At 42.9% G+C, this 72,089-nt stretch overlaps 3 protein-coding genes across 3 annotated transcripts; all 3 read left to right on the top strand.

Annotated features, from left to right (window-relative positions):
* The first annotated feature begins 19,282 nt into the window (after positions 1–19,282).
* On the top strand, positions 19,283–20,191 carry LOC106582428 (vegetative cell wall protein gp1). The gene has a single exon (XM_014165533.1). The coding sequence runs from the start codon at positions 19,283–19,285 to the stop codon at positions 20,189–20,191; it is 909 nt and encodes a 302-aa protein (XP_014021008.1).
* A 4,891-nt stretch (positions 20,192–25,082) lies between these two features.
* LOC123729581 (trace amine-associated receptor 13c-like) lies at positions 25,083–27,740 on the top strand. Its single transcript, XM_045704856.1, has one exon. It carries the CDS (start codon positions 26,060–26,062, stop codon positions 27,011–27,013), a length of 954 nt encoding a protein of 317 aa, XP_045560812.1. The 5' UTR covers positions 25,083–26,059; the 3' UTR covers positions 27,014–27,740.
* A 10,956-nt stretch (positions 27,741–38,696) lies between these two features.
* LOC106582449 (trace amine-associated receptor 13c-like) lies at positions 38,697–40,618 on the top strand. Its single transcript, XM_014165574.2, has one exon. The coding sequence runs from the start codon at positions 38,933–38,935 to the stop codon at positions 39,884–39,886; it is 954 nt and encodes a 317-aa protein (XP_014021049.2). The 5' UTR covers positions 38,697–38,932; the 3' UTR covers positions 39,887–40,618.
* Positions 40,619–72,089: the final 31,471 nt, after the last annotated feature.

The raw sequence follows: 72,089 nt of genomic DNA, 5'->3' as shown, positions 1-72,089 counted from the left end.
TTAGGACACCCTCAGTTCAACCTTCCCCTTAACAAGTCCACCTTGCACTGGTCAAGAAACCTGCATTAAAAAAATATATATTTGGTCTAGCCTATTATTAAACAAATTCTACTAATCACCTTTTGAGTGTGGACTGTATTATTATGCATAGTAGATGGACTGGTTACCTTATTCTATGCTTCAAAATTTCTATTCATGATTCTAGGAGAAAACGTGTAGGCCTAGACAATTGGTTGGTTCATTGATTGTGCAGGGTGGCTAAGCCTACAATTATAGTGAATTTGTATTTGACCTTGAATAGACCAGTAATATGGATTTTATTTTTTCATAGGCTGACACATTACCTTTTGCTACAGGATATCTCACCACCATATACGTTTCCATCTTTTCCTCTCTCTCCTTCATTCCTTTCTCCAGTGCACAGAGAGAGGGGCTGGCAACAGTTTAATGAAATATATATTTTTTTGTGAAAACATGTTACTATCAAAGTTCTCTCACAGAGTTCACTAGTTTTCCCACATTAAGCACTGGGTAAATTCAGGAACAGGGTTGCAGAGTCCATGGCATACAGAGTTTGGGCAGAATATCAACTCTTATCTTCACATTACCAAGACCCTTATCAGCCCTCAAAAACTTCAAGCGAAGACGGGGTCAGTCTGATGAACCAAACTACCCAATAATCCCCTCCATGTAGTCTAACTCTCCACACACAGACACACGCACACATAATCAATACGATAATCTATTGTATACTGAGTATATCATGTAGAATTATAAGTAATATGCTTTAACTGATTGAACAGACATTTCTTTGGTACTCATATTTGTAATGTGGATGTTCACATTTGCCCTTTTGAGCTTCAAACCTCACCTGCTGTCACGTATAGGCAGGGAGCAGGTGCGGAAGGAGAGTTTAATAACAATGATGAAAGGCAAATTAACAAAACAGGAGAAGCTTACTGACCATGAAAACAAACCAATTGTGCCTGGCGACTGCGGGCTAAATAAAGGAAAGGTGATCAAGGTGATGAAGTCCAGGTGTGTGTAATGATGGTTGCCATGACCGGTGGTTAGTAGACCCGGCAATGTTGAGGGCTGGAGTGGGAGTAGGTGTGACACCTGCACACTGTTTTTTTAATGAATTGTATTTTTTATATGTACTGTTTTGTCTTTCACTTTTCTTTTGTGCGAATAAATAAACCTAAAACCGAGAGGCTGCATGCTCCTCAAATAGTGGCCTACTTTCACTATTCAAGTGCATATGGATGAGATGTCTTTATTCCCCTGCCCCTGTTCCTGATCGATGGGGTCATTCTAAACTAATTTGACATATTAGACTGAGGCAAGCAACACAGCGCAAGCTTTTTTCTTTTTTTCTACTTTCTCAAATCCTCAATAACCTATAGTCGCATCATGCAGCCTATATATGTTTTGATTTCTAAGACATTCTAACTGAAGTTGCCAAGTAACTAAGTCTAGCGTATAGGACCTGTTTCAAAGTATCCCTTTTATGCTCAACATAGCCACTTCATATGCGCACTTGCTCTGGAATGGGAAAAATATCCTTTCTATTTTATTCAGCTAAGTTCAATTACATTCTTCTGACTATAAAATATAAAATAATGCCATGGGACTTGTAGATGTTCCAGCAGCTTGTATGGGTTTGGCCAGGTTAGGGTTTGGCCAGGTTAGGGTTTGGACGGGGTAGGCTGTCATTGTAAATAACAATGTGTTCTTAACTGACTTGCCTAGTTAAATAAAATAAAAAATAAATGCATGGAGGCCTAGAGATGCTAAACGTGTTGATATTAATTAACGGTCAATTACTGAGACCAGCAGTCTTTGGCATGACAATAACCGGCTGACAAAATGTCATGACAGCCACAGCCCTAACTCGGGTTCACTTTGAATGTTTATGCTGTATTAGGGCCTTATTAGGTCCCTGGAGTAAAGCGTTTGTGTGTCTCCAACACCTTTAATTGGTAGAATTCCTTAGAGTTTTGGACTTCATTGTTCCAGAGCCTTGTATACAGGTGGTAACAGGACCCTCTGGTGTCAGAAACTTAAAAATATCAAACTAACATCATTAGAGTTGTTCACTTACCCAGTAGAGACAATATAGTCCCAGTGACATCAGTCACAGAGCACAGGTTGACTTTTGCTGATGTAATATGCTCTTTAGGAATCATGCAGACTAAAGTGGATCATATATTTGATATCTTTTTTTGTTGTTTTAGCAAATTCTCTTATCCAGAGCGACTTACAGGAACAATTGCTCTTAAATGCTAGTAAAACTAAATGCATGCTCTTCAACCGATCGCTGCCTGCACCTGCCCTCCCGTCCAGCATCACTACTCTGGACGGTTCTGACTTGGAATATATGTGGATAACTACAAATACCTAGGTGTCTGGCTAGACTGTAAACTCTCCTTCCAGACTCACATTAAACATCTCCAATCCAAAATTAAATCTAGAATCGGCTTCCTGTTTCGCAACAAAGCATCCTTCACTCATGCTGCCAAACAAACCCTCGTAAAACTGACTATCCTACCGATCCTCGATTTCGGCGATGTCCTCTATAAAATAGCCTCCAACACTACTCAACAAATTGGATGCAGTCTATCACAGTGCCATCCGTTTTGTCACCAAAGCCCCAAATACTACCCACCACTGCGACCTGTATGCTCTCGTTGGCTGGCCCTCGCTTTATACTCATCGCCAAACCCACTGGCTCCAGGTTATCTATAAGTCTTTGCTAGGTAAAGCCCCGCCTTATCTCAGCTCACTGGTCACCATAGCAGCACCCACCCGTAGCACGCACTCCAGCAGGAAAATCTCACTGGTCACCCCCAAAGCCAATTCCTCCTTTGGCTGCCTTTCCTTCCAGTTTTCTGCTGCCAATGACCGGAACAAACTGCAAAAATCTCTGAAGCTGGAGACTCTTACCTCCCTCACTAGCTTTAAGCACCAGCTGTCAGAGTAGCTCACAGATCACTGCACCTGTACATAGCTCATATGTAAATAGCCCATCCAATCTACCTCATCCCCATACTGTATTTATTTATTTATATTGCTCCTTTGCACCCCAGTATCTCTACTTGCAGGTTCCTCTTCTGCACATCCTACCATTCCAGTGTTTAATTGCTATATTGTAATTACTTTGCCACCATGGCCTATTTATTGCCTTACCTCTCTTATCCTACCTCATTTGCACATGCTGTATATATATATTTCTACTGTATTATTAATTGTATGTTTGTTTATTCCATGTGTAACTCTGTTGTTGTATGTGTCGAACTGCTTTGCTTTATCCTGGCCAGGTCGCAGATGTAAATGAGAACTTGTTCTTAACTTGTCTACCTGGTTAAATAAAGGTGAAATAAAAAAGTAAATACAATTATGGTTGAGTGCCTTGCTCAAGGGTATGTTTTTCACCTAATCGGCTCAGGGATTAGAACCAGCGACCTTTATCTTACTGGCCCAACATTTTAAACGCTAGAATATCTGCCGCCCATTTTTGACTGTTTTTATCAGTCTTGTATTTATTGTATTGATATTATTTATTGTTTGTTCATGTTCATAGGGCTCCACAGCAAATGAGACCCCAGTCTCAATGGTGACTCACCCTGTATGAATAAAAGGGAAATACAAAAATACCACTCTATACCACGGGTATGACAAAACATTTATTTTTACTAGTCTAATTACGTTGGTAACCAGTTTATAATAGCAATAATGCACCTCTGGGGTTTGTGGTACATGGCCAGTATACCACGGCTAAGGGGAGTATCCAGGCACTCCGCGATGTGTCGTGCTTACCACACCCCCTCGTGCCTTATTGCTTAATTAGACAATGATTTTGGATCATCCTGAATGAGTCGTGAATAGTGATGAGTGAGAAAATTACAGACGCACAAATATCATACCCCCCCCCCCCCCTAAAAAATGCTAACCTCCCCTGTTATTGTAATGGTGAGAGGTTAGCATGTCTTGGAGGTATGATATAAAATGCTAACCTCCCATGTTATTGTAATGTTGAGAGGTTAGCATGCCTTGGGGGTATGATATTTGTTGCGTTTAACTTTCTCACTCATTATTCAGGATTAGTTTGTAGAGTCACAAGCTCATTGCATGGGACCAAATACTTACGTTTTTACTACCGTAAATTCCGGACTATAAGCCGCAACTTTTTTCCCAGGCTTTGAACCTCGCGGCTTAAACAATGACACGGCTAATATATGGATTTTTCCCGCTTTCAATTTTTTTTTTTTCAAAAAACACATTCTGTGACGTGCTCAGTTTTTTGGCGGCATGAAGCTTTCATTAGACCAATGAAATTGCCGAACGGGTTACGGTCAAACAACTTTTTTGTTTACTGTTTAGATTAAATCGAGCGCTCTCAAACTTCCCATCATTCTGATTACGGTAGTCATTTTGTCACCCTCATCATGGCAAAGACACAGAGAAATGCATATGATGCAGCTTTCAAGTTGAACGCGATTGATCTGGCTTTTGGAAAAGGAAATAGAGCTGCTGCACGGGAGCTTGGTCTTAATGAGTCGATGATAAGACGTTGGAAACAGCAGCGTGAGGAATTGACTCAGTGCAAAAAAGACAACTAAAGCTTACTGCTAATTTTTTATTTTTTTGTTACAAGCCGTGTTTCGTTAAAGCCTATTTATTTTTGTTACAAGCCGTGTTTCGTTAAAGCCTGTGTAAAGTTAATTTGTTTCAATGTACCGGTAGGCACCTGCGGCTTATAGACATGTGCGGCTTATTTATGTTCAAAATATATATATTTTTTTTATTCAGGTGCGCTTAATAGTCCGGAAATTACGATACTTTAACACACACATAAGTGAATTTGTCCCAATACTTTTGCTTCCCTAAAATGGGAGGACTATTTACAAAAAGTGATGTAATTTCTAAATGGTTCAACTGATATGAATATAATCACAGATTACTGCACCTGTACATAGCCCATCTATAATTTAGCCCAAACAACTACCCCTTCCCCTACTGTATTTATTTATTTATTTTGCTCCTTTGCACCCCATTATTTCTATTTCTACTTTGCACTTTCTTCCACTGCAAATCTACCATTCCAGTGTTTTACTTGCTATATTGTATGTACGCACCATGGCCTTTTTTTGCCTTTACCTCACTTATCTCACCTCATTTGCTCACATTGTGTATATAGACTTATTATTCTACTGTATTATTGACCGTATGTTTGTTTTACTCCATGTGTAACTCTGTGTTGTTGTATGTGTCAAACTGCTTTGCTTTCTTGGCCAGGTCGCAATTGTAAATGAAAACTTGTTCTCAACTTGCCTACCTGGTTAAATAAAGGTAATAAAAAAAAACTCGTTGTCTGTTTTCAAATCAAAACTTTTGAAGTATAGAGTCAAAAGAAGAAAATATGCTTTACTGTCCCAATAATTAGAGGGCACTGTATGTAACCCATTTCAACTAAATGTGGCCTGTAGACATCACTGTTGATAAAATCCCATAGGAATGCATTATGTCCAGCAGAGAGAGATGTAACCCATTTTATCTAAATGCCTTTATGATGAGACCATTTAGCCTATGCAGAAAGCAAGTAAAGGTCTAAATAAATGTCTAGCGCCATTGCAGATTAACCAGTTTTCCAAAATGGCCGCCAACCATATTTATCGGTTCTAATTGGTAGGATTCGCATGGCCATATCTCCATAAGTAAGTGGTACGTAAAGCCAAATGATGGCTTAACTTAGCTACATCATACCCATATGCCATTTAGCAGACACTTTTATCCAAAGTGACTTGGATTGAACCCACTATCCTGGTTTTGCATGTGCCATGCTCTACCAGCTGCGCTACAGTGGACAAGTTATTGTTGATTGTCCCTCTTGAGTAACGGTAGCAACCTTTCGCCCTCAAAATAGTCAGAATTAAGATTAAATCAAGAAATCTGTAACTAATTTGAAAGTTTACATCTACAGTTGAAGTGGGAAGTTTACATACAGGTTGGAGTCATTAAAACTTGTTTTTCAACCCCTCTACAAATTTCTTGTTAACAAACTATAGTTTTGGCAAGTCAGTTAGGACATCTACTTTGTGCATGACACAAGGAATTTTTCCAACAATTGTTTACCGACAGATTATTTCACTTATAATTCACTGTATCACAATTCCAGTGGGTCAGAAGTTTACATACACTAAGTTGACTGTGCATTTAAACAGCTTGGAAAATTCCAGAAAATGATGTCATGGCTTTAGAAGCTTCTGATAGGCTAATTGACATAATTTGAGTCAGTTGGAGGTTTACTTGTGGCCTACCTTCAAACTCAGTGCCTCTTTGCTTGACATCATGGGAAAATCAAAAGAAATCAGCCAAGACCTCAGAAAAAATTTGTAGACCTTCACAAGTCTGGTTCATCCTTGGGAGCAATTTCCAAATGCCTGAAGGTACCACGTTCATCTGTACAAACAATAGTATATACGCAAGTATATACACCATGGAACCACGCAGCCGTCAAACCGCTCAGGAAGGAGACGCGTTCTGTCTCCTAGAGATAAACATACTTTGTTGCGAAAAGTGCAAATCAATCCCAGAACAACAGCAAACAACCTTGTGAAGATGCTGGAGGAAACAGGTACAAAAGCATCTATATCCACAGTAAAACGAGTCCTATATCGACATAACCTGAAAGGCCGCACAGCAAGGAAGAAGCCACTGCTCCAAAACCGCCATACAAAAGCCAGACTACGATTTGCAACTGCACATGTGGACAAAGATCATACTTTTTGGAGAAATGTCCTCTGGTCTGATGAAAAAAATATATAACTGTTTGGCCATAATGTCCATCGTTATGTTTGGAGGAAAAAGGGGGAGGCTTGCAAGCCGAAGAACACCATCCCAACCGTGAAGCACGGGGGTGGCAGCATGTTGTGGGGGTGCTTTGCTGCAGGAGGGTCTGGTGCACTTCACAAAATAGATGGCATCATGAGGAAGAAAAATGATGTGGATATATTGAAGCAACATCTCAAGACATCAGTCAGGAAGTTAAAGCTTGGTCGCAAAAAGCATGTACGAGGAAGGAGGCCTACAAACCAGATTCAGTTACACCAGCTCTGTCAGGAGGAATGGGCCAAAATCCACCCAACATATTGTGGGAAGCTTGTGGAAGGCTACACAAAACGTTTGACCCAAGTTAAACAATTTAAAGGCAATGCTACCAAATACTAATTGAGTGTATGTAAACTTCTGACCCACTGGGAATGTGATGAAATAAATAACAGCTGAAATAAATCATTCTCTCTACTATTATTCTGACATTTCACATTCTTAACATAAAGTGGTGATCCTAACTGACCTAAGACAGGGAATGTTTACTAGGATTAAATGTCAGGAATTGTGAAAAACTGAGTTTAAATGTATTAGGCTAAGGTGTATGTAAACTTCAGACTTCAACTGTAGCTAAGGTGTTTGGTGCAGTATTTCTCAAGTAAAAAAAAATGCATGAAAACTATAGTCAGTGCACTGCAAACAGTATTGAGTCAGCTGCTGCTGCGCTCATGATTGGTTTCTGAGAACATGTCTTCAACTTCATTAGCAGGCTGTCAAACTAGTCAATTAAGCACTATCTATAAGCTGTTTAACAGTGTGGAAAATCACTAGCTTGCTAGCTAAGTTCCATCTCTGTGTTTGTCAATGGAGCTAGCTAGTAGCTAGCAGCAACATTGAACATCTAGGCCACGTTAGCTAAATCAGCTAACTTTGTCACTTTCTATTATAAAGTCGCTGTTATGAAGCTAGCTAGTAGCACATTGAACAGTTAGCTAAATCAACTTATAAAGTCTCTGCCGAATGGTGACCGCTCCGTTTTGACAACGTTCTCATTTTCTATTACTGTATGTGTCTGTCTGGCAGTGTTTCATGTTACAAAATAGGTTGCGGCGTAACACAAGATGCTCACAAATGGGTTTTGAATTTGGAGATATTGACAAGTGGCAGTTGGGATGCAAGTGCACATCGTCTCAATTGTCATTTTGACCAAATCAGTGACAGACTGGTGTGATCACTATCAAACACATCAACAAGTGGCCACTCCATAAAGGGCTTAGGGGTCAAGTGATCTTTCAACAGAACATTGGTGATGTGTTGTCTTCTGTAAACAAGTGCGTGTTGTCTTATGTAAACATGTCTGACGTGCTGCAGTTCTGTCTCACTGTCTGTAGGTTTTGTCGTAGGATTGGTTAGAGCGCAATCATTGCAGCTGTTTCTCCGTGCATGACAATTCTGGCGTTACCATCCGCTGTTAGTGGGCAGGACTGAAATAAAAACCCAACCCTCAAATATCCAAAGATCTAGGAAGATAACAGGTTACTTAAATCTCACAAATCTCTGTTTTGGAAGAAATTTGAGTTTGTCATAACCCGGTTTGTAGGAAGTGACAACAAAGAGCTCTTATAGGACCAGGGCACAAATAATAATATAATAATCAATTATTTTGCTCTTTATTTAGCCATCTTACATATTAAACCTTATTTGTTCATCAAAAATTGTGAGTAACTCACCACAGGTTAATGAGAAGGGTGTGCTTGAAAGTATACACAACTCTGCAATGTTGAGTTGTATTGGAGAGAGTCTCGTCTTAAATAATTTTCCACACACAGTCTGTGCCTGTATTTAGTTTTCATGCTAGTGAGGGCCTAGAATCCACTCTCACATAGGTATGTGGTTGCAAAGGGCATCAGTGTCTTAACAGCGCAATATTCCAATGCAGGATACTCTGAGCGCAGCCCTATCCAGAAATCTGGTAGTGGCTTCTGAATATATTCAATTTTCACAGAACCGCTTGTTGCAATTTCGATGAGGCTCTCTTGTTCAGATATCGGTAAGTGGACTGGAGGCAGGGCATGAAAGGGATAACGAATCCAGGTGTTTGTGTCGTCCGTTTCGGGAAAGTACCTGTGTAATTGTGCACCCAACTCACTCAGGTGCTTTGCTATATCACATTTGACATTGTCTGTAGGCTTGAGTTGCACACAAAAAAATCAAACAATGATGGAAAGACCTGTGTGTTGTCCTTGTTATTGCAGACAGAGAAGAGCTCCAACTTAATCATAGCCTCAATTTTGTCCCGCACATTGAATATAATTGCGGAGAGTCCCTTTAATCCTAGATTCAGATCATTCAGGCGAGAAAAAACATCACCCAGCTAGGCACGTCATGTGAGAAACTCGTCATCATGCAAGCGGTCAGACAAGTGAAAATGATGGTCAGTAAAGAACACTTTAAGCTCGTCTCTCAATTAAAAATAAATTTAAAAAACGTCAATACTTTGCCCCTTGATAACCAGCGCACTTCTGTATGTTGTAAAAGCGTTACATGGTCGCTGCCCATATTGCATAATGCAGAAAATACACAAGAGTTTAGGGGCCTTGCTTTAACAAAGTTAACCATTTTCACTGTAGTGTCCAAAACGTCTTTCAATCTGTCAGGCATTCCCTTGGCAGCAAGAGCCTCGGTGGATGCTGCAGTGTACCCAAGTGGCCTTGGGAGCAACTGCTTGCACGCGCATTACCACTCCACTATGTCGCACTGTCATGGCCAACCCAACTTGACCACCAAAGTCCATTTGATGTCACAAAGCTGTCCAGTACTTAAAAAATATCCTCTCCTGGTTTCCAGTGGTTTGCAGAAGAGGATGTCTTCCTTAATTGACCCCCCGTAAACGTAACAGACATATACCAGGAGCTGTGCGGGTCTGTTGACTCATCCAGCTGTAACACATAGAATTCACTGGCTTGTATGCCACGCAGTAATTGTTTCAAAACATCTCCTGCCATGTCACCGATGCGTTGTGAAACAGTGTTTGATGAAGGCATTGTCAGTAGTTTTTTTGGCCTTTTCCCCCAGCATTGTCCCAGCCATATCTGCAGCAGCAGGAAGAATGAAGTCCTCCACAATAGTTTGGGGCTTGCCTGTCCTACCCACTCGGTAGCTCACCATATAAGATGCTTCTAGCCCCTTCTTATTAATGGTATCTGTTGCTTTTATACATGTCTTACTACTCGAAAGTTGTCTTAATTCTTGCTCAAAAAATTCCCATGGCTTATTTTTCAAATTGGCATGTTTTGTTTCATTGAGTTGTGAGAGAGTACTTTTGCACATATAACACACTGTGGCTGAGGAAAGGCACTACTCCCAATATAAGTGAACCCCAAATCAATGTAGTTCTCATCATATTTGTGCCTCTTCGATGGTCCAATGTCCCTGTCTGTTCGGTGCTTTCCCGGATAAGAGGGCAGTAGCTCTTCGGCTGCATCAGATTCACAACTGTCAGTGTCCATGCCAGCTGGGCTAACAACAAATGTAGAATGACTGATGCTAGCGTTGGATGTGCTCGTGAAAACAGAACAACTTGTCGTCAACAGGTGCAGGTGTAGTATTGCTGGTAGTAGCAGTACCACCAGTAGAGCTGGTATGTGTCTCTATGGATGCGGGCCTTACTTTTTTTTACCTTTTATCAATTTTTGAGTTAACGAAATGAGCAGCAGCTACGTTTGGCTACATACGGACCGGTAGTGGAATTCCCGCGAGTTTAGTAACGGTTAATGTGATTGGATGTTAATTATTTGACATTGTGTTATTTCGCTCAACACAAGATGGTTTAATTTGATTTTTGGCAGTGAAACGAGGCTACTTAGGCGATAAAAAAACCATCACCCAAATATATAGCCCCGTTGGGAAATCTAAATGGACTGTTTAAAAATGTGAATCACAGTTTTATTTGGCGTACCCCCGACGGCATTGCGCGTACCCCAAGCTAGAGCATATCGATGGTTAAACAATAATTACACAACACGGATGTTAAAATAAATATATTTTATTCCAAAACAGTCACACTGTTGTAATAGTGTACCAATTGTGCAAGTTCTCCCACTTAACTTGTTATGGATAGGGGGCAGTATTTTCACGGCCGGATAAAAAACGTACCCGATTTAATCTGGTTATTACTCCTGCCCAGAAACTAGAATATGCATATAATTGTTTGATTTGGATAGAAAACACTCCAAAGTTTCTAAAACTGTTTGAATGGTGTCTGTGAGTATAACAGAACTCAAATGGCGGGCCAAAACCTGAGAAGATTCTGTACAGGAAGTACCGTGTCTGACCATTTCTTGGCCTTCTTTGTCATCTCTATCCAAAACAAAGGATCTCTGCTGTAACGTGACACTTTCTAAGGCTCCCATAGGCTCTCAGAAGGCGCCAAAACGTTGAATGATGACTTTGCAGCCCATGGCTGAAAAAGTCTTCACGCATGCACGTGAAGAGTCCATTTTAGATTATCAGTCTTTGAACGAAAACAACGACTCCCGGTCGGAATATTATCGCTATTTTACGAGAAAAATCGCATAAAAATTGATTTTAAACAGCGTTTGACATTCTTCGAAGTACGGTAATGGAATATTTTGAATTTTTTTGTCATGATACGCGTCCACGCGTCACCCTTCGTTACCCTTCGGATAGTGTCTTGAACGCAGGAGCAAAACGCCGCTATTTGGATATAACTATGGATTATTTGGAACCAAACCAACATTTGTTGTTGAAGTAGAAGTCCTGGGAGTGCATTCTGACGAAGAACAGCAAAGGTAATCCAATTTTTCTTATAGTAAATCTGAGTTTGGTGAGTACCAAACTTGGTGGGTGTCAAAATAGCTAGCCCGTGATGGCGAGCTATCTACTCAGAATATTGCAAAATGTGCTTTCACCGAAAAGCTATTTTAAAATCGGACACCGCGATTGCATAAAGGAGTTCTGTATCTATAATTCTTAAAATAATTGTTATGTTTTTTGTGAACGTTTATCGTGAGTAATTTAGTAAATTCACCGGAAGTGTTCGGTGGGAATGCTAGTTCTGAACGTCACATGTGTCACGGTTGTCTTCATGAATGGACCAAGGCGCAGCAGGTATGTGAATACTCATGGTTATTTATTACCAAAAAAAGAGTAAAGCATCCACTTGAAAACCCAACGACGGTGACAACAGTAGCAGTTTTACAGGCTATACACGCAGTGTAAAAACAACCACCCACAACCCCAAAGAAAAACACACACACCTATATAGGACTTCCAATCAAAGGCAACTCAACACACCTGCCTTCAGTTGGAAGTCCCAATCAACAATACAAACATACCCAACACAAACATGCCACGTCCTGACCAAAACTAAAACACTAGCTCCATCTGCTGGTCAGGACGTGACAACATGTTAATGTAAAAAGCTGGTTTTTGATATAAATATGAACTTGATTGAACAAAACATGCATGTATTGTATAACATAATGTCCTAGGAGTGTCATCCGATAAAGATCATCAAAGGTTAGTGCTGCATTTAGCTGTGGTTTTGTTTTTTGTGACATTATATGCTAGCTTGAAAAATGGGTGTCTGATTATTTCTGGCTGGGTACTCTCCTGACATAATCTAATGTTTTGCTTTCGTTGTAAAGCCTTTTTGAAATCGGACAGGCCTCTCTCATCTTTTTAAGTGGGAGAACTTGCACAATTGGTGACTAAATACTTTTTTGCCCCACTGTAACTTCAGACGCACTCTATTCTGAGTAAAGTAACGTTTTTCGTCTGAGAATGCTTACATTCATGTTTGTTTGCAGTGACTTGTCTACTAAAACCAAAGTGTGGATTACAGTCACTTATTTGTGCAGTTCATAGACTGCTTACAGGGCAAGGAAACCAATATGTAAATACATAACTTGCTGAACATTACAGTTAAAGGATTGGTACTTTTAAAGGCCCAGTAAGAGTGCAGCCAAACAAAGCAAACTTTGAAAATAGTCTGCGTGTAACAGTATAGCTTCCGTCCCTCTCCTCGCCCCAACCTGGGCTCGCACCAGGGACCCTCTCCGCACATCAACCACTGACACCCCACGAAGCATCGTTACCCATCGCGCCACAAAACCCGCGTCCCTTGCAGCACAAGGGGAACAACTACTTCAGGTGGCAGAGCGAGTGACGTCACCGAATGAAACGCTGTTAGCGCGCACCACCGCTAACTAACTAGCCATTTCACATCGGTTACATGCGGTTAAAACATTTACATTACATTTACGTCATTTAGCAGATGCTCTCATCCAGAGCGACTTACAAATTTAAAAGACTGAATCACTGGATATACACTGCTCAAAAAAATAAAGGGAACACTTAAACAACACAATGTAACTCCAAGTCAATCACACTTCTGTGAAATCAAACTGTCCACTTAGGAAGCAACACTGATTGACAATAAATTTCACATGCTGTTGTGCAAATGGAATAGACAACAGGTGGAAATTATAGGCAATTTTCAAGACACCCCCAATAAAGGAGTGGTTCGGCAGGTGGGGACCACAGACAACTTCTCAGTTCCTATGCTTCCAAGCTGATGTTTTGGTCACTTTTGAATGCTGGCGGTGCTTTCACTCTAGTGGTAGCATGAGACGGAGTCTACAACCCACACAAGTGGCTCAGGTAGTGCAGCTCATCCAGGATGGCACATCAATGCGAGCTGTGGCAAGAAGGTTTGCTGTGTCTGTCAGCGTAGTGTCTAGAGCATGGAGGCGCTACCAGGAGACAGGCCAGTACATCAGGAGACGTGGAGGAGGCCGTAGGAGGGCAACAACCCAGCAGCAGGACCGCTACCTCCGCCTTTGTGCAAGGAGGAGCAGAAGGAGCACTGCCAGAGCCCTGCAAAATGACCTCCAGCAGGCCACAAATGTGCATGTGTCTGCTCAAACGGTCAGAAACAGACTCCATGAGGGTGGTATGAGGGCCCGACGTCCACAGGTGGGGGTTGTGCTTACAGCCCAACACCGTGCAGGACGTTTGGCATTTGCCAGAGAACACCAAGATTGGCAAATTCGCCACTGGCGCCCTGTGCTCTTCACAGATGAAAGCAGGTTCACACTGAGCACGTGACAGACGTGACAGAGTCTGGAGACGCCGTGGAGAACGTTCTGCTGCCTGCAACATCCTCCAGCATGACCAGTTTGGCGTTGGGTCAGTCATGGTGTGGGGTGGCATTTCTTTGGGGGGCCGCACAGCCCTCCATGTGCTCGCCAGAGGTAGCCTGACTGCCATTAGGTACCGAGATGAGATCCTCAGACCCCTTGTGAGACCATATGCTGGTGCGGTTGGCCCTGGGTTCCTCCTAATGCAAGACAATGCTAGACCTCATGTGGCTGGAGTGTGTCAGCAGTTCCTGCAAGAGGAAGGCATTGATGTTATGGACTGGCCCGCCCGTTCCCCAGACCTGAATCCAATTGAGCACATCTGGGACATCATGTCTCGCTCCATCCACCAACGCCACGTTGCACCACAGACTGTCCAGGAGTTGGCGGATGCTTTAGTCCAGGTCTGGGAGGAGATCCCTCAGGAGACCATCCGCCACCTCATCAGGAGCATGCCCAGGCGTTGTAGGGAGGTCATACAGGCACGTGGACGCCACACACACTACTGAGCCTCATTTTGACTTGTTTTAAGGACATTACATCAAAGTTGGATCAGCCTGCAGTGTGGTCTTCCACTTTAATTTTGGGTGTGACTCAAAATCGAGGCCTCCATGAGTTGATAAATTGGATTTCCATTGATTATTTTTGTGTGATTTTGTTGTCAGCACATTCAACTATGTAAAGAAAAAAGTATTTAATAAGATTATTTCTTTCATTCAGATCTAGGATGTGTTGTTTAAGTGTTCCCTTTATTTTTTTGAGCAGTATATTTAAAGGTTAGGATATACATGTATCATTTCTACCTGAAAATACCTCTACATTTCAATCACATATCAGTAGTAATGAAGGAATAAAAATCCACTAGATAAAAACTGCAGTCTGACCAGCTGTTGTTTGTGTAGGCTACATCTTCCTGTTTTATGATTACTTTGAGGTTGACAACATGAGCTAAATATTTGCAATACAACACTTCCTCACGTCTTTGCAAAAGTTGTTAAACAACAGAATACCTGGGATAGGATATAGTAATCCTTCTAACCCCCCACTTTACAATAGATGTAAAGTGGTTGTTCCACTGGATATCATAAGGTGAATGCACCAATTTGTAAGTCGCTCTGGATAAGAGCGTCTGCTAAATGACGTAAATGTAAATTTGTGAAATGAATGTTAGATATATTTCCTTAAACATCCTGTGTTGTGTACTTATTATTTAACCATTGATATGCTCCAGGTCATTTTGAAACCGTCTACCAATGGCATGTCCAACTTATTGTGAGAAATTACACAGGTCACTCAAAACATTTATTAATCATTTCTAAAGTATAAATGGCTCTCACTTTAGATTAGGGATTGCAAAAATATTTGATTAGTACTATTGATTAGTAAATGGTTTAAAAATCCAATGACTCATTAATACATAATTTAAAAGTTAATTATAAATGTAAGATTACCTAGCTTACTAACATTTAACAAATGTGGGACTAATGATTCATAAATGGTGATAAAACTGTAAATGCCTGTAAATGCTTTATTACTGAATATTATTATAAAGTGTTACTGAATTAGGTCCTAAATATTAATGCCCCAAAAGTCTGATTCACACAATCACAGTATGGTTACTGTTACAATACAGTAGTTAGACTTGAATTATAGATGGTCCTTGTGCCCAGGGTCTGGGGGCTACCGTTGAAGCTGTTGAGGGCTAACTTCATTAAATGGGTAATATTGAATTATTCCAAAATAGTTGTCATTTTTTTCTGAAAGGTTCTTTTATAAGTGCTTTTGAGATGATTGATTCAACTAACTGAAATGGAAATTACATTTAGTATTTTTTTGTTTAAATGAGAGAAAACAACACACCAGAAAGGAAAACAACATTAAGAGGTGATTGGGTCAGAATACAGTGTGGTTGTTCTGATGTCTGACAAATAGTATTTGTCCCCATGATGTAACTGAGACACAGTGTCCCTCAACTTGAAGTATGGTTCATAATTTAGTTCAGATGGAAATTTCAAATGCCAGTCTATGGAATGTTCATATAGAATGCCACTATTCATTTGACTGCATCTGCTATAGTCCATACCCCATACTGCCCTACAAAGGCAAAACACAGTAACTAAAAATTTATTTTACGGCAAAATCTGACTTCAAAGTCTTTTTCTGTCTTTTTCTGTCTAGACAGACACCAATTGCTGATACTCCATGATATATTCTGATCAACTGGCTTGTCCTTGTGCCAGGAAACTTAATACCACATTTATCAGATAATATAACTGGCCATTACAACAGATCAAATTCATAGGGCTGCATAAATTTATGCCGTTTCATCAACTTCCTTACTGCCAGCTTTCCTACACACTGACTAGCTGACGTGACATGCCGTCATGTCTCCTGAGGTTGTGGATTTATGGTCCAAACTCAGCACTGAAATCACCCAAACCAGTCTGCACAGTTATCCAATTTCCCATGTAAAATAGCCTTTCAGTAACCATAACATCAATACTATATTTTCCCCATTAAAATTCTCAGTTGAGAAAATGTACCTTTTCTCTCAGCTCTATCAATAAGGCTGAAGGACAGGCTAGGTGGGCACAGAAACATCCAATCCTGTCATACATTACATCATAAATTATTTGTTTATCTAACCGTTTGTTCATTTGTGTGCTCAAGTGTGTGTTTTTGCATGCAGAGAGTTTCTGTCAGTAACTCAGAGATAAATAGAGCAGCAGAGCTCAGAGTTTGTCAGAAGGCTGACCTGAGCAGGATCTCAGCATTTTGACCCTTTATTACAAATGGAGAAACATGAAGATATTCAATACTGTTTTCAAGACAGAAACTCTTCTTTCAGAAAGGGTTTTCTATCGACATCTATCTACATAGCACTGTACATCTTCTTCTCATTGATTTCAGCTATTATTATAACACTTTATATGAAAGTCTTTGTGGTGGCCAGATCACAGGCCAGAAAGGTTTTCTAAAGAGGCTGCCAATGTGTCTGGTGTTAAAACTGTACAGGCTAATAAGTCTGAGACAAAAGCAGCAAAAACTCTTTCTATTATTGTTTTCAACTATTTCATTTGTTGGATTCCATCTCTATTTGTTTTCTTTTTTTGTATATTTTAAGTGACAATTTATCACTTTACATTAGCTTTCTGCCACTTGTTAATTCCTTAATTAATCCAATCATTTATGCTTTATTTTATCCATGGTTCAAAGTGACAGCTAAACATATTTTAACTCTGAAGTTAAGGTGTTCATAGTTCCTATGTTTTTATTCCTACATTTGACTAACATGTGTTAGATATAGTTATGTTATACAATTGTTGTAAATGCTTCTTTCATATAACAATACATTGACATGACTTATCTCAGTGTTTTCATCATAGATACATGTGGGGTTGATACAGAATGATTTGGCTGGATTGGATTGGAATTATGTGGAGAAGGCATAAGAAGGGATAAACTTGTTTTATAAAATACATAGTAGTCATTTTGGGTTGTATATTCCAAATACCAAAGTCTCTGGTTGTTCAATGTTATTTAATGATAAATAGTAAGTATTCTAATAGTACATTTCGAGGACGTCATGAGTCATTATGTAGTGTTTAACATCTCCCTCTAGTGGCTCAATTGTGACACAACTTCTTCATCAAGTGTAGTAAAGCGGAAATGTACTTACTGCATGTCAGATGACGTCCAAGTCTATCTCCATGGTGTATTGTGTAAGTAGTTGATGGAAAAATGTAAGAATAAGCAATTATGTGTAACACTTTATAATGTTCAGTTATAAACCATTTCTAAGGAATTTACAGTTTGTTCACCATTTATTATAACGCCCACATTAGTTAAATGTTAATCAGCTAGGTGTTCTCACATTTATAAATAACTACTATATACATTAATGATTAAACACAACAGTGCAGGAGACTGTAGCAGACACTTCAACCTCAACTTACTGGTTATAAACACTACCATTACTGTCACGACATCACTGCTGCCAGGTCAGGGGTCACACCAGAGCAGCTCTCTCAGATACTGTTTACTCTGAATGAATATAGAGATTGGGAAACACAAAATAATGTATTATGAATCAGTGAATCGTTTATTCATCATTACTCCTGCATTTGTTTTATCAAACTGGTTATTCACACATTTATAAACAACTTTTATAGTATGTAATAATGATTCATAAGATGTTTAATAAATATCCTTATAAACCATTTACTGATCATTAGTAAAGTAGTTTTGAAGTCCCTAATCTAAAGTGAGACTATTCATACATTCTTAATACTTTATAAATGTTTTTAGAGACCAGTGTAATTTATCACAAGATGGACATGCTATTGGTAAGGTCTCAAAATGACCTAGAACATATCAATGGTTAAACAATAAGCACACAGGTGTAGTTAGACCTTACCCTGAAATGTTTACTTACAAGCCCTTAATGTTAGAGTTAACAATACTGCTTTGCTTATTGTTTATCGTATGTATTATTCCGTACTGTGTTATTCTTACAGTACATTGGTTGCACATATACGTTTGCAGAAGTGGTTTAATTATTGTATTGGTAAAAATACTATTTTGCATGCACATGCTTGCACAGCGTTTTCCATATTGGCCTTTATTAAGGTGTTTTATTGCATTGTCATGGGCAAGCTTCTAGAGTCATCCCAGAAGGTTCGTGGAGCTTGGTCATGCACAGAGTAATTTATGACCCTGTGATGCCAGGGCAGATCTGATAAAATCTCAGCCTGGCAGATTCTCACACAAGGCTGTAGAGAGAGGCTGCCATACATCTTGACCCTTTGTCAATCCAAGTAATTAGTTTCTCTCTAAGAGGTGAATGTTTAAGTTTATGTTTATATTGATGCTGTGTTTATAGGCCTTTATAGACATGCTGTAAGTGTAATGCCATTAGCCATTTATACATGTGCATATATATGTATATTGCATAATTACAACCCTTAACTAATACTGTTCACGCCTGGTATGGCAACTGATTGTAATCCGACCGTAAGGCGCTACAGAGGGCAGCTAACTAATACTGTTTACAGAGGAGATGTTTCCACGCCGCAGGATGCAGATGAGTTATCTTGCGTCACTTAGACGTATGGGGCTGCTGTCACCACTCACCTCAGCCCACACCGCCACAAGATATCATCATGCACCTGAGGAAGATGAGTTGCCTACACACCTCTCTCATCTAAGAGACCACCAGCCCTGCTCCAGGCCTCCTTAGTGGTCAGGGAGTGACCACACCCTCACCAATTGGGAGCTGATGAGGGAATATGAGTAACTGCGTCACGAGCAGCAAGAGATCAGGAGTGCGTACTCTAGGCCCTACCAGGGCCTGTTGGCCGCTGGAGCACCGGTACCGTTGCTACTCTCCTGACCAACACAACTCTAGGCCTCCCCGGCTGGAGCCATCATCACCGCCACGAGAGCGCCATCACTCCCGGTCCTCCCTGAGTCGGCCAGGCTACTCCCCTGAGAGACACTACTCCAGGACCTCCCGGCCTGAGTGTTCACCACCTCCACAGGACCATTGGGACCCCCACTACGTACCGAGGTGCCCCAGCTATTTAATAGATCTTTGTCGCTCCAGGCAGAGCAGCCTAGCTCCCAAGCATATGACCTCCAGAGTGCACAGTCCACGACAACAAGGTCTGTACCCTCCTCAGCCAGCTCCTCGACTAGCCAGAGTTAAGGAGACTCCCGCTCCAGTTGTGGAGCCACAGTCAGCCGCTGACATGGGACCTGTTCTGGTTGCCATTGCGGAGTTGTCCTCTCCTCCCAGTGGGGCAGACGCTCAGGTGCCCGAGGTTCAACTGTCTGCTACCCTGGAACCTTCAGCTGCAAAGACTCCACCTGCTCTCCCTCAGAAGACGCTCACTGCTCCTGGCCCAGAGCCCAAGCCCGCAGTGAATTTGTCGCCCTCTCCTTGGATGAAGCCACAGCCAGCAGCTATTGCAGAGGTCAAGTACAGCCCAGACGTTGGGGCTTCTCCAGTCACAGACTGGTGGCACCTGCCGGTTCCAGGCCTGGTGTCCCTGCTGGTCCCTACTGCTAGCACAGTGATAGTTCCGGCTCGAGGGTCCTGCTACCTCCAGACCTCACCTCAGGGGACCTGCCAGACATCACCTCGGGTCACCCACCCGAAGTCACCCCTGATGTCCAGTTCCTTTCCTTCCCGGTAGGATCAGATTTCCCATCTCACCCGGTAGGGTTAGAGTTAAAGTTTTGGTCCTTCCTGGCAGGTGTGACCAGGTTTTGAGTGTCCTGCCCCTCAAGTAGGTCCAGTGCATCCTGCCTCCATGGTAGGTTTACATTTCCATTCCTTCTCGGTAGGGTTACAGTTCCCTTCCTTCTCGGTAGGGTTACAGTTGCCTTCCTTCCCGGTAGGTTGACATTTCCCTTCCTTCCCGGTAGGGTTACAGTTCCCTTCCTTCACTGTAGGGCTACAGTTCCATTCCTTCACTGTAGGGCTACAGTACCCTTCCTTCCCGGTAGGGTTACAGTTCCTCTCCTTCCCGGTAGGGTTACAGTTCCCCTCCTTCCCGGTAAGGTCAGACACTCAAGTAGGTCTAGTGTATCCTACATGCTAGGCCATAAGTTAGCTACCCCGTCTGCAGTCTCCTGCCCTGCTCAGATTGCAGTCCCCGACCTTAGTTGTTAGGCAGTTCCCTATCCTACCAGGTTTAGAGGCTCCTGCCTTACAAGTTACCTGTGCTAGGTTCTCAGTCCTCAACCCTCATCTGCTCTCAGTCCCTAGCACAAGGTCATTGGTCTCCTGCTGCACTAGGTCATTGGTTCCAGCTGCACTAGGTCATTGGTCTCCTGCTGCACTAGGTCACTGGTCTCCAGCTGCACCAGTTCATTGGTCTCCAGCTGCACCAGTTCATTGGTCTCCAGCTGCACTAGGTCTGTTGTCTCCAGCATTAGTCGTCCCTCAGTCCCTAACCCATGTGGGTCATCAAGCTCCTTCCCCACAAGGCTTAGAGGTACCAGTTTCTCTAGTAGGCCCAGAGCTCGACTGTTCTCCAAGTCCAGCGTCAGTTTCCCTGGCAGGTCCAGAGTTGTTCTCCCTGTCAGGTTCAAAGTCGTTCTCCCTGTCAGGTTCAGAGTCGTTCTCCCTTTCAGGTTCAGAGTTGTTCTCCCAGTCAGGTTCAGAGTCGTTCTCCCTGTCAGGTCCAGCATCAGTTTCCCTGGTAGGTCCAGCATCGTTTTCCCTGTCAAGTTTAGAGTAATTTTCCCTATCAGGTTCAATCCATCTCCCTGTCATGTTCAGATTCGTTCTCCCTGTCAGGTTCAGAGTCAGTTCTCCCTGTCAGGTTCAGAGTCGTTCTCCCTGTCAGGTCCAGAGTCGGTTTCCCTGTCACGTCCAGAGTCTTGTTTCCCTGTCTGGTCCAGACACGTTCTCCCTGTCAAGCCTAAAGTTATCAGCACTAGTCTCCCAGCCTTTAGCCGTTCTGGTTCCACTGTCTCCAGCTCTAGTCGGCCCTCCGTCCACTGCTCTGCCAGGCTATAGGTTCTCTGCCCCACTAGGTTTGCAGCATCTGCCCTCAGTTAGTCGGCAACAACCAGCCTCAGTCGGCAAGCAGTCAGCTCCCTCAGTGCTACATGCCAAACCATAGTTCTAGGCCCTGTGTAGTCCTGCCATAGTTCTAGGCCCTGTGTTTCCTGTACTGCTAGACCCAGAGTTATCTGCTCCTCTAGGTGTGCAGTTATACAGTTCGCAGCCCGCAGCCTGCACCCAGTCGCCTATACTAGCGCTAGACTATTCGTTCCCAGCTTGGCTAAGTTTGCATGCTCTCACTATACCTGGCTTGCAGTCCTCTGATTTAGTAGTAGATTCCAAGTCCCCTGCGCTGCTAGGCCCTCAGCTCCCTGACCTGGGGGAACCACCGTTCCCTGACCCGGGGGGCCTGCTGTCTCTAGTTCTGTGGGGCCGCCCACCTCCTGCCTTGGAAGACCCTCAGCCCTTCACACGTGGGAGACCACCTGACATCGCCTCTGGGGCCCAGCTGCCCCCTGCCTCCAGATCCCATGATGATCCTCGCCCAGGGTTCCCCACATGGTCCATCATGGGAGTCGTCGCTTTCAGTAGTTGTAAAAGAGTCAACAGCCTCAGCCGCAGACAGTGAGCTGCCAACAACTGTTGTGGCCGTCATGCCACATTCCTCTGCCGCAGTAGGCGAGCCACCTGCTTCAGAGCGCTTGGAAATGCGCATCGGGACACTGCACCTCCCAATAGACCCAGAATTATCTGCTCCTTATGTCCTGTTAGTTAGGCTGCTCAGCCGACCTAAGTTATCCCTCACCAATCATAGCCCTGCCATTCCCAACCAATCAGAGCACTTGGAAATGCACATCTGGACACTGCACCCGCCCACTCTCCGAAGGGAGAAGACATACATTTCTGAGGACTTTTATTGTTGACAATAACACGAATATCTGAATTTTGAGCGAGCATTTTCAAGTGTTCTAGGAACATAACAGCTTACTTAAATCTCACAAATCTCTGTTTTGGAATATATGACCAAAATTATACTATTTACACTTTGTACAACATTTCCACACTAGAATCAATGTTTCTGACTAATATCGATGCAGCATCGGCCTTTTTCAACCAGACAATTTTTTTTTTTATTCAGCTGCCCTTTAAGGTTTAAAAATGACATAGAGTATATCAAAGGTTAAACAATAATCACACAACACAGAGGATATTAAAATAAATGTATTGAATATTTTATTCCAAAACAGCCACTGTTGTAGTAGTGTGATGTGTAACTTCATACACACTCTATTCTGAGTAAAGTAATCTTTTTGGTCTGAAAATGCTGACATTCGCATTTATTTGCAGCATAACTTGCTGAACATTAAAGTTAAAGGATTTCTACCTTTAAAGGCCTGGTAACATTTGCAATACAACACTTCCAAACAACAGTATTTGTGAATTAAATGTTAGATATATTTACTTAAACATCCTGTGTTGTGTACTTATTCTTTTACCATTGTCACGCCTACTCCTGCTCCCTTTGCTCACGGTGTCGCTGGTCTACTAACCACCGGTCCTGGCAACCCACATTGCGCACACCTGGCAACCATCATGACGTACACCTGGACTTCATCACCACCCTGATTACTCTCCCGTTAAAAATATGTGGCTTTCAGTAGCCTCAGTCATCAGGCAGTATTGGTTTTGTTCACGTTCAGTACGCTTCTCCTGTTTTGTTTATCTTCTTTTTCTCATCATTAAACTTACATTCTGCGCCTGCTTCCTGACTCCAAGCGTATACCTTACAGAACACTGCCTCAGAAAATATGGAAGCAACAGAAGACAACGGCATCTTCCAGACGGTCGAGGAACAGGGTCATCTACTCCACCAACAGCTAGCTCTACTGGGTACGGCCATGAAGGAAGTCCTCCGCGTTCTCCACCGCCTTGACACAACCAGCGGGCTATACTGGGTACGGCCATGAAGGAGGTCCTCCGCGTTCTCCACTGCCTCGACACCACCAGCTGGCTCGGGGTACGGCCATGAAGGAAGTCCTCCGCGTTCTCCACCGCCTTGACACAACCAGCGGGCTATACTGGGTACGGCCATGAAGGAGGTCCTCCGCTTTCTCCACTGCCTCGACACCACCAGCTGGCTCTGGGGGTACGGCCATGATGGAGGTCCTCCGTGTTCTCCACCGCCTCGACACCACCAGCTGGCTCTACTGGGAACAGCCATGAAGGAAATCCTCTGCGTTCTCCACCGCCTCGACACCACCAGCGAGGTTCTCCATACCTTTGACGGAGGGCCTCCTACCACGGGTCGTCACAGTGAGCCAGTCCCCCAGCCTGCCCAGCCATCCGCCCAGGTCAGCGATGCCCGACTGTCCCTTCTGGAGAACTATGACGGCACTCCATCGAAATGCTGTGGCTTCCTACTCCAGTGCTCCCTCTATTTCGCCTATCAGACAGGAGCCCCCACCAACGAGAGTTCCAAGGTTGCCACGGTCATTTCCCTGCTTTCCCGACCGGACGGTCGTTGGAACAGGCTACAGCTGTCTGGGAGAGAGGAGAGGAGGAGTTGGGTTCCTATGAGAGGTTCATTGTTCTGTTCAGGGTGGTCTTTGACCATCCTTCAGAGGGCATAAGGGGAGGTGAGAGACTTTTCTAACTCCAGCAGGGTGCCCAGGCCCAGATTAAGCTCTCACCTTTCGGACTGTGGCAGCCTCCAGCGGATGGAATGAGCCGGCGCTCTGCACTCTATTCCGCAGTGGACTGCACGAAGAGGTCCAGACGGTGATGACAACATATCCTTGGACTCTCTCATCGCGATGGCCATCTGTCTGGATAACCTTCTTCGGGAGCGCCGGTGTCCACCTCGCCACTCTCCTCCCTCTTTTGGCTGTCCTGAGGCAGAGCCGGAACCCATGGAGGTAGTGGCCACACACCTCTCCATGGCAGAGCGGCGTCACTGAAGACAGCAGGGGCTCTGTCCCTATTGCGGCCAGGAGGGGCACCAACTTCAGTGGTGTCCGGGGCGTCCCAACCGCGACCATTGGGATCTGGCGCAGTTACGCACATCACAGCACCCCTCACCTTCACCGTGGGTCCCATGCACCAGGAAAGCCTTCCCTTCCTCACCATCACCGCACCCGCACACAAAGTGATCCTCGGCCTCCCGTGGCTCCAACTTCATAACCCCACCATCTCTTGGTTGAAAATGAGAATCACCACCTGGGGACTAGGATGCCGGAGGACCTGCTTTTCCTCACCCTTTGGTTCCTCGTCGATGGTGGGTCCTGTGTGTGTCCTTCAGCCCATTAATCTGTCCTCCCATATTGTTGGCACTGTGTTTTGGGACTTTATCCACTATGTCAACTCATGTTCCATATGTACTCAATCCAAATATCCCCGGCACGCTCCAACAGGGAAACTACTTCCTGTGCCTCAGCGGCCTTGGTCACATCTGTCCATAGACTTTGAATTGGGCACCACGGTCAGAAACAATGTCCTCCGGAAGTCCATACTGCCGGAAGACATGCTGGAATAGTGCCTCAGCGACCTGGAGAGCGGTAGGCAGACCAGAGAGAAGGATAAAATTCAGAGAATCTGTCAGCAACAACCGAAATAGTGCTAAAACCATCATCAAGGGGTGATTGGGTCAGAATACAGTGGGGTTGTTCTGATGTCTGACAAATAGTATTTGTCCCCATGATGTAACTGAGACAAAGTCTCCCTCAACTTGAAGAAGTATGGTTCATCATTTTTTTTAAGTCTATGGAATGTTCATATGGAATGCGACTCCATTTTGACGCCATGTGCTATAGTGCATATGTAACAGTATTGCTTCTGTCCCTCTCGTCGCCCCTACCTAGGCTCGAACCAGGGACCCTCTGCCACGGCCCGTGCAGAGCAAGGAAACAAAATACCACATTTATCAGATAATATACCTGGCCATTACATCAGATCAAAATCATAGTTACTGCGTTTTGCCTTGGTAGGTCAGCATAAACATGTCATTTCATAACTTCCCTACTGTCAACTTTCCAACACACTGACATGTGGCGTGCCATCATGTCTCCTGAGGTTGTGGATTATGGTCCAAACTGAGCACTGACATCACCCAAACCAGTTAGTCTGCACAGTTATTCCTATTTCCCATGTAAAATAGCCTTTGAGTGTCCAAAAATTCATGCATATTTTCATATCCCCATTAAAATGCTCAGTTATGAAAATGTACTTTTTCTCTCATGTATAACTATCAGTAAGGCTGAAGGACAGGCTAGAGGGGCACAGCAACCTCCAATCCTGTCATAGTTAAAGAAAGGTTAAATAAAAAATATATATAAAAAAAGATTACATCATGCTTTGTTTATCCAACCGTTTGTTCATTTGTGTGCTCACGTGCGTGTGTGTGTGGAGACTCCTGGGAGGGGAGTGTTTGTCAGTCACTCAGTGATAAATAGAGAGGTTATGCTCAGAGTTTGTCAGAAGACTGACCTGACAGGGTCACAAACAGGACCAAGCAGTAGCAGGAGGACCACAGCATTTTTACCCTTTATTACAAATGGAGAAGCATGAAGATGTTCAATACTGTTTTCAAGACAGAAACTCTTCTTGCAGAAAGGCTTTGCTATCGACATCTATCTACATAACACTGTACATGTTCTTCTCATTGTTTTCAGCAGTTACAGTATTTTTGAACATACTGGTGATCATCTCCATCTCTCACTTCAAGCAGCTCCACACTCCAACCAACCTGCTCATCCTCTCTCTGGCTGTGTCAGATATCCTGGTGGGACTGATTGTGATACCAGTAGCGACTGTAGCATTAATGGAATCATGCTGGGATTTTGGGAAATATTTCTGTGTGTTTCAATTCTACATTGCTTATTTATGTACTTCTTTATCTCTGGGTAATTTGGTCTTGATATCTATTGACCGCTATGTTGCTGTGTGTGATCCCTTATTGTACCACTCTAAAATAACAATAACAAGAATAATGTGTTGTATATCTATTACCTGGTGTTGTTGTATCATATACCGTGCTGCTATTATAAACAACTTTGCAAATGTACAGGTACCCAGTAGGTGTTTGAATGAATGTTTTATTGTTGAAGGAATAACCTGGGTTAATATCATTGACCTTGTAATTACAATGGTTGTTCCGTGCTCTATTATTATAACACTTTATATGAAAATCTTTGTGGTGGCCAGATCACAGGCCAGAAAGGTATTTTCAAAAGAGGCTGCCGGTGTGTCTGGTGTTAAAACTGTACAGGCAAATAAGTCTGAGAGAAAAGCAGCAAAAACTCTTTCTATTGTTGTTTTCAACTATTTCATTTGTTGGATTCCATTTTTATTTTCTTTCTTTTTGTATTTTTTAATTGAAAATGTATTTTCAGTTATGATCATCGGCTTTCTACCACTTGTTAATTCTTTTATCAATCCAATAATTTATGCTTTCTTTTATCCATGGTTCAAAGTGACAGCTAAACATATTTTAACTCTGAACTTTTAAATTGTATTTTTTTTTTATCCTTTATTTAACTAGGCAAGTCAGTTTAGAACAAATTCTTATTTACAATGTCGGCCTAGCTTAACTTAAGGCATAAATAGTTCATATGTTTTTATTCCTACGTTTGACAAACGTGTTTGATATAGTTTTGTAATACAATTTTTGCAATTGCTTCTTTCATGTAACAATACAGTGACATGACCTATCTCAGTGTTGTCATCATACGGTAGATACGTGTGGTGTTGATACCCAATGATTTGTCTGGATTGGAATGACTTGGAGAAGGCATAAGAAGGCATAATCTTGTTTTATAAAATACATTGTAGTCATTTTGGGTTGTATATTCCAAATACCAAAGTCTGTTGTTGTTCCATGTTATTTAATGATAAATAGTAGGTAAGTATTCTAAAAGTACATTTTGAGAACGTCATGAGTCATTATGTATGTTTAACATCACCCTCTAGTGGCTCAATTGGTACACAATGCCTTCAACAATGGAGTAAAATGTAAATGTACAATATGCATGATATCAGATAACGTACAAGTCTATGTAAGTAGTTGAGGGTAAAATGCAAGAATATGCAATTATGTTTAACACTTTATAATGTTCAGTAATAAACCATAAGTAAGGCATTTACAGTATGGTCACCATTTATGATTACACCCACATTTGTTAAATGTTAATCAGCTTTGTATTCTCACATTTATAAATAACTACTATATGCTTTAATGATTCAACTCAACAGTGCAGGAGACTGTAGCAGACACTTTAACCTCAACATACTGGTTATGAACACTACCACTACTCTCACTACCACTACTGTCACTACATCACTGCTGCCAGGTCAGGGGTCACACCAGAGCAGCTTTCAGATGCTGTTTACTCTGAATTAATATAGAGATTGGGAAACACACTAAATAATTAATAATGGATAAGTAAATAGTTTATTCATAATTTGTTTCATTACTCCCACATTTGTTTTAGCAAGCTAGTTATTCACACTTTTATAAACAACGTTTTATAAGATAATTCATCAGATGTTTAATAAATATCTTTATAAACCATTTACTGATCATTAGTAAAGTAGTTTTGCAGTCCCTAATCTAAAGTGAGGACTATTCATACATTCTTAATACTTTATAAATGTTTTTAGAGACCAGTGTAATTTATCACAATAAGATTGACATGCTATTGGTAGATATTCCAGCAGTACCTGATGCTCCTTCAGGTCTCAAAATGACCTAGAACATATCAATGGATAAACAACAAGCACACAACACAGTGGATGTTAAAGGAAATATATTGAACATTTTATTCCAAAACAGTCACACTGTTGTAGTAGTGTGCTGAAGTAGTAACGTGTTTTGTCTGAAAATGATAACTTTCTTGTTTGTTGGTAGTGACTACAAAAACCAAAGTGTGAATTGCAGTCACTCATTAGAGCAATTCATAGACTGATTACAGGGAAATTTTAACCAATATCTAAATACATTATTTAACTGAACATTATGTTTAAAGGGTTAATACCTTTAATACACTACAAGTGAAGGTGTCCAAATACTTATGATTTCTTCAAATGGGGGGACGAGACACATGAGTTTTTTTCATTTCTAAACAGTAAAACAGATCTGTATGAATATACCTTCAAATAAAGGTGACATTCTACAAACAGTTTTACTGCAGAGTTTTACACCTGCTGGGCCAACACTGGTTGAATCAGCTTTGTTTCTTTTTAACCAACATGGAGTAGACATTGAATTGATGTCTGAGCCCAGTGGGCAGAGAATGTTTTCAGTATGTGCAGTGGCCATAGGATGGCAGTATAATTCACAATCTGTGACTGAGGGGGATAACTAGACTCATTCATTATGAAAGAGAAGTATGTCTGTTCTATAAAGTCAATTTCTATCTGAACGTTGGGTGAAAAGTGTGTCTGTGCCAAACTGAGAAGAGACCATCTGTCTGAATAATAGCAGACTTCATTACAGGAGACTCCCTGAATATGTTGGTCTTATTTTGATTGATGAAAAAATATGCACAAAACATGTCAAACTTTCCTTCAATTTACTCCACCTACCACCCACACCCTTCAAGTTAACCCTAACAGTCCTGAGGCCCCAGCATAAAAAATGGTCTGCAGGATGGCGTGGTTGTTGCCGTTCAGTCTCTCGCTCAGCGTCAATGGGCACTCTCCATGGAGGAAGTTGGCCAGGTAGCCCTGAGGAGGGATTATTCAAATTAGCCTAATTTTCAGCTCTATGTTTAGTCCACCTCCCGATTGATTGTGTCGTGGTTGATGCTTCAAGTTTCAGCAACACAAAGCTGTCATAGAAGTTCTGGTTTATTGTGAAGTCAATAACTCTTATAAAAAAGCCTCATCATGTGCAATGAAACATGTTGTTTTGTGGCCTTCAGAGAGGCACACATCAAAGGTTAGAGTGTGATTAAAATGAGCCCAGAGCAGACAGTGGCAACCCATGTGGTTACTGTGGAGTAGGCTAGTGTATAAGGAAAGTTGCCTTCCTAACCCCCCCCCCCAGTCTTTTTGAAACTGTCACTAATTGTGCTGTCAATTGAAGTTCTTATTTTATGTGTATCTGAAACTTTTGGCAGGAATTCCTGTATCTTTGATGAGATAATTACCAAGTTAATACAACATAATGATCACATTAATACATGATAATTATCACTTTAATATGTGATACTGAAATGATCTCATATTAACCTCTTAAATGTTAATTCCCCAATTTAGGGGACTTTCATTTTCATTTAGATTCTGTGTTTAATAGCCATATGTACACATGTGATTGCAGGGTACAGTGAAAATCTCAGGCTCCGAGCTTGAACATGCAGGACTAAGTGAAATAAAATAATGAAAATGGTAATTAAAAAATGTAAATAGCATTATAAAAAATTGTCCGTTGGGGTGGAGGCAGAGTAAAAACTGCTAATGTTGTGGGGTGGAATGACCATAGGGGGAGCGGCATGACCATTGAACGGGTGTGGGGACCAAGTTAAATAAAAACAAACAAAAAATAGGATAAACATATTAACAACTGCAACAGTGATGAATGTCGTTGGGGTGGGGGCAGAGTAAAAGTCAGTTGGTGGTGTGGGGGGAAAATGTCCATTGGGGGAGTAGCAGGGGGGAGGAGGAGCAGGTACAGTAGCTGACTAGTGGTGGCTATTCAGCAGCCTGATATTCTAAGGGTAGAAACTATTGGCCAGTCTTCCAGTTTTTGCCATGATGCTCCTGTGTTGCGTCTGAGTGTTAGAAGCAGGGAGAACAGGGCATGGGCTTCTTGGCCTCCCTGCGGAGTTGGTGTTGTAGGTGTCCTGTAGGGCAGGCAACGTTCACCCAATGGTGCGTTTGGCTGCACGTATCACCCTCTGAAGCTTCTTGCGGTCCGTGGCAGTGGAGTTGCTGTAATGCAGCCGACAGTATGCTCTCGATGGTGCTCCTGTAGAACACTGTGAGGGCCCTCGGGGACAGGCCTAATTTCTAAAGTATCCTGAGGTTGAAGAGTCGCTGTTGTGCCTTCTTCCTCACGGTGTCTGTGTGGTTAGACCATTTGAGCTTCTCCGAGATGTATATGCAGAGGAATTTAAAGTTATTGACCATTTCCACAGCAGCCCTGTTGATGAGGATGGGGACGTGTCCAGCCTGGTTCCTCCTGTATTCCACAATCAGGTCCTTTGTTTTGTTAACATTGAGGGAGAGGTTGTTCACCTGGCACCACGCCGTCAGAGTGCCTACCTCCTCCCTGTAGGTTGTCTCATCAGTGTTGGTAATCAGGGCTACTGCTGTTGTGTCGTCAGCGAACTTGATGATGGAGTCGGAGGTCACACAGTTGTGGGTATACAGGAAATACAGGAGGGGACTAAGGACTCAACCTTGTGGGGCCCCTGTGTTGAGAATCAGTGTTGAAGAGGTAATGTTGCCTTCTTTCACCGTGAGCTTTGTAATGAGCTTATAGGGCACTATGGCCTTTTTATCAAGGCATATGGTACTAATTAATTATTAAATAATACATTCACAGGTGGATAGAGACATCAATGAATGAGAGGAGTGCACCAGAAAATCACAATTTACCTTGACCACTAACTACATAAAAAATGATTACAGTATTAAGGCAGCTGAAATGTTGTAAATCTTACTGATTGTGAGTATATGTAGATTATCAACAGAAAAACTCAATCACTATTTTTCATTAATAGGTTGTTCATAGCATCTAAAATTTGAAACTGAAATCTACAATGTACTATTTGTCATCCTATTTACTATAGCAGTGCAAACTTGTGCAAAAAGTGCATACGAAGCATAGATAAGCAAAAAAAATCAGATTTTTCTAACAGTATAAGGCATTACTAGGTACTGTTCATGGCTCACTCATGAAGATATGTTTTATATGGCCATCCACTTTATATTAACATTAAAATATCTTGTTAATACAATATAATATGCTCTAGAAAACATGTCAGAGGATGCAAAAAAGATCTTGAGAGAAACCTTCAGCAAACCCACCTGACCCACTTGGAGGAAGTATTTGAGCGCCTCTGGAGCCATGGATTGATTCTACAACCCCTAAAGTGTCACCTGTTCTAGAGGCAGGTCACTTACCTTGGCCATGTGGTGGGCACCCAGGGGTTCACACCGGACCCTGGTAAGGTGAAAGCAGAAAATGAATGGGATACCATTAACACTGTGAATCAGTTAAAATCGTTCCGGTGCTTTGTGGGGTATTATAGGTGACTTATCCCATGTTCTAAATGATTGCCTTACCTCTCAATAATCTATTGGAGGACCAGGGGTCCACCTCATGAAAAACCAGTGTCCCAGTACAGAGGTCTTTAGCCCTTCCCTTGTGCTCTGGGTCAATTTGAAGGGATTGAACTGGAACATAAGGGAAGGGATAAAATAGTGACATCCGTGATGTTCTGGGTCAATTTGACCTACAATTTTACCTTGACCTTGGTCTATGTAACTATTGAATGCTTTGTCCTTGAAACAAGCTGCTTCATGCACAAGAACGGTGCAACCATGCTGATCACATTGATATAATGATGTCCCTATGATGCTCAGACACTGAGGAACAGTGATCTGAAGTCAATTTGACCTTGACCTTTGTGCTAGTAACAAATTGTATTCTGTGCAGTAAAGGTCTATCCATGCTGATCACAAGGATATATGTACAGTTGAAGTCGTAAGCTTACATACAGTTAGGTTGGAGTCATTAAAACTAGTTTTTCAACCACTCCACAAATTTCTTGTTAACAAACTATAGTTTCGGCAAGTCGGTTAGGACATCTACTTTATGCATGACACAAGTAAATTTTCCAACAATTATTGACAGACAGATTATTTCACTTATAATTCACCGTATCACAATTCCAGTGGGTCAGAAGTTCACTAAGTTGACTGTGCCTTTAACCTGTTGGGGATAGGGGGCAGTATTTGCACGGCCGGATAAAAAACGTACCCGATTTAATCTGGTTACTACTCCTGCCCGGTAACTAGAATATGCATATAATTGTTTGATTTGGATAGAAAACACCCTAAAGTTTCTAAAACTGTTTGAATGGTGTCTGTGAGTATAACAGAACTCATTTGGCAGGCCAAAACCTGAGAAGATTCCAAACAGGAAGCGCTCTCTCTGACTATTTCTTGGCCTTCTTGATCATCTCTAACCAAAACAGGGGATCTCTGGCATAACGTGACATTTTCTAACGCTCCCATAGGCTCTCAGAAGGCGCCAGAACGATGAATGGTGACTTTGCAGGCCATGGCTGTTCTCAGATAGTGGTCGATCTGAGAACAATGAGACTGAGGCGCGTGCACGAGCCGACACCATGTTTTTATTTTTTCGTTTTTGAACGAAAACAGGGTTTCCCGGTCGGAATATTATCGCTTTTTTACGAGAAAAATCGCATAAAAATTGATTTTAAACAGCGTTTGACATGCTTCGAAGTACGGTAATGGAATATTTTGACATTTTTTGTCACGAAACGCGTCGGGCGCGTCACCCTTCTTTACCCTTCGGATAGTGTCTTGAACGCACGAACAAAACGCCGCTATTTGGATATAACTTTAACCCTTCCTTCACTGTAGGGCTACAGTTCCCTTCCTTCTCGGTAGGGTTACAGTTCCATTCCTTCACTGTAGGGCTACAGTTCCCTTCCTTCCCGGTAGGGTTACAGTTCCCTTCCTTCCCGGTAGGGTTACAGTTCCCTTCCTTCTCGGTAGGGTTACAGTTCCCTTCCTTCTCGGTAGGGTTACAGTTCCCTTCCTTCTCGGTAGGGTTACAGTTCCATTCCTTCACTGTAGGGCTACAGTTCCCTTCCTTCTCGGTAGGGCTACAGTTCCCTTCCTTCTCGGTAGGGCTACAGTTCCCTTCCTTCTCGGTAGGGCTACAGTTCCCTTCCTTCTCGGTAGGGCTACAGTTCCCTTCCTTCCCGGTAGGGCTACAGTTCCATTCCTTCACTGTAGGGCTACAGTTCCCTTCCTTCTCGGTAGGGCTACAGTTCCATTCCTTCCCGGTAAGGTCAGACACTCAAGTAGGTCTAGTGTATCTTATATGCTAGGCCATAAGTTAGCTACCCCGTCTGCAGTCTCCTGCCCTGCTCAGATTGCAGTCCCCGACCTTAGTTGTTAGGCAGTTCCCTATCCTACCAGGTTTAGAGGCTCCTGCCTTACAAGTTACCTGTGCTAGGTTCTCAGTCCTCCACCCTCATCTGCTCTCAGTCCCTAGCACAAGGTCATTGGTCTCCTGCTGCACTAGGTCATTGGTCTCCTGCTGCACTAGGTCATTGGTCTCCTGCTGCACAAGGTCATTGGTCTCCTGCTGCACTAGGTCATTGGTCTCCTGCTGCACTTGGTCATTGTTCTCCAGCTGCACTAGGTCATTGTTCTCCAGCTGTACTTGGTCATTGGTCTCCTGCTGCACTAGGTCACTGGTCTCCAGCTGCACAAGGTCATTGGTCTCCAGCTGTACTAGGTCATTGTTCTCCAGCTGCACTAGGTCATTGGTCTCCAGCTGCACTTGGTCATTGGTCTCCTGCTGCACTAGGTCACTGGTCTCCAGCTGTACTAGGTCATTGGTCTCCAGCTGAACCAGGTCATTGGTCTCCAGCTGCACTAGGTCTGTTGTCTCCAGCATTAGTCGTCCCTCAGTCCCTAACCCATGTGGGTCATCAAGCTCCTTCCCCACAAGGCTTAGAGGTACCAGATTCTCTAGTAGGCCCAGAGCTCGACTGTTCTCCAAGTCCAGCGTCAGTTTCCCTGGCAGGTCCAGAGTCGTTCTCCCTGTCAGGTTCAGAGTCGTTCTCCCTTTCAGGTTCAGAGTTGTTCTCCCAGTCAGGTTCAGAGTCGTTCTCCCTGTCAGGTCCAGCATCAGTTTCCCTGGTAGGTCCAGCATCGTTTTCCCTGTCAAGTTTAGAGTAATTTTCCCTATCAGGTTCAGTCCATCTCCCTGTCATGTTCAGATTCGTTCTCCTTGTCAGGTCCAGAGTCGTTCTCCCTGTCAGGTCCAGAGTCGGTTTCCCTGTCACGTCCAGAGTCTTGTTTCCCTGTCTGGTCCAGACACGTTCTCCCTGTCAAGCCTAAAGTTATCAGCACTAGTCTCCCAGCCTTTAGCCGTTCTGGTTCCACTGTCTCCAGCTCTAGTCGGCCCTCAGTCCACTGCTCTGCCAGGCTATAGGTTCTCTGCCCCACTAGGTTTGCAGCATCTGCCCTCAGTTAGTCGGCAACAACCAGCCTCAGTCGGCAAGCAGTCAGCTCCCTCAGTGCTACATGCCAAACCACCTGCCATAGTTCTAGGCCCTGGGTTTCCTGTCTCGCTAGACCCAGAGTTATCTGCTCCTCTAGGTGTGCAGTTATACAGTTCGCAGCCCGCAGCCAGTCGCCTATTCTAGCGCTAGACTATTCGTTCCCTGCCTTGGAAGACCCTCAGCCCTTCACACGTGGGAGACCACCTGACATCGCCTCTGGGGCCCAGCTGCCCCCTGCCTCCAGATCCCATGATGATCCTCGCCCAGGGTTCCCCACATGGTCCATCATGGGAGTCATCGCTTTCAGCAGTTGTAAAAGAGTCAACAGCCTCAGCCGCAGACAGTGAGCTGCCAACAACTGTTGTGGCCGTCATGCCACATTCCTCTGCCGCAGTAGGCGAGCCACCTGCTTCAGAGCGCTTGGAAATGCGCATCTGGACACTGCACCTCCCAATAGACCCAGAATTATCTGCTCCAGAATTATCTGCCCACTCTCCAAAGGGAGAAGACATACATTTCTGAGGACTTTTATTGTCGACAATAACACGAATATCTGAATTTTGAGCGAGCATTTTCAAGTGTTCTAGGAACATAACAGCTTACTTAAATCTCACAAATCTCTGTTTTGGAATATATGACCAAAATTATGCTATTTACACTTTGTACAACATTTCCACACTAGAATCAATGTTTCTGACTAATATCGATGCAGCATTGGCCTTTTTCAACCAGACAATTTTTTTTTTTATTCAGCTGCCCTTTAAGATTTAAAAATGACATAGAGTATATCAAAGGTTAAACAATAATCACACAACACAGAGGATATTAAAATAAATATATTGAATATTTTATTCCAAAACAGCCACTGTTGTAGTAGTGTGATGTGTAACTTCATACACACTCTATTCTGAGTAAAGTAATCTTTTTGGTCTGAAAATGCTGACATTCGCATTTATTTGCAGCATAACTTGCTGATCATTAAAATTAAAGGATTACTATCTTTAAAGGCCGGGTAACATTTGCAATACAACACTTCCAAACAACAGTATTTGTGAATTAAATGTTAGATATATTTACTTAAACATCCTGTGTTGTGTACTTATTCTTTTACCATTGTCACGCCTACTCCTGCTCCCTTTGCTCACGGTGTCGCTGGTCCACTAACCACCGGTCCTGGCAACCCACATTGCACACACCTGGCAACCATCATGACGTACACCTGGACTTCATCACCACCCTGATTACTCTCCCGTTATATATATGTGGCTTTCAGTAGCCTCAGTCATCAGGCAGTATTGGTTTTGTTCACGTTCAGTACGATTCTCCTGTTTTGTTTATCTTCTTTTTCTCATCATTAAACTTACATTCTGCGCCTGCTTCCTGACTCCAAGCGTATACCTTACAGAACACTGCCTCAGAAAATATGGAAGCAACAGAAGACAACAGCATCTTCCAGACGGTCGAGGAACAGGGTCATCTACTCCACCAACAGCTGACTCTACTGGGTACGGCCATGAAGGAGGTCCTCCGCATTCTCCACCAATCTCGACACCACCAGCTGGCTCGGGGTACGGCCATGAAGGAAGTCCTCCGCGTTCTCCACCGCCTTGACACAACCAGCGGGCTATACTGGGTACGGCCATGAAGGAGGTCCTCCGCGTTCTCCACTGCCTCGACACCACCAGCTGGCTCTGGGGGTACGGCCATGATGGAGGTCCTCCGTGTTCTCCACCGCCTCGACACCACCAGCTGGCTCTACTGGGAACAGCCATGAAGGAAATCCTCTGCGTTCTCCACCGCCTCGACACCACCAGCGAGGTTCTCCATACCTTTGACGGAGGGCCTCCTACCACGGGTCGTCACAGTGAGCCAGTCCCCCAGCCTGCCCAGCCATCCGCCCAGGTCAGCGATGCCCGACTGTCCCTTCTGGAGAAGTATGACGGCACTCCATCGAAATGCTGTGGCTTCCTACTCCAGTGCTCCCTCTATTTCGCCTATCAGACAGGAGCCCCCACCAACGAGAGTTCCAAGGTTGCCACGGTCATTTCCCTGCTTTCCCGACCGGACGGTCGTTGGAACAGGCTACAGCTGTCTGGGAGAGAGGAGAGGAGGAGTTGGGTTCCTATGAGAGGTTCATTGTTCTGTTCAGGGTGGTCTTTGACCATCCTTCAGAGGGCATAAGGGGAGGTGAGAGACTTTTCTAACTCCAGCAGGGTGCCCAGGCCCAGATTAAGCTCTCACCTTTCGGACTGTGGCAGCCTCCAGCGGATGGAATGAGCCGGCGCTCTGCACTCTATTCCGCAGTGGACTGCACGAAGAGGTCCAGACGGTGATGACAACATATCCTTGGACTCTCTCATCGCGATGGCCATCTGTCTGGATAACCTTCTTCGGGAGCGCCGGTGTCCACCTCGCCACTCTCCTCCCTCTTTTGGCTGTCCTGAGGCAGAGCCGGAACCCATGGAGGTAGTGGCCACACACCTCTCCATGGCAGAGCGGCGTCACTGAAGACAGCAGGGGCTCTGTCCCTATTGCGGCCAGGAGGGGCACCAACTTCAGTGGTTGTCCGGGCGTCCCAACCGCGACCATTGGGATCTGGGCGCAGTTACGCACATCACAGCACCCCTCACCTTCACCGTGGGTCCCATGCACCAGGAAAGCCTTCCCTTCCTCACCATCACCGCACCCGCACACAAAGTGATCCTCGGCCTCCCGTGGCTCCAACTTCATAACCCCACCATCTCTTGGTTGAAAATGAGAATCACCACCTGGGGACTAGGATGCCGGAGGACCTGCTTTTCCTCACCCTTTGGTTCCTCGTCGATGGTGGGTCCTGTGTGTGTCCTTCAGCCCATTAATCTGTCCTCCCATATTGTTGGCACTGTGTTTTGGGACTTTATCCACTATGTCAACTCATGTTCCATATGTACTCAATCCAAATATCCCCGGCACGCTCCAACAGGGAAACTACTTCCTGTGCCTCAGCGGCCTTGGTCACATCTGTCCATAGACTTTGAATTGGGCACCACGGTCAGAAACAATGTCCTCCGGAAGTCCATACTGCCGGAAGACATGCTGGAATAGTGCCTCAGCGACCTGGAGAGCGGTAGGTAGACCAGAGAGAAGGATAAAATTCAGAGAATCTGTCAGCAACAACCGAAATAGTGCTAAAACCATCATCAAGGGGTGATTGGGTCAGAATACAGTGGGGTTGTTCTGATGTCTGACAAATAGTATTTGTCCCCATGATGTAACTGAGACAAAGTCTCCCTCAACTTGAAGAAGTATGGTTCATCATTTTTTTAAGTCTATGGAATGTTCATATGGAATGCGACTCCATTTTGACGCCATGTGCTATAGTGCATATGTAACAGTATTGCTTCTGTCCCTCTCGTCGCCCCTACCTAGGCTCGAACCAGGGACCCTCTGCACACATCAGCAACTGCCTCGTACGAAGTATCGTTACCCATCGCTCCACAAAAGCCGCGGCCCGTGCAGAGCAAGGAAACAAAATACCACATTTATCAGATAATATACCTGGCCATTACATCAGATCAAAATCATAGTTACTGCGTTTTGCCTTGGTAGGTCAGCATAAACATGTCATTTCATAACTTCCCTACTGTCAACTTTCCAACACACTGACATGTGGCGTGCCATCATGTCTCCTGAGGTTGTGGATTATGGTCCAAACTGAGCACTGACATCACCCAAACCAGTTAGTCTGCACAGTTATTCCTATTTCCCATGTAAAATAGCCTTTGAGTGTCCAAAAATTCATGCATATTTTCATATCCCCATTAAAATGCTCAGTTATGAAAATGTACTTTTTCTCTCATGTATAACTATCAGTAAGGCTGAAGGACAGGCTAGAGGGGCAGAGCAACCTCCAATCCTGTCATAGTTAAAGAAAGGTTAAATAAAAAATATATATAAAAAAAGATTACATCATGCTTTGTTTATCCAACCGTTTGTTCATTTGTGTGCTCACGTGCGTGTGTGTGTGGAGACTCCTGGGAGGGGAATGTTTGTCAGTCACTCAGTGATAAATAGAGAGGTTATGCTCAGAGTTTGTCAGAAGACTGACCTGACAGGGTCACACACAGGACCAAGCAGTAGCAGGAGGACCACAGCATTTTTACCCTTTATTACAAATGGAGAAGCATGAAGATGTTCAATACTGTTTTCAAGACAGAAACTCTTCTTGCAGAAAGGCTTTGCTATCGACATCTATCTACATAACACTGTACATGTTCTTCTCATTGTTTTCAGCAGTTACAGTATTTTTGAACATACTGGTGATCATCTCCATCTCTCACTTCAAGCAGCTCCACACTCCAACCAACCTGCTCATCCTCTCTCTGGCTGCGTCAGATCTCCTGGTGGGACTGATTGTGATACCAGTAGCGACTGTAGCATTAATGGAATCATGCTGGGGTTTTGGGGAATATTTCTGTGTGTTTCAATTCTACATCGCTTTTTTATGTACTTCTTTATCTCTGGGTAATTTGGTCTTGATATCTATTGACCGCTATGTTGCTGTGTGTGATCCCTTATTGTACCACTCTAAAATAACAATAACAATAATTATGTGTTGTATATCTATTACCTGGTGTTGTTGTATCATATACTGTGCTGCTATTATAAACAACTTTGCAAATGTACAGGTACCCAGTAGGTGTTTGAATGAATGTTTTATTGTTGAAGGAATAACCTGGGTTAATATCATTGAACTTGTAATTACAATGGTTGTTCCGTGCTCTATTATTATAACACTTTATATGAAAATCTTTGTGGTGGCCAGATCACAGGCCAGAAAGGTATTTTCAAAAGAGGCTGCCGGTGTGTCTGGTGTTAAAACTGTACAGGCAAATAAGTCTGAGAGAAAAGCAGCAAAAACTCTGGCTATTGTTGTTTTCAACTATTTAATTTGTTGGATTCCATTTTTATTTTCTTTCTTTTTGTATTTTTTAATTGAAAATGTATTTTCAGTTATGATCATCGGCTTTCTACCACTTGTTAATTCTTTTATCAATCCAATAATTTATGCTTTCTTTTATCCATGGTTCAAAGTGACAGCTAAACATATTTTAACTCTGAACTTTTAAATTGTATTTTTTTTTAATCCTTTATTTAACTAGGCAAGTCAGTTTAGAACAAATTCTTATTTACAATGTCGGCCTAGCTTAACTTAAGGCATAAATAGTTCATATGTTTTTATTCCTACGTTTGACAAACGTGTTTGATATAGTTTTGTAATACAATTTTTGCAATTGCTTCTTTCATGTAACAATACAGTGACATGACTTATCTCAGTGTTGTCATCATACGGTAGATACGTGTGGTGTTGATACCCAATGATTTGTCTGGATTGGATTGGAATGACTTGGAGAAGGCATAAGAAGGCATAATCTTGTTTTATAAAATACATTGTAGTCATTTTGGGTTGTATATTCCAAATACCAAAGTCTGTTGTTGTTCCATGTTATTTAATGATAAATAGTAGGTAAGTATTCTAAAAGTACATTTTGAGAACGTCATGAGTCATTATATGTGTTTAACATCACCCTCTAGTGGCTCAATTGGTACACAATGCCTTCAACAATGGAGTAAAATGTAAATGTACAATATGCATGATATCAGATAACGTACAAGTCTATGTAAGTAGTTGAGGGTAAAATGCAAGAATATGCAATTATGTTTAACACTTTATAATGTTCAGTAATAAACCATAAGTAAGGCATTTACAGTATGGTCACCATTTATGATTACACCCACATTTGTTAAATGTTAATCAGCTTTGTATTCTCACATTTATAAATAACTACTATATGCTTTAATGATTCAACTCAACAGTGCAGGAGACTGTAGCAGACACTTTAACCTCAACATACTGGTTATGAACACTACCACTACTCTCACTACCACTACTGTCACTACATCACTGCTGCCAGGTCAGGGGTCACACCAGAGCAGCTTTCAGATGCTGTTTACTCTGAATTAATATAGAGATTGGGAAACACACTAAATAATTAATAATGGATAAGTAAATAGTTTATTCATAATTTGTTTCATTACTCCCACATTTGTTTTAGCAAGCTAGTTATTCACACTTTTATAAACAACGTTTTATAAGATAATTCATCAGATGTTTAATAAATATCTTTATAAACCATTTACTGATCATTAGTAAAGTAGTTTTGCAGTCCCTAATCTAAAGTGAGGACTATTCATACATTCTTAATACTTTATAAATGTTTTTAGAGACCAGTGTAATTTATCACAATAAGATTGACATGCTATTGGTAGATATTCCAGCAGTACCTGATGCTCCTTCAGGTCTCAAAATGACCTAGAACATATCAATGGATAAACAACAAGCACACAACACAGTGGATGTTAAAGGAAATATATTGAACATTTTATTCCAAAACAGTCACACTGTTGTAGTAGTGTGCTGAAGTAGTAACGTGTTTTGTCTGAAAATGATAACTTTCTTGTTTGTTGGTAGTGACTACAAAAACCAAAGTGTGAATTGCAGTCACTCATTAGAGCAATTCATAGACTGATTACAGGGAAATTTTAACCAATATCTAAATACATTATTTAACTGAACATTATGTTTAAAGGGTTAATACCTTTAATACACTACAAGTGAAGGTGTCCAAATACTTATGATTTCTTCAAATGGGGGGACGAGACACATGAGTTTTTTTCATTTCTAAACAGTAAAACAGATCTGTATGAATATACCTTCAAATAAAAGGTGACATTCTACAAACAGTTTTACTGCAGAGTTTTACACCTGCTGGGCCAACACTGGTTGAATCAGCTTTGTTTCTTTTTAACCAACATGGAGTAGACATTGAATTGATGTCTGAGCCCAGTGGGCAGAGAATGTTTTCAGTATGTGCAGTGGCCATAGGATGGCAGTATAATTCACAATCTGTGACTGAGGGGGATAACTAGACTCATTCATTATGAAAGAGAAGTATGTCTGTTCTATAAAGTCAATTTCTATCTGAACGTTGGGTGAAAAGTGTGTCTGTGCCAAACTGAGAAGAGACCATCTGTCTGAATAATAGCAGACTTCATTACAGGAGACTCCCTGAATATGTTGGTCTTATTTTGATTGATGAAAAAATATGCACAAAACATGTCAAACTTTCCTTCAATTTACTCCACCTACCACCCACACCCTTCAAGTTAACCCTAACAGTTCTGAGGCCCCAGCATAAAAAATGGTCTGCAGGATGGCGTGGTTGTTGCCGTTCAGTCTCTCGCTCAGCGTCAATGGGCACTCTCCATGGAGGAAGTTGGCCAGGTAGCCCTGAGGAGGGATTATTCAAATTAGCCTAATTTTCAGCTCTATGTTTAGTCCACCTCCCGATTGATTGTGTCGTGGTTGATGCTTCAAGTTTCAGCAACACAAAGCTGTCATGGAAGTTACTTGAATCTGGCTTATTGTGAAGTCAATAACTCTGATAAAAAAGCCTCATCATGTGCAATGAAACATGTTGTTTTGTGGCCTTCAGAGAGGCACACATCAAAGGTTAGAGTGTGATTAAAATGAGCCCAGAGCAGACAGTGGCAACCCATGTGGTTACTGTGGAGTAGGCTAGTGTATAAGGAAAGTTGCCTTCCTTCCTGTGTATCTGAAACTTTTGGCAGGAATTCCTGTATCTTTGATGAGATAATTACCAAGTTAATACAACACAATGATCACATTAATACATGATAATTATCACTTTAATATGTGATACTGAAATGATCTCATATTAACCTCTTAAATGTTAATTCCCCAATTTAGGGGACTTTCATTTTCATTTAGATTCTGTGTTTAATAGCCATATGTACACATGTGATTGCAGGGTACAGTGAAAATCTCAGGCTCCGAGCTTGAACATGCAGGACTAAGTGAAATAAAGTAATGAAAATGGTAATTAAAAAATGTAAATAGCATTATAAAAAATTGTCCGTTGGGGTGGAGGCAGAGTAAAAACTGCTAATGTTGTGGGGTGGAATGACCATAGGGGGAGCGGCATGACCATTGAACGGGTGTGGGGACCAAGTTAAATAAAAACAAACAAAAAATAGGATAAACATATTAACAACTGCAACAGTGATGAATGTCGTTGGGGTGGGGGGCAGAGTAAAAGTCAGTTGGTGGTGTGGGGGGAAAATGTCCATTGGGGGGAGTAGCAGGGGGAGGAGGAGCAGGTACAGTAGCTGACTAGTGGTGGCTATTCAGCAGCCTGATATTCTAAGGGTAGAAACTATTGGCCAGTCTTCCAGTTTTTGCCATGATGCTCCTGTGTTGCGTCTGAGTGTTAGAAGCAGGGAGAACAGGGCATGGGCTTCTTGGCCTCCCTGCGGAGTTGGTGTTGTAGGTGTCCTGTAGGGCAGGCAACGTTCACCCAATGGTGCGTTTGGCTGCACGTATCACCCTCTGAAGCTTCTTGCGGTCCGTGGCAGTGGAGTTGCTGTAATGCAGCCGACAGTATGCTCTCGATGGTGCTCCTGTAGAACACTGTGAGGGCCCTCGGGGACAGGCCTAATTTCTAAAGTATCCTGAGGTTGAAGAGTCGCTGTTGTGCCTTCTTCCTCACGGTGTCTGTGTGGTTAGACCATTTGAGCTTCTCCGAGATGTATATGCAGAGGAATTTAAAGTTATTGACCATTTCCACAGCAGCCCTGTTGATGAGGATGGGGACGTATCCAGCCTGGTTCCTCCTGTATTCCACAATCAGGTCCTTTGTTTTGTTAACATTGAGGGAGAGGTTGTTCACCTGGCACCACGCCGTCAGAGTGCCTACCTCCTCCCTGTAGGTTGTCTCATCAGTGTTGGTAATCAGGGCTACTGCTGTTGTGTCGTCAGCGAACTTGATGACGGAGTCGGAGGTCACACAGTTGTGGGTATACAGGAAATACAGGAGGGGACTAAGGACTCAACCTTGTGGGGCCCCTGTGTTGAGAATCAGTGTTGAAAAGGTAATGTTGCCTTCTTTCACCGTGAGCTTTGTAATGAGCTTATAGGGCACTATGGCCTTTTTATCAAGGCATATGGTACTAATTAATTATTAAATAATACATTCACAGGTGGATAGAGACATCAATGAATGAGAGGAGTGCATCAGAAAATCAATTGGATTTTCCCTGACCACTAACTACATAAAAAATGATTACAGTATTAAGGCAGCTGAAATGTTATAAACCTTACTGATTGTGAGTATATGTAGATTATCAACAGAAAAACTCAATCACTATTTTTCATGAATAGGTTGTTATCATATACAATTTGAAACTGAAATCTACAATGTACTATTTGTCATCCTATTTACTATAGCAGTGCAAACTTGTGCAAAAAGTGTATAAGAAGCATAGATAAGCAAAAAAAATCAGATTTTTCTAACAGTATAAGGCATTACTAGGTACTGTTCATGGCTCACTCATGAAGATATGTTTTATATGGCCATCCACTTTATATTAACATTAAAGTATCTTGTTAATACAATATAATATGCTCTAGAAAACATGTCAGAGGATGCAAAAACAATCTTGAGAGAAACCTTCAGCAAACCCACCTGACCCACTTGGAGGAAGTATTTGAGCGCCTCTGGAGCCATGGATTGATTCTACAACCCCTAAAGTGTCACCTGTTCTAGAGGCAGGTCACTTACCTTGGCCATGTGGTGGGCACCCAGGGGTTCACACCGGACCCTGGTAAGGTGAAAGCAGAAAATGAATGGGATACCATTAACACTGTGAATCAGTTAAAATCGTTCCGGTGCTTTGTGGGGTATTATAGGTGACTTATCCCATGTTCTAAATGATTGCCTTACCTCTCAATAATCTATTGGAGGACCAGGGGTCCACCTCATGAAAAACTAGTGTCCCAGTACAGAGGTCTTTAGCCCTTCCCTTGTGCTCTGGGTCAATTTGAAGGGATTGAACTGGAACATAAGGGAAGGGCTAAAATAGTGACATCCGTGATGTTCTGGGTCAATTTTAACTACAATTTGACCTTGACCTTGGTCTATGTAACTATTGAACGCTTTGTCCTTGAAAGAAGCTGCTTCATGCACAAGAATGGTGCAACCATGCTGATCACATTGATATAATGATGTCCCTATGATGCTCAGACACTGAGGAACAGTGATCTTAAGTCAATTTGACCTTGACCTTTGTGCTAGTAACAATATATGTATTCTGTGCAGCAACGGGCCTATCCACGCTGATCACAAGGATATATGTACAGTTGAAGTCGGAAGCTTACATACAGTTAGGTTGGAGTCATTAAAACTCGTTTTTCAACCACTCCACAAATTTCTTGTTAACAAACTATAGTTTCGGCAAGTCGGTTAGGACATCTACTTTATGCATGACACAAGTAACTTTTACAACAATTATTGACAGACAGATTATTTCACTTATAATTCACTGTATCACAATTCCAGTGGGTCAGAAGTTTACATACACTAAGTTGACTGTGCCTTTAAACAGCTTGGAAAATTCCAGAAAATGATGTCATGGCTTTAGAAGCTTCTGATAGACTAATTTACATCATTTGAGTTAATTGGAGGTGTACCTGTGGATGTATTTCAAGGCCTACCTTCAAACTCAGTGCCTCTTTGCTTGACATCATGGGAAAATCAAAAGAAATCAGCCAAGACTTCAGGAAAAAAAATGTCATCTGGTCTGATGAAACAAAAATAGAACTGTATGGCTATAATGACCATCGTTATTTTTGGAGGAAAAAGGGGGAAGCTTGCAAGCTGAAGAACACCATCCCAACCGTGAAGCACGGGGGTGGCAGCATCATGTTGTGGGGGTGCTTTGCTGCAGGAGGGTCTGGTGCACTTCACAAAATAGATGGCATCATGGGGTAGGAAAATTATGTGGATATATTGAAGCAACATCTCAAGACATCAGTCAGGAAGTTAAATCTTGGTCGCAAATGGGTCTTCCAAATGGACAATGACCCCAAGCATACTTCCAAAGTAATGGCAAAATTGCTTAAGGACAAGAAAGTCAAGAAAGTCAATGGAGTGGCCATCACAAAGCCCTGACCGAAATTCTATGGAAAATGTGTGGGCACAACTGAAAAAGCATGTGCGAGCAAGGAGGCCTACAAACCTGACTCAGTTACACCAGCTCTGTCAGGAGGAATGGGCCAAAATTCACTCAACTTATTGTGGAAAGCTTGTGGAAGGCTCCCCAAAACATTTGACCCAAGTTAAACAATTTAAAGGCAATGCTACCAAAAACTAATTGAGTTTATGTAAACTTCTGACCCACTGTGAATGTGATGAAAGAAATAAAAGCTGAAATAAATCATTCTCTCTACTATTATTCTGACATTTCACACACTTAAAATAAAGTGGTGATCCTAACTCACCTAAAACAGAATTTTTACTAGGATTAAATGTCAGGAATTGTTAAAAACTGAGTTTAAATGTATTTTGCGTATGTAAACTTCCGACTTCAACTGTATGTTTTCCCTGTGATATTTAGAGGCCAAGGGATCTTGATCTGACATTTGGCCATAAAAGTCTTAAAAAAATTAGAAAATGTCATAAATTGATTGATTTATGACTTTGGAACAGTCATCAAAAAGAAAGGAAGACCAAGGCACTCTTTATAATTAATTAAAATGCCTTTATTTGTATGGCATGTTCAATGGCGTCAGGGATTCCTAGGAGTGGTGGTTGGAGTCAGGCGCAGAGAGCAGAGGGTAAGTATAATGTCTTTTATTTCTCCGGCACGAAACGGTCACGCCAAAAACAGAGGGCGCGTAACAAGGTAGACCAGCCCAAAAACACAGGGCAAAACAGTCCGGAGAGAAATAAGGCGCCAGCCAGCACATCCAACAACAAACAGTGAAATAATCCCGCACAAACCTGGGTGGGCCTAACAGGCATAACCTCTTATGGCTAGGGGGCAGTATTTTCACGGCTGGATAAAAAACGTACCGATTTAATCTGGTTACTAATCCTACCCAGTAACTAGAATATGCATATACTTATTATATATGGATAGAAAAAACGCTAAAGTTTCTAAAACTGTTTGAATGGTGTCTGTGAGTATAACAGAACTCAAATGGCAGGTCAAAACCTGAGAGATTCCTTTACAGGAAGTGGCCAGTCTGACCATTTCTGGAACTTCTTTGGCATCTCTATCTTTTACTAAGGATCTCTGCTCTAACGTGACACTTCCTACGTCGTCCATAGGCGCTCAGAGCCCGGGAAAAACCTGAATGTCGTCATCCCAGCCCCAGGCTGAAACACATTATCGCCTTTCTCAAGTGGCCGATCAAGGTACTCTGGGCTTAGGCGCGTGACCTGGTCGCCCCCGTCTTTGTGATTTTTTCCTCTGTTTGCCGAAAAGGAGATTCCCGGTCGGAATATTATCGCTTTTCTACGAGAAAAATGGCATAAAAATTGATTTTAAACAGCGGTTGACATGCTTCGAAGTACGGTAATGGAATACTTAGAATTTTTTTGTCATGAATTGCGCCATGCGCGCGACCCTTCTTTACCATTTCGGATAGTGTCTGGAACGCACGAACAAAACGCCGCTATTCGGATATAACGATGGATTATTTTGGACCAAACCAACATTTGTTATTGAAGTAGCAGTCCTGGGAGTGCATTCTGACGAAGACAACAAAGGTAATGAAACTTTTGTAATAGTAAATCGGAGTTTGATCAGGGCTAAACTTGGTCGGTGTCTAAATGGCTAGCCGTGATGGCTGGGCTATCTACTGAGAATATTGCAAAATGTGCTTTCACCGAAAAGCTATTTTAAAATCGAACATATCGAGTGCATAGAGGAGTTCTGTATCTATAATTCTTAAAATAATTGTTATGTTTTTTGTGAACGTTTATCGTGAGTAATTTAGTAAATTCACCGGATGTTTGCGGGGGTATGCTAGTTCTGAACGTCACATGCTAATGTAAAAAGCTGGTTTTTGATATAAATATGAACTTGATTGAACAAAACATGCATGCATTGTATAACATAATGTCCTAGGGTTGTCATCTGATGAAGATCATCAAAGGTTAGTGCTGCATTTAGCTGTGGTTTTGTTTTTTGTGACATTATATGCTACCTTGAAAAATGGGTGTCTGATTATTTCTGGCTTGGTACTCTGCTGACATAATCTAATGTTTTGCTTTCGCTGTAAAGCCTTTTTGAAATCGTACAGTGTGGTTAGATAAAGGAGAGTCTTGTCTTTAAAATGCTGTGAAATAGTCATATGTTTGAAATTTTTTAGGAATTTGTAATTCGCGCCACGCCTATCATTGGATATTGGAGCAGGTGTTCCGCTAGCGGAACGTCTAGATGTAAGAGGTTAAATAAACACAAATCAAGAAACAAAACAGGGAACAGGTGCAACCAATAAGACCGAACAAACAGAAAAGGAAATAGGGATCAGCGGCGGCTAGTACACCGGCAGGGGAGCCACCTTGTCGGTGGGATTCGTGACAGTACCCCCCCCCCACCACGCGACTCCCGCAGCGCGCCGCCACCAGCCTCGAGGGCGACCCGGAGGACGAGGCGCAGGGCGATCCGTATGGAGGCGGTGGAAGTCCCTCAGAAGTGAAGGGTCTAAAATGTCCTTCACCAGTACCCAGCACCTCTCCTCCGGGCTGTATCCCTCCCAGTCCACGAGGTACTGTAGGCCCCCCACCTGGCGTCTGGAGTCCAGAACGGCGCGTATAATATACGCCGGGGACCCTCCAATGTCCAGAGGGGGTGGAGGGACCTCCGGCACCTCACCTTCCTGCAGGGGACCAGCCACCACCGGCCTGAGGAGAGACACATGAAACGAGGGGTTAATACGGTAGTAAGAAGGAAGCTGTAACCGGTAACACTCCTTGTTTATCCTCCTCAGGATTTTAAACGGCCCCACACACTGCGGCCCCAGCTTCCGGCAGGGCAGGTGGAGGGGCAGGTTTCGGGCCGAGAGCCAGACCCTGTCCCCTGGTGCAAACACAGGGGCCTCACTGCGGTGCTGGTCAGCGCTCCTCTTCTGCCATCCACTCGCTTTCCTTAATGATTCCTGGACGGCTCTCCAAGTGTCCTTCGAGCGCTGTACCCACTCCTCCACCGCAGGAGCCTCGGTCTGGCTCTGGTGCCATGGAGCCAGGACCGGCTGGTAGCCCAACACACACTGGAACGGTGATATGTTAGTAGAAGAGTGACGGAGGGAGTTTTGGGCTACCTCTGCCCATGGGACGTACCTCTCCCATTACCTGGGCTGGTCCCGGCAATACAACCGCAGAAACCTACCCACATCTTGGTTCACTCTCTCCACCTGCCCATTACTGTCGGGGTGGAAACCCGAGACCCCCAGCCATTCCATGAACGCCCTCCAAACTCTGGACGTGAACTGGGGACCCCGATCAGAAACGATGTCTTCGGGCACCCCGTAGTGCCGGAAGACATGGGTGAACAGGGCCTCCGCAGTCTGTAGAGCCATAGGGAGACCGGGCAATGGGATGAGACGGCAGGACTTAGAAAACCGATCCACAACGACCAGGATCATGGTGTTCCCCTGAGATGGGAGAAGGTCGGTGAGAAAGTCCACAGACAAGTGCGACCGCGGCCGCTGTTGAACGGGGAGGGGCTGTAATTTCCCTCTAGGCAGGTGTCGAGGAGCCTTGCTCTGAGCGCACACCGAGCAGGAGGAGACATAAAGCCTCACGTCCTTAGCCAACGTGGGCCACCAGTACTTTCCCCTAAGACTCCGCACTGTCCTCTCGATCTCAGGGTGACCCGAAGAGGGAAGTGTATGGGCCCATCGAATCAATCGATCACGGACACCAAGCGGCACGTACTGAGCACCTGCTGGACACTGAGGTTCCAACCGTAATGCCCGCTCGATCTCCGCGTCCACCTCCCACACCACCGGTGCTACCAAGCATGAAGCTGGGAGGATGGGAGTTGGATCGATGGCCCGCTCCTCGGTATCATATAGGCGGGAAGGCGCGTCGGCCTTCGTGTTAAGGGCAAGCGCGCCGGCCCCCCCTTCAGCAGTGAGGTAATGGGAGCAGCCACCTGACCAAAGCCCCGGATAAAACTCCGGTAGTAATTGGCAAACCCTAAGAATCGCTGCACCTCCTTTACCATGGTCGGAGTCGGCCAATTACGCACGGCCTTAACGCGGTCACACTCCATCACCACCCCCGAGGCGGAAATGCGATAACCCAGGAAGGAAACGGCTCGTTTGGAAACATTTCTCAGCCTTAACGTACAGGTCATGCTCCAGCAGTCGCCCAAGCACCTTGCGCACCAGGGATACATGCGCGGCGTGTGTGGTGGAATAGTTCAGGATGTCATTAATATACAACACCACACCCTGCCCGTGCAGGTCCCTGAGAATCTCGTCTACAAAGGATTGAAAAATGGCTGGAGCATTCTTTAACCTCTATGGGCAAGGTGGGATGCTGGCATCCCACCTACGTAACAGCCACTTGCAGCCTGTGGCGCGATTTTCAAAATCTTAAAAATCCTATTACTTCAATTTCTCAAACATATGACTATTTTACAGCCATTTAAAGACAAGACTCTCGGTAATCTAACCACACTGTCCGATTTCAAAAAGGCTTTACAACGAAAGCAAAACATTAGATTATGTCAGCAGAGTACCAAGCCAGAAATAATCAGACACCCATTTTTCAAGCCAGCATATAATGTCACCAAAACCCAGAAGACAGCTAAATGCAGCACTCACCTTTGATGATCTTCATCAGATGACAACCCTAGGACATTATGTTATACAATACATGCATGTTTTGTTCAATCAAGTTCATATTTATATCAAAAACCAGCTTTTTACATTAGTATGTGACGTTCAGAACTAGCATACCCCTCGCAAACTTCCGGGGAATTCGCTAACATTTTACTAAATTACTCACGATAAACGTTCACAAAAAGCATAACAATTATTTTAAGAATTATAGATACATTACTCCTCTATGCACTCGATATGTCCGATTTTAAAATAGCTTTTTGGTGAAAGCACATTTTGCAATATTCTAAGTACATAGCCCAGGCATCACGAGCTCGCTATTTAGACACCCGGCAAGTTTAGCACTCACCATAATCATATTTACTATTATAAAAGTTTGATTACCTTTTGTTGTCTTCGTCAGAATGCACTCCCAGGACGTCTACTTCAATAACAAATGTTGGTTTGGTCCAAAATAATCCATCGTTATATCCGAATAGCGGCGTTTTGTTCGTGCGTTCCAGACACTATCCGAAATGGTAAAGAAGTGTCGCGCGCATGGCGCAATTCGTGACAATAAAATTCTAAATATTCCATTACCGTACTTCGAAGCATGTCAACCGCTGTTTAAAATCAATTTTTACGCCATTTTTCTCGTAGAAAAGCAATAATATTCTGACCGGGAATCTCCTTTTCGGCAAACAGAGGAAAAAATCACAAAGGCGGGGGCGGTCGGGGTCACGCGCATAAGCCCAGAGTACCTTGATCGGCCACTTGAGAAAGGCGATAATGTGTTTCAGCCTGGGGCTGGGATGACGACATTCAGGTTTTTCCCGGGCTCTGAGCGCCTATGGACGACGTAGGAAGTGTCACGTTAGAGCAGAGATCCTTAGTAAAAGATAGAGATGGAAAAGAAGTTCAAGAAATGGTCAGACAGGCCACTTCCTGTAAAGGAATCTCTCAGGTTTTGACCTGCCATTTGAGTTCTGTTATACTCACAGACACCATTCAAACAGTTTTAGAAACTTTAGGGTATTTTCTATCCATATGTAATAAGTATATGCATATTCTAGTTACTGGGTAGGAGTGGTAACCAGATTAAATAGGGTATGTTTTTTATCCAGCCGTGTCTATACTGCCCCCTAGCCCTAACAGGTTAACCCATACAGAATGACGAGGTACTCATAGTGGCCCGATGTGGTACTAAACGCGGTTTGCCACTCGTCTCCCCCCCGAATACGCACCAGATTGTACGCGCTCCTGAGGTCCAGTTTCGTGAAAAAACGCGCTCCGTGAAATGATTCAACCGCCGTAGCGATGAGAGGTAGCGGGTCACTAAACCCCACTGTGATGGAATTTAGACCTCGATAATCAATGCACGGACGCAGATCTCCCTCCTTTTTCTTCACGAAAAAGAAACTCGAGGAGACGGGTGACATGGAGGGCCGAATGTACCCCTGTCTCAGAGATTCCGTGACAAATGTCTCCATAGCCAGCGTCTCCTCTTGTGACAATGGGTACACGTGACTCCTGGGAAGTGCAACGTTTACCTGGAGGTTTATCGCTCAATCCCCTCGTCGATGAGGTGGTAATCGGGTCGCCCTCTTTTTACAGAAGGCGAGAGCCAAATCGGCATATTCAGAGGGAATACGCACAGTGGAAACCTGGTCTGGACTCTCCACCGTCATCGCACCGATGGAAACTCCTATGCACCTGCCTGAACACTCCTCTGACCACCCTCTGAGAGCCCTCTGTCTCCATGAAATATCAGGATTGTGATTGGCCAGCCAGGGAATCTCCAGCACCACCGGAAACGCAGGCTAATCAATGAGGAAGAGACTAATCCGTTCCCCATGATCCCCCCTGCGTTACCATGTCCAGTGGAACCGTGGCATCCCTGTCCAGCCCTGACCCTAATGGTCGGCTATCTAAGGAGTGCACGGGGAAAGGTTGGTCCAACGACACCAGGGGAATCCCTAGCCTTAATGCGAGCCCACGATCCATAAAGTTTCCAGCTGCGCCTGAATCGACTAGCGCCTTATGCTGAAAAGAGGGAGAAAACTCAGGAAAAAAATACAAACGGGCAAACGGACAGTGCACAATTGTACATTTGCAATGTATTCAATGAGGGATTTAACATCACCAAACGCTCAGGCTGAAATCAACACCAACGAGCAATTGGACAGTGTCCATTACACATATGCTATATTGTCAGAGTGAACATGCACTTCTGCAAGTTGACAGTGTCCATTGCCAATGTATATCCATAAGGACTTCCCATTACGAATTGGACATGCTGAATCAACATTAACAAGAAATTCTTACTTCCTATGACTTCCTATGATCAAACATGACAAATAGACCTTCTAGGTTGATTCAGGGCTGAACATAGTGATATATATCATTTGGTCAGTATATATGCCATTTGGACGTTTCTTATGCCATTTGGACATGGTTCACTGACTTTTGGGTTCGGATGCCGACTTCCTTTGATCATATATGGCAAATGGACATAACATCCTTATTTGGTACTTTCAATACTTATATATGCCATTTGGGGCGGCAGGTAGCCTAGTGGTTAGAGCATTGGGCCAGTAACCGAAAGGTTGGTAGATCAAGTCCCCAAGGTAAAAATCTGTCATTCTGCCCCTCTTCCTAGGCTGTCATTGTAAATAAGAATTTGTTCTTAACCTCTCTAGGGCAGGTGGCACCAAATCGTCCCACCTACGTAACAGCCAGTGGAATCCTGTGGCGCGTTATTCAAATACCTTAGAAATGCTATTACTTCAATTTCTCAAACATATGACTATTTTACAGCATTTTAAAGACAAGACTCTCGTTAATCTAACCACACTGTCCGATTTCAAAAAGGCTTTACAACGAAAGCAAAACATTAGAATATGTCAGCAGAAATAATCAGACACCCATTTTTCAAGCTAGCATATAATGTCACAAAAACCCAGAAGACAGCTAAATGCAGCACTAACCTTTGATGATCTTCATCAGATGACACACCTAGGACATTATGTTATACAATACATGCATGTTTTGTTCAATCAAGTTCATATTTATATCAAAAACCAGCTTTTTACATTAGCATGTGACGTTCAGAACTAGCATACCCCCCAAACTTCCGGCGAATTTACTAACAATTTACTAAATTACTCACGATAAACGTTCACAAAAAGCATAACAATTATTTTAAGAATTATAGATACATTACTCCTCTATGCACTCGATATGTCCGATTTTAAAATAGCTTTTCGGTGAAAGCACATTTTGCAATATTCTAAGTAGATAGCCCGGCATCACAGGGCTAGCTATTTAGACACCCAGCAAGTTTAGCCTTCACCAAACTCCGATTTACTATTAGAAAAGTTTGATTACCTTTGGTGTTCTTTGTCAGAATGCACTCCCTGGACTTCTACTTCAATAACAAATGTTGGTTTGGTCCAAAATAATCCATAGTTATGTTCAAATATCCTCTGTTTTGTTCGTGCGTTCAAGACACTATCCGAAGTGTAAATAAGGGTCACGCGCACGACGCATTTCGTGACAAAAAAATTCTAAATATTCCATTACCGTACTTCGAAGCATGTCAACCTCTGTTTAAAATAAAATTTTATGCCACTTTTCTCGTAAAAAAAGCGATAACATTCCGACCGGGAATCTGCGTTTAGGTAAAAAGAAGAAAGAAAATAAAGCTCGGGGTCGACTCGGGCACGAGCCTAAGCCCATTGTCCTCTGATCGGCCACTTGGCAAAAGCGATTATGTGTTTCAGCCTGGGGCTGCCTCTATCGTTCAGCTTTTTCCCGGGCTCTGAGAGCCTATGGGAGCCGTAGGAAGTGTCATGTTACAGCAAAGATCCTCAGTCTTCAATAAACAGAGACAAGAAAAACAAGATCTTGTCAGACAGGTCACTTCCTGGTCAGAATCTTCTCAGGTTTTTGCCTGCCATATGAGTTCTGTTATACTCACAGACACCATTCAAACAGTTTTAGAAACTTTAGGGTGTTTTCTATCCAAAGCCAATAATTATATGCATATTCTAGTTACTGGGTAGGAGTAGTAACCAGATTAAATCGGGTACGTTTTTTATCCGGCCGTGTAAATACTGCCCCCTAGCCCTAACAGGTTAACTGACTTGCCTGGTTAAATAAAGAAATACAACGTTTTTTGGGGGACATTTCTTATGCCATTTGGACATGGTTCACTAACTTTTGGGTTCGGAAGCCGACTTCCTATCATCATATATGTCAAATGGACAAAACATAGGCCTTTTGGACAATCTCAATAAAATTAGACAAATGTATGTCCATACGGTTACTACATATGTATAATTGACAATTTAAAAAAAAAAACATTTAAAAAAACGGTCCAAAAGGCACTTTTTTTGAGGTTTTAACCTGTTAGGGCTAGGGGGCAGTATTTGCACGGCTGGATAAAAAAAATGTACCCGATTTAATCTGGTTACTAATCCTACCCAGTAACTAGAATATGCATATACTTATTATATATGGATAGAAAACACTCTAAAGTTTCTAAAACTGTTTGAATGGTGTCTGTGAGTATAACAGAACTCATTTGGCAGGCAAAACCCTGAGACATTTTCTGACAGGAAGTGGGTACCTGATGTGTTGTATTACCTTTAAACCTATGCTTTTGAAAAACACAGGGGCTGAGGAATATTTTGGCACTTCCTATTGCTTCCACTAGATGTCACCAGCCTTTACAAAGTGTTTTGAGTCTTCTGGAGGGAGATCTGACCGAACAAGAGCCATGGAACGATGATGGCCCATTAGACACCTGGCGCACGAGTTCATGTTGGGTACCCTCGTTCCAATACGTTATAAAAGAGTATGCATTCGTCCACCTTGAATATTATTCATGTTCTGGTTAAAAAAGGCCCTAATGATTTATGCTATACAACGTTTGACATGTTTGAACGAACGTAAATATATTTTTTCCCCTCGTTCATGAAGTGAAGTCCGGCGGGCTTAGATCATGTGCTAACAAGACGGAGATTTTTGGACATAAATGATGAGCTTTTTTGAACAAAACTACATTCGTTATGGACCTGTGATACCTGGAAGTGACATCTGATGAAGAGAATCAAAGGTAATGGATTATTTACATAGTATTTTCGATTTTAGATCTCCCCAACATGACGACTAGTCTGTATCGCAACGCCGTATTTTTCTGGGCGCAGTGCTCAGATTATTGCAAAGTGTGATTTCCCAGTAAGGTTATTTTTAAATCTGGCAAGTTGATTGCGTTCAAGAGATGTAAATCTATAATTCTTTAAATGACAATATAATATTTTACCAATGTTTTCTAATTTTAATTATTTAATTTGTGATGCTGACTTGACTGCCGGTTATTGGAGGGAAACGATTTCCTCAACATCAATGCCATAGTAAAACGCTGTTTTTGGATATAAATATGAACTTGATAGAACTAAAAATGCATGCATTGTCTAACCTGTTAGGGCTAGGGGGCAGCATTGACACGGCTGGATAAAAAACATACCCGATTTAATCTGGTTACCACTCCTACCCAGTAACTAGAATATGCATATACTTATTACATATGGATAGAAAACACCCTACATTTTCTAAAACTGTTTGAATGGTGTCTGTGAGTATAACAGAACTCAAATGGCAGGTCAAAACCTGAGAGATTCCTTTACAGGAAGTGGCCTGTCTGACCATTTGTTGAACTTCTTTTCCATCTCTATCATTTACTAAGGATCTCTGCTCTAACGTGACACTTCCCACGTCGTCCATAGGCGCTCAGAGCCCGGGAAAAACAGAATGTCGTCATTCCAGCCCCAGGCTGAAACACATTATCGCCTTTCTCAAGTGGCCGATCAAGAGACACTGGCTTATGCGCGTGACCCCGACCGCCCCCGCCTTTGGGATTTTTTCCTCTGTTTGCCGAAAAGGAGATTCCCTGTTGGAATATTATCGCTTTTCTACAAGAAAAATGTCGTAAAAATTGATTTTAAACAGCGGTTGACATGCTTCGAAGTACGGTAATGGAATACTTAGAATTTTATTGTCACGAATTGCGCCATGCGCGTGACACTTCTTTACTATTTCGGATAGTGTCTGGAACGCATACGAACAAAACGCCGCTATTCGGATATAACGATGGATTATTTTGGACCAAACCAACATTTGTTATTGAAGTAGCAGTCCTGGGTGTGTATTCTGACGAAGACAACAAAAGGTAATGAAACTTTTATAATAGTAAATATGATTATGGTGAGTGCTAAACTTGCCGGGTGTCTAAATAGCGAGCCCGTGATGCCTGGGCTATGTACTTAGAATATTGCAAAATGTGCTTTCACCAAAAAGCTATTTTAAAATCGGACATATCGAGTGCATAGAGGAGGTCTGTATCTATAATTCTTAAAATAATTGTTATGCTTTTTGTGAACGTTTATCGTGAGTAATTTAGTAAAATGTTAGCGAATTCCCGGAAGTTTGCGGGGGTATGCTAGTTCTGAACGTCACATGCTAATGTAAAAAGCTGTTTTTTGATATAAATATGAACTTGATTGAACAAAACATGCATGTATTGTATAACATAATGTCCTAGGGTTGTCATCTGATGAAGATCATCAAAGGTGAGTGCTGCATTTAGCTGTCTTCTGGGTTTTGGTGACATTATATGCTGGCTTGAAAAATGGGTGTCTGATTATTTCTGGCTTGGTACTCTGCTGACATAATCTAATGTTTTGCTTTCGTTGTAAAGCCTTTTTGAAATCGGACAGTGTGGTTAGATTAACGAGAGTCTTGTCTTTAAATGGCTGTAAAATAGTCATATGTTTGAGAAATTGAAGTAATAGGATTTTTAAGGTTTTGAAAATCGCGCCACAGGATAGCAGTGGCTGTTACGTAGGTGGGACGAATTCGTCCCGCCTAGCCTAGAGAGGCTAACATAATGTCCTAGGAGTGTCATCTGATGGAGATTGTAAAAGGTTAGTGCATCATTTTAGCTGGTTTTATGGTTTTGGTGACCCTGTCTTTGAATTGACAAAACATTACACACAACTCTTGTAAATGTACTGTCCTAACATACTCTAAATTTATGCTTTCGCCGTAAAACCTTTTTGAAATCGTAAAACGTGGTTAGATTAAGGAGATGTTTATCTTTCAAAGGGTGTAAAATAGTTGTATGTTTGAAAAATTTGAATTTTGACATTCATTTGGATTCAAATTTGCCGCTCTTGAAATGCACCTGCTGTTGATGGAGTGCACCACGGGGGGGACGCCTGCGTCCCACCTAGCCCATAGAGGTTAACATTTCACCCTTTGGACCTGACTTTGTGACCATTTCCCATATTAAAATCTACGGTGGAGCTCGCTCGCTCCCTATGGGATTCTTGGTTTATTATACTTGGCATTTGTTATGTTCCAGTTGCAATATGGTTTTGATGAACTGCCGTCCATTTGAGTGGTATTTGCGATTGTGTTTATGGTTTGCCCAATACCAATAAGTTGCCATTCATTTTTGTCCATTTCATGGAAGTCTTCCCTTACAGAGGGGAGTTCTCTTGGGAGATAATATGGTCGGCATTTGATTGTGAGGAATTCTAGGTCAGGTGAACAAAAGGACTTGAGTTCTTGTATGTTGTTACAATTACACCATGAGTTGTTAACTACTTTCGGCTCATTGGGACGCTAGCGTCCCACCTCAACAACATCCAGTGTAATTGCAGAGCGCGACATTCAAATACAAAAGTAGTAATATTAAACATTCATAAAAATGTGTTATACACCATTCTTTAGCTTAGAATCTTGGTAATCGAACCGCTTTGTCCGATTTACAATAGGCTTTACGATGAAAGCATATCACTTGATCGTCTGAGGAGAGCGCCTCACCCACTTCCTGCATTAACATGAATTCATAACCTGCACAGGTGTCACAAAACTAAAAAAATAGCGATAAAATAAATCACTTACCTTTGAAGATCTTCATCTTTTTTCAATCCAAAAGGGTCCCAGTTATACAATGAATGGTCGTTTTGTTCGATAAAGTCCTTCTTTATGTCCCAAAAATGTCCATTTATTTGGCGCGTTTGATTCAGAAATCCACCTGTTCCAACTCGCCCAACATGCCTACAAAGGAATCTAAACAGTTACCTGTAAACTTGGTCCAAACAATTCAAACAACATTTCTAATCCAACATCAGGTACCCTAATATGTAAATAATCAATACAATTCAAGACAGAATATACTGTGTTCAATACTGGAGAAAAAGAATGAGGAGCGCACACTCATTCACGTGCGCTAAAAGACTAGAGTCCTTCTGAGGGATAATTTGAAAGAACACGAATACTTCTTTGTTTTTCAAAAAAGAAGCATGAAACAATTTCTAAAAAACATTGACATCTAGTGGAAGCCATAGGAACTGCAATCTGGGTCCTAATTATTAGACTTTCCCATTAAAAAGCATTGAAAAGTCCAATGACCTCAAAATATTGTTTTCCTGGATGGATTGTCCTTGGGCTTTCACCCTATCCAATACTACCATGCATTTGCATATCCTAGCTTCTGGGCCTGAGTAACAGGTAGTTTACTTTGGGCACTTCAGTCATCCAAACTTCCGAATACTGCCCCCCAAGCCTTAAAAAGTTAATCATGAAACATACATCCCTGCCCTTCTTCTTACCGGAGAGATGTTTATTCCTGTCGGTGCGATGCACTGAAAATCCAATTGGCTATACAGACTCTGACAGCATGTCCCCAGCTAGCCATTTTTCCGTGCAACAGAGTATGTTACAATCCCGGATATCTCTTTGGAAAGTAACTCTTGCCCTGATTTTGTCGACTTTGTTAACTAGGGACTGGACATTAGCAAGTAATATCCTCGGAAGCGGTTGGTGGTGTGTGCGCATCCGAAGCCTCACTAGAAAACCGCCCCGGCACCCTCTCCTCCAGCGGCGTTGTTTTGGGTCAGCCTCTGGAAACTGCCTTGGGAGGTGCAGACAAAGGTTCCGCTTTGGGAAAGTCGTATTCCAGGTCGTAGTGCTCGTTGTGCTGGTAAGTTGACGTCTTTCTGATATCTAATGGTTCTTCCCGGCTATATGTAATAACACTTAAGGTTTTCTGGGCCAGCAATGTAAGAAATAATATTTAAAAAACTAAATATTGCACAGTTTCACAAGGACTAGAAGCTGCCATCTCTATCGGCATCTCTATTGGCGCCAGGTAAGACCTCTTGATTTGAGGTCTTACCAGTGCCTTGATCAGCTCCTCGAGAGAGAGCCGTCTCCTTTGGAGCTTCCCTCTGTTCCAATCTGGGTTCAACACCATCCAGATGAAGTTGTTGATGATGTTGAAGAATATCACAGGTGGCCAGCGTAGGGTTCTTCTTTTGCAGCTTTAGCCAGTCACTAGCTTTGTCTAAATTGTCCACGCCTCCTTTTGTGGCATTGTAATCCATTATGATTTCTGTTTTTTGATGTTCCTGGCCACAGATTCTCCCATCCCTATACAGCGTACTCGTGAGTACCACATTTTTGCCTTTCTTTGGCACGTAGGACACTAGGCATGTGTCGGCCGTGAAAACAAACTTAGAGGAATTGATGAGCCTGTTCCATGTATTCAACAGCTGCGGTGGAAGCAGTGGCTTGTTCTTTCGTACTGTTCCTACCATCGTCAGCTTCCTCCTGAGCAAGCTCCTGTCCCAGTTTGTGTGAAGTAAAAAAGTTATCGCATGTGAGGTTGTGGCCATGGAGTCCCTGTGTTACGTCCAGGACCATCCGCATCCCTTGGTTCTTCTCAGGGGCTCCTCCTGTCATGGTTCCACCTGTCACCAGAGGGCGGCACAGAACATCCTAGAGACATTAACGACACTCAGGTGTGTCCAATTTACAGCAGCAAGAACAACTCTCTTAAATATCAGAGACCCTCCGGGCACTTACCGACTGCCTCCAACCACAGTCCAAACTCAACCTTGGAGGAGCCAATGTCCAAGTCTCATCACCCAGTGCTACAGGAGTCACCTGCACCGGGACCCCAATATCCCAGCCCCTGAGCGGAATGCCGGCAACCAAGGAGGATGCAAGGGGTTCTTTACTCAGTGTTCTCTGGTGTTCGAGCTACAGTCCTCCTCGGTCCACACCTGGCCGGGCCATGATTGCCTACATCATCTCTCTATTATCGGGCAAGGCCCTGGCGTGGCCTGGGCAGAGTGGGAACAGCAGCCACCATCCTGCAGCTCCATATTAGCCTTCATTGTCGAGCTGCTATGAGTCTTTGACCACCCAGTCGTCAGACGAGAAGCGGCCAGCTGACTGTTCAACATCCGCCAAAGGACCAAACCAGTGGCTGATTTCGCAATTGAGTTCAGCACCCTCGCTGCCGAGAGTGGGTGGAATACGGAGGCACTGGTCACCACTTTTCAGCAGGGTTTGTCTAACTCCATCAAGGATGAACTGGCCTCTCAGGAACTGGGAGATGACCTTGAGTTCCTGATAACACTGGCAATCAGGATCGACAACTGCCTCCGAGAATGTGTGAGACAGACTCTTTTTGACACCACCCCAGTACCCCGGTTTCCTGAGCACCCCAAGCCCCCCGAACGCAGCATTGAGGAAGCCATACAGCTAGAATGCATACGTCTGAGCCAACAGGCACATGCGCAAAGGCTGCTGCCTCTAATGTGGCGGTCTCTGCCATCTCTGTGCTACATGCGCAGTGCTGACAGGAAACGCCAGGGCTCACCAGGACAAGGGGAGACCCTGACAAGCGGTGCAGTTACTTCCCGGCTACCGAGTCACCTACCTCCCGGCTTCCGAGTCACTGATTTGTTTCAGCCTTGCTGTCTGTCTTACCGACATTTCCAACATTGTTTCAATATTAACATTTTATCTCCAGTTGTCCCTAAGTACATGAACATGTTGGGAGTCGGGAAAAAGCAGACAGATTTTCTCAGCCAGTCGAAATAATGAATCTACTGGCATAGTTGTTTATAAGAAATGTCAATAGAAAACATGTAAATCTAAACTAAATGCAGCTAGTTTGTGGTCTTTCCAGCTTCAATTTGAAGTGATTGTGTTAGATGTGTTGCTGGCTAGCTCCTCTGAACAACAATGTCCTGATGAGAGAGTACATTTTCTATGCCAAGCGAAATCGTGCATCATTAGCCCATTGTTATGGATGTGTTCAAATAAATGTCACTAGAATACAGCTTAAACAAACGCAAATGCAGCTACTGTTGTTTTTCTGGCTGCACTGCTTGACGTGACTGTACGTTAACTGTAGTTGGCTAGCTAGCAAGCCAGGGATAAAAACATTGCAAGCCAGTATCGCAACGGAACACTTAGAATGAACGACTGGATCATGTCCACAGATACAGAACAGAAAGACTTAACGACTGGATCGCGTCTCTGGCAACCGAACTGGTAGAACGAATGACCAGCCTGCTTGGGCAGCAACCTTAGATTTGTGTCGGGACTATAGTTAGTGGAAGGATGAAATAGTATGAATAAATGTATCAAAACAATGTTTTTTATGAAAATATGTCAATCATTATTTTAATATGTTGGTAGCCCATTGTTGTCACGTACTGACCCTTGTAAGAGGTCATTTTCCATAGTAGAGTGGTCAGGGCGTGACAGGGGGGTGTTTTGGGTGGGTTTTTGGTTTTCTGTTTCATTGTGGGTTTTCTAGATTTCTATTTCTAGGTTTTGTTTTCTATGTTTTGGCCAGGTATGGTTTCCAATCAGAGGCAGCTGTCTATCGTTGTCTCTGATTGGAAGCCATACTTAGGCAGCCTGTTTTTCATGTGTGGGTGTGGGTAGTTGTTTTCCGTTTTGTCAAAGTGTACCTTATGGAACTGTTGTCGGTAGTTTTGTTGTTTTGTTCAAGTGTCTTCATTAAAAGTCAAATATGAGCACTATACACGCTGCGCCTTGGTCTCCTTCAGACGACCCATGTTACAATTGTATATAAGTGATAATGCCCTCGAAGCCATTTAATGTCAGTTTCATTGGGGAATTTTTCCCATAACACAATCATGCAAGGGAGTTTAAAACTTCCATTTCAAATGTCAACTCGTGCAGCTCTGGTTTTTGTGACATATATGCTTGCTTTGAAAATGGCTGTGTGATTAGTTTTGGCTGTGTACTCTCCTAACATAATCTAATGTTTTGCTTTCGCTGTAAAGCCTTTTTGAAACCAGACAATGTGGTTGGATTAATGAGAGTCTTATCTTTCAAATGGTGTAAAATAGTCCTATGTTTGAGAAATTGAAGTTATATTATTTTCAAGGTTTTTGTATTTTGCGCCACGCTCTACCATTGGATATTGGTGAGGCGTTCCGCTAGCGGAACGTCTAGATGTAAGAGGTTTTAATATTTAATAATATTAGTTTTACAACAATTAGGTGTAAACCTGACCCCTTGAATGCATACACTTTCAGAGATACAGCCATTTAGTTATACTGTCCTTAATGATATCACAAAACTGATTTGACATGATTATTGGTTGGATCCCCACCAACCGTTTCCCACATTATTTATGTTAGAAATATTGTTTCGATGTCCAATCTTTTGATGTTAAAGTATTGCAAAGTCTCTCTCTTTTGTAACACTCAGACATTCCAGTCTCAATACTGCAAAGGCAAACGAGAGAAAGTTTACGACCAGTCGATAAAGTCCTAGAACTGGCCCCACTCCCCCTCTTCCTCTCTGGTGGGAGAGAGGGGCGGGGGCGGGGATCTATTTGATCCTAACCAAGAGGGAAAGTCAAGACAGTACCAACATACCTGAGGCTTACCTGAGCCTTAATAGACTACAGGGTTAGCAGGTGTATATAACATTTCTCTCAACCTGCCCACATGTAGAAACTAATACGTAACAACAGAACGATTTGATTAGTGTAGTGTTAGCTAGCTACATGTTTGTCTCTGCTGTCTTTGTATCTAAGATAATTGTGTAGTTTAGAGTAATTATCCAGGTTAGCTAGCCAGGTTAGCTAGTGTTAGCTAGCTACATAGTTGCCTTGTAAGGTGTAGCACTGAAGCTATTGAGGTTACCTGGCCAGCTACACTTTCAAACAACGTCAACAACGCGGACACTGCTAGCTAGCCTACTTTACCAGCCAGCAGTACGGTATCATTTTAGTCATTTTAGTCAATAAGTTGTCTTTGTCATAGTTTGTCATAGTTTGATAATTGTGTAGTTTAGAGTAATTATCGAGGTTAGCTAGCCAGGTATCTTCGTCCGCCGCGCCACCGTTCTCCTACTTAGTCAACAACTGCTAGCGAGCTAGCCAACTTCTACCGACTAGCAGCACTGTAGAAACTAATACATTACAACGGAACGATCTGATTAGTGTAGTGTTAGCTAGCTACATAGTTGTCTTTGCTGTCTTTGTATCTAAGATAATTGTGTAGTTTAGAGTAATTATCGAGGTTAGCTAGCCAGGTTAGCTTGTGTTAGCTAGCTACATAGTTGCCTTGTAAGGTGTAGCACTGAAGCTATCGAGGTTACCTGGCCAGCTACACTTTCAAACAAAGTCAACAACGTGGCCACTGCTAGCTAGCCTACTTTACCAGCCAGCAATACTGTATCACTTTAGTCATTTTAGTCAATAAGTTGTCTTTGTCATAGTTTGTCATAGTTTGATAATTGTGTAGTTTAGAGTAATTATCGAGGTTAGCTGGCCAGCTATTTTCGTCCCCCGCGACGCCATTTCCAAACCGAGCCAACTATTACCGACGAGCAGCATTGTAGAAACTAAATACATTACAAAGGAACGTCTTGATTAGTGTTATGCTAGCTAGCTACATAGCTGCCTTTGTATCATGATAAGGTGTAGCACTGAAACTATCGAGGTTACCTAGCCAGCTACACTTTCAAACAAAGTCAACAACGCAGCCACTGCTAGCTAGCCTACTTCACCAGCCAGCAGTACTGTATCATTTTAATCATTTTAGTCAAAAGATTTTTGCAACGTAAGCTAACTTTCTGAACATTCGAGACGTGTAGTCCACTTGTCATTCCAATCTCCTTTGCATTAGCGTAGCCTCTTCTGTAGCCTGTCAACTATGTGTCTGTCTATCCCTGTTCTCTCCCCTCTGCACAGGCCATACAAACGCTTCACACCGCGTGGCCGCTGCCACTCTAACCTGGTGGTCCCAGCGCGCACGACCCACGTGGAGTTCCAGGTCTCCGGCAGCCTCTGGAACTGCCGGTCTGCGGCCAACAAGGCAGAGTTCATCTCAGCCTATGCTACCTATCCAGTCCCTCGACTTCTTGGCGCTGACGGAAACATGGATTACCACAGATAACACTGCTACTCCTACTGCTCTCTCCTCGTCTGCCCACGTGTTCTCGCACACCCCGAGAGCTTCTGGTCAGCGGGGTGGTGGCACTGGGATCCTCATCTCTCCCAAGTGGACATTCTCTCTTTCTCTCCTGAACCATCTGTCTATCGCCTCCTTTGAATTCCATGCTGTCACAGTTACTAGCCCTTTCAAGCTTAACATCCTTATCATTTAAGGCCCTCCAGGTTCCCTTGGAGAGTTCATCAATGAGCTTGATGCCTTGATAAGTTCCTTTCCTGAGGATGGCTCACCTCTCACAGTTCTGGGTGACTTTAACCTCCCCACGTCTACCTTTGACTCATTCCTCTCTGCCTCCTTCTTCCCACTCCTCTCCTCTTTTGACCTCACCCTCTCACCTTCCCCCCCTACTCACAAGGCAGGCAATACGCTTGACCTCATCTTTACTAGATGCTGTTCTTCCACTAATCTCATTGCAACTCCCCTCCAAGTCTCCGACCACTACCTTGTATCCTTTTCCCTCTCGCTCTCATCCAACACTTCTCACTCTGCCCCTACTCGGATGGTATTGCGCCGTCCCAACCTTTGCTCTCTCTCTCCGCTACTCTCTCCTCTTCCATCCTATCATCTCTTCCCTCTGCTCAAACCTTCTCCAACCTATCTCCTGATTCTGCCTCCTCAACCCTCCTCTCCTCCCTTTCTGCATCCTTTGACTCTCTATGCCCCCTATCCCCCAGGCCGGCTCGGTCCTACCCTCCTGCTCCGTGGCCCAACGACTCATTGCGAGCTCACAGAACAGGGCTCCGGGCAGCCGAGCGGAAATGGAGGAAAACTCGCCTCCCTGCGGACCTGGCATCCTTTCACTCCCTCCTCTCTACATTTTCCTCTTCTGTCTCTGCTGCTAAAGCCACTTTCTACCACTCTAAATTCCAAGCATCTGCCTCTAACCCTAGGAAGCTCTTTGCCACCTTCTCCTCCCTCCTGAATCCTCCTCCCCCTCCCCCTCCTCCCCTCTCTGCGGATGACTTCGTCAACCGTTTTGAAAAGAAGGTCGACGACATCCGATCCTCGTTTGCTAAGTCAAACGACACCACTGGTCCTGCTCACACTGCCCTACCCTGTGCTTTGACCTCTTTCTCCCTTCTCTCTCCAGATGAAATCTTGCGTCTTGTGACGGCCGGCCGCCCAACAACCTGCCCGCTTGACCCTATCCCCTCCTCTCTTCTCCAGACCATTTCCGGAGACCTTCTCCCTTACCTCACCTCGCTCATCAACTCATCCGTGACCGCTGGCTACGTCCCCTCCGTCTTCAAGAGAGCGAGAGTTGCACCCCTTCTGAAAAAACATACACTCGATCCCTCCGATGTCAACAACTACAGACCAGTATTCCTTCTTTCTTTTCTCTCCAAAACTCTTGAACGTGCCGTCCTTGGCCAGCTCTCCTGCTATCTCTCTCAGAATGACCTTCTTGATCCAAATCAGTCAGGCTTCAAGACTGGTCATTCAACTGAGACTGCTCTTCTCTGTGTCACGGAGGCTCTCCGCACTGCTAAAGCTAACTCTCTCTCCTCTGCTCCCATCCTTCTAGACCTATCTGCTGCCTTTGATACTGTGAACCATCAGATCCTCCTCTCCACCCTCTCCGAGTTGGGCATCTCCGGCGCGGCCCACGCTTGGATTGCGTCCTACCTGACAGGTCGCTCCTACCAGGTGGCGTGGCGAGAATCTGTCTCCGCACCACGTGCTCTCACCACTGGTGTCCCCCAGGGCTCTGTTCTAGGCCCTCTCCTATTCTCGCTATACACCAAATCACTTGGCTCTGTCATACCCTCACATGGTCTCTCCTATCATTGCTATGCAGACGACACACAATTAATCTTCTCCTTTCCCCCTTCTGATAACCAGGTGGCGAATCGCATCTCTGCATGTCTGGCAGACATATCAGTGTGGATGACGGATCACCACCTCAAGCTGAACCTCAGCAAGACGGAGCTGCTCTTCCTCCCGGGGAAGGACTGCCCGTTCCATGATCTCGCCATCACGGTTGACAACTCCATTGTGTCCTCCTCCCAGAGTGCTAAGAACCTTGGCGTGACCCTGGACAACACCCTGTCGTTCTCCACTAACATCAAGGTGGTGACCCGATCCTGTAGGTTCATGCTCTACAACATTCGCAGAGTACGACCCTGCCTCACACAGGAAGCGGCACAGGTCCTAATCCAGGCACTTGTCATCTCCCGTCTGGATTACTGCAACTCGCTATTGGCTGGGCTCCCTGCCTGTGCCATTAAACCCCTACAACTCATCCAGAACGCCGCAGCCCGTCTGGTGTTCAACCTTCCCAAGTTCTCTCACGTCACCCCGCTCCTCCGCTCTCTCCACTGGCTTCCAGTTGAAGCTCGCATCCGCTACAAGACCATGGTGCTTGCCTACGGAGCTGTGAGGGGAACGGCACCTCCGTACCTTCAGGCTCTGATCAGGCCCTACACCCAAACAAGGGCACTGCATTCATCCACCTCTGGCCTGCTCGCCTCCCTACCTCTGAGGAAGCACAGTTCCCGCTCAGCCCAGTCAAAACTGTTCGCTGCTCTGGCACCCCAATGGTGGAACAAGCTCCCTCACGACGCCAGGACAGCGGAGTCAATCACCACCTTCCGGAGACACCTGAAACCCCACCTCTTCAAGGAATACCTAGGATAGCATAAAGTAATCCTTCTAACCCCACCCCCCCCCCCATTGAGCGTCTGCTAAATGCCTTAAATGTAAATGTAAAAATGTAATGGCCTGAAAACTAGCCTAATATAACATTTGATTTATTTTTTATTTAACTTTATTTAACTAGGCAAGTCAGTTAAGAACAAATTCTTATTTTACAATGACGGCTTACCCTGCTTAAACCCTCCCCTAACCCGGAAGACGCTGGGCCAATTGTGCGTCGCCCAGAGGACCTCTCAAAACCCACCCACAATGTCTGAAAATGTATTATTTTTTAGATGAATTGCAACATTTATCCAATAAAAAGGGTTTATTGGATAAATGTTGCAATTCATCTAAAAAATAAATTTGCATAACGTTATCAAGCAAATTAGGAAGGAATATCGACGTAGGCTAAGAAGCAAAATTCGGTTTTCCATCAAAATAATAATTATTACAAGCTTAAGAATATGTCACAAAAGAAAATATAATTTAACCTTATTAAACTTGCCAGATCATTTTCCATCAATGCATGTTGACACAAACCCCTGTGGTGCCTTAATGCTATTATTAACTGGTTACCAACGTAATTAGAACAGTGAAAAGTAATTTTTTCACACCCGTGGTAAATGGTCTGATAAACCACGGCTTCAACCGATCAGCATTCAGGGCTCAAACCACCCAGCTTATAATTGTAAATAAATCCCATTTGCGCATGTGCATAACTATTGTTAAATCCAACAGGAGAGTTTGAGTTATGGAAGTTGGACAGAGAATCTCTAAATCTCTTTGCAAGAAACTTGAACAAACTTTTTAAAATATACTTAAGTATCAAAAGTAAAATTACTTGCTAAAATCTACTTAAGTTTTAAACTTAAGTATACATTATTTCAAATTCTTTATTAAATACAAGGAAAACATTTTTTATTATTTATGGATAATTTATGGCAGATTCCAACACTCAGACATCCTTTAAAAACGACCATGTGTCTTTAGTCAGTCCGTCAGATCAGAGACGGTAGGGATGACCAGGGATGTTCTCTTGATAAGTGCAAGAATTGGACAATGTTCCTGGCCTGCTAAGCATTAAAAGGTAACGAGTGTCAGAGAAAATGTATGGAGTAAAAACTACATTTTATTTAGGAATGAAGTAAAAGTAGCCCAAAACAGTAAACTACCGATACCCCAAAACATGACTTAATTAGTACTTTAAAATATTTTTACAAAAATACTTTACACCACTGCTCCACCTATATCATAATTTCAACATATTTATTGTATCAAATGGTAGGCTACAGCAGCCTACAATGGCATAGAAATTAATAGCCTAGTGTATGACAGACAGATGCAATTATAAAATGGGTGGGTCTAATCCTGGATGCTGATTGTTTAAAACCTCATTCCAGCCGTTGTCTTTTCCACAAGTTACCACCGGCTAATGCAATTACATTGAAATGCCTATTTACTCTGTTCAATCTCACTGTGAAATTCACTGTCTCATCAGCCCAGCCACGCAATTTATAAACTGGATCGCCACTATGAAAATAATTTAGTCATTATCTCTCATTTCTTTCAGACTAGCATTTGGTTTAGCAGAGATTTGTATCAGCCTTTCTGTCTTTCTGACATTTCCAACATTGTTTTCAATATTGAAATTCTATCTTCAGTTGTCCCTTAGTAATGAACATGTTGGGAGTCGGGAAAAGGCAGACAGCTTTTCTCAGCCAGTCGAAATCATGGATCTGCTGGCATAAATTTTATGGATAAGAAATGTCAATAGAAAACAAGTGAAGTGATTGTGTTAGATGTGTTGCTTGCTAGCTCCTCTGAACAACAGTGTCCTGATGAGAGAGCACATTTTCTATGCCAGGCTAAATAGTGCATCATTAGCCCATTGTGATGGATGTATCCAAATAAATGTCACTAGAAAACAGCTTATGCAAATGGAGCTACTGTTGTTTTTCTGGCAGCACTGTTTGACGTGACTGTAAGTTAGCTGTAGTTGGCTAGCTAGCGAACAAGGGATAAAAACATTGCAAGCCAGTATGGCAATGGAACACTTAGAATGAACACCTGGGTCATGTCCACAGATACAGAACAGAAAGACTTAACAACTGGATTGCATCTCTGGCAACCGAACCGATAGAACGAACGACCAGCCTGCTTGGGCAGCAACCTTAGATTTGTGTCAGGACTATAGGTCGTGGAAGGATAAAGTAGTATGAATAAATTCATTAAATGAATGTTTATTATGAAAATATGTCAATCATTATTTTAATATGTTGGCAAAATATCCTCCAAACACCAGGTTCTCGGGCATTATCACTTAAATGTACCATTCTCCACATTTAATGTCAGTTTCATTATGGATTTTTTCCCATAACAGAAGCACGCAAGGGAGTTTAATAACTTCCATTTCAAATGTCAAAGCGCTCGAGACCCAAGAACTGAGCATGTGTAAAACCCTTAGTTTGATACGGTTTTCCCATTATAAAAGTCGACATGAGAAAACAGTTTACTTTAAACCATCTCTGAGTGAATTCATCAAAAGTCTCTATTGTGCCTAAAGTCATTTTCCAGTGCTTTGTCGCTGTTTTATCAGTTCTAGTGTGTTAAAATGTTTTATGGAAAAAGGACTGAAAATATGTGTCTCTATAATGACAATCTAAATAGCCTACCTACCACTGGTAAAACGTTGACACCAAGTGCGTGCATGCTGCTCTGTCACCATAACTCAGCTGCAGCTCTCTCTCAACCAGTGCTCTCCATACACACACACCCCTCCGGCCCTTCCCCTGCCCACCCCCACCACTCACTCACTCAGTAACAGCCTGCACACTGCTTGATAGTCAGCAGCATCAGATCACTGTAAAAGTGAGAATACTTAGCTGACTAATATTTAACTAAAGTCGGAATAATGATTAATAAATGGTGAACAAACTGTAAAGGCCTTACAACTGGTTTAATACTGAACATTATTATAAAGTGTTTATTATAATTGCGTATTATAACATTTTACAACTACTTACACAATACACCATTGAGTTAGACTTGGCTGTTATCTGATATCATGCAGAATTGCACATTTCAACTTCAATAAACTTGTTGAAGGCATTGTGTCCCAATTGAGCCACAAGAGGGTGATGTTAAACAACATATAGACTGAGTATAGAGAATATGATTTAGACTGATCAGGTGAATCCAGGTGAAAGGTATAATCCCTTATTGATGTCTAGGTGCCAGAGGAATTTGAGTGTGTCAAGAATGCCACGGTGTTAGGTTTTTCCCGCTCAACAATTTCCTGTGTGTATCAAGAATGGTCCACCACCCACAGAACATCCAGCCGATTTTGACACAACTGTGGAAAGCATTGGAGTGAATATGGGCCAGCATCCATGTGTACCACTTTAGACAACTTGTAGAGTCCATGCCCCAATGAATTGAGATGGTTCTGAGGGCCAAAGGGGGAGCAATTCCATATTACAAAGTTGCTCCGAATGTTTGTTATACTCAGTGTATGACGACTTTTGACATGCTCGAAATGTACTTTTAGAATACTTACATACTATATATCATTAAATAACATGGAACAACCACAGACATTGGTATTTGGAATATACAACAACGTATTTTATAAAACAAGTTAGTGCCTTCATATGCATTCTCCAAGTCATTCCAATCCAATCCAGCCAAATCATTCTGTATCAACACCAGATGTATCTATGATGGCAACACGGAGATAAGTAATGTCAGTGTATTGTTACATGAAAGAAGCAATTACAACAATTGTAAAACAAAACCATATCTAACCTGTTTGTCAAAATGGGGAATAAAAACATAGGAACTATGAATGGCTTATATTCATAGTTAAAATAAGTTTAGCTGTCACTTTGAACCATGGATAAAAGAGAGCATAAATTATTGGATTAATTAAGGAATTAACAAGTGGCAGAAAGCTGAGGATAAATGATAAATTGTCACTTAAAAAATATGTAAAGAAATAAGAAGATATAAATGGAATCCAACAAATGAGATAGTTGAAAACAACAATAGATAGTGTTTTTTTTGCTTTTTGCTCAGCCTTATTTGCCTGTACAGTTTTAACACCAGACACACTGACAGCCTCTTTTGAAAATACCTTTCTGGCCTGTGATCTGGCCGCCACAAAGATTTTCATATAAAGTGTTATAATAATAGAGCACGGGACAACCATTGTAATTACAATGTCAATTATATAAAACCAATTTAACCCTTCAACAATAAAACATTCTTGCAAACACCAACTTGGTACCTGTAAATGTACAAAGTGTTTTATAATAGCAGCATCATATATGATACAACAACACCAGGTAATGGATATACAACACATCATTCTTGTTATTGTTATTTTAGAGTGGTACAATAAGGGATCACACACAGCAACATAGCGGTCAATAGATATCAAGACCAAATTGCCCAGAGATAAAGAAGTACATAAATAAGCAATGTAGAATTGAAACACACAGAAATATTCCCCAAAACCCCAGCATGGTTCCATTATTGCTACAGTCGCTACTGGTATCACAATCAGTCCCACCA

The sequence above is a fragment of the Salmo salar genome, chromosome ssa21, assembly GCF_905237065.1.
Source record: "Salmo salar chromosome ssa21, Ssal_v3.1, whole genome shotgun sequence".
Taxonomy (NCBI): Eukaryota; Metazoa; Chordata; class Actinopteri; order Salmoniformes; family Salmonidae; genus Salmo; species Salmo salar.
Note: the sequence above shows the minus strand (reverse complement) of the source record. Positions and strands in the feature narration are given on the sequence as shown.

Excerpts from the sequence above, each read along its gene's own strand:
- LOC106582428 (XM_014165533.1), top strand. The coding sequence starts at position 19,283 with ATGAGTAACTGCGTCACGAGCAGCAAGAGATCAGGAGTGCGTACTCTA.
- LOC123729581 (XM_045704856.1), top strand. The coding sequence starts at position 26,060 with ATGGAGAAGCATGAAGATGTTCAATACTGTTTTCAAGACAGAAACTCT.
- LOC106582449 (XM_014165574.2), top strand. The coding sequence starts at position 38,933 with ATGGAGAAGCATGAAGATGTTCAATACTGTTTTCAAGACAGAAACTCT.